Source organism: Theropithecus gelada, chromosome 11 (assembly GCF_003255815.1).
Source record: "Theropithecus gelada isolate Dixy chromosome 11, Tgel_1.0, whole genome shotgun sequence".
Taxonomy (NCBI): domain Eukaryota; kingdom Metazoa; phylum Chordata; class Mammalia; order Primates; family Cercopithecidae; genus Theropithecus; species Theropithecus gelada.
In genome coordinates, this window is record NC_037679.1 from 6,277,266 (window position 1) to 6,349,354 (window position 72,089).

Consider the following 72,089-nt stretch of genomic DNA (forward strand, 5'->3'; position numbering starts at 1 on the left):
CAGTAGAACATTCTAAGCTTCCATTCCTGGATTGGTTAAAAGTCTGGAAAATTATGTCAAAATTTGCCCATCAAGAGATGATACTGCATTGCAGAAACACATGAACTTCCAGGTGATGCCAGACTGGATGTTGCCTGGGAAACCATTACTGGTTTTTGCTACAGCTAGAAGAGAAAGTCTGTTCCTAAGGTGAAGATCGTTTCAGAACTTTCTGTCTCTAGTTCTTCCATAGCTTCTGCAGTCCTCACTGCTCACATGTCTTCTACACACAGCCCCAGGTTGATCTGATTCTGTGTGGTCCCTGATTCCCAGATATTTGCCTGAATTTGACTCCTTCAGGTCTAGACATAAGTTAAAAAAAAAAAGGAAAAAAGAAAAAAATCGCAAAGCTGCAAAACTGTTTGGTTTTACCTATGCAGTACCTTTTTATTTGAGGAAATGTTTAAAAATCGGGATACAGCTCACATATATATAAATGTATGTATGTATGTATATGTGCATATATATACTTTTTTTTTTTTTTTTTTGAGACTGAGTCTCGCTCTGTCACCCAGGCTGGAGTGCAGTGGTGCGATCTCAGCTCACTGCAACCTCCACCTCCCAAGTTCAAGCAATTCTCCTGCCTCAGCCTCCTGAGTAGCTGGGATTATAGGCACCTGCCATCATGCCTGACTTATTTTTTAGTAGAGACGGGGTTTCACCATGTTGGCCAGGCTGGTCTTGAACTCCTGACCTTGTGATCCGCCTGCCTTGGCCTCCCAAAGTGCTGAGATTACAGGTGTGAACCACCGCGCCTGACCAAAAATATATATTCACAGTTTTTTTATTCTTGAAAAATTGGAATTTTGGCAATTTAAAGCCATATTCCCTCATGAAGTAATCTGCTAGAGCAGAGTGGCCACGGTGCTCTTAAATTATACATGCGGTCTCCAGTTTGCCACAATCCTCACTAATCCCAATTGTTCCCAACACTGAGGCTATTAATTTTCGTTTACCACCATACTTTCATCTCTGTATATTCTTTGTGATAAAGAAGTACTTCTCTTTTCTTTCTTTCTTTTCTTTTCTTTTTTTTTTTTTTTTTTTTCTCTGAGGCAGAGTCCAGGTCTGTTGCCCAGGCTGGAGTGAAGTGGCATGATCTCGGCTCACTGCAACCTCTGTCTCTCGGATTCAAAAGATTCTCCTGCCTCAGCCCCCCGAGTAACTAGGACTACAGGCACCAGCCACCACGTCCTGCTAATTTTTGTATTTTTAGTAGAGATGGAGTTTCACCATGCTGGCCAGGCTGGTCTCAAACTCCTGACCTCAGATGATCCATCTGCCTCGGCCTCCCAAAGTGCTGGGATTACAGGCATGAGCCACTGTGCCCAGTCTTCTCTTTTCTTTTTTTAATTTTTAAAAATTTTTTATTTCCAACTTTTAAGTTCAGGGGTACATATGCAGGATGTGCAGTTTCGTTGCATAGGTAAACATGTGCCATTGTCATTTGCTGCACAGATCATCCCATCACCCAGGTATTAAGCCCAGAATCCACTAGCAATTCTTCCTAATACTCTCCATCCTCCCACCTTTCACCCTCCGACAGGCCCCAGTGTGTGTTGTTCCCTACCCTTGGTATCCATGGGTTCTTAACATTTAGCTCCCACTTATAAGTGAGAACATGCAATATTTGGTTTTCTGTTCCTGCATTAGTTTGCTAAGAATAATGGCCTCCAACTCCATCTCTGTCCTTGCAAAAGACATGATCTCATTCCTTTTTATGGCTGCATAGTATTCCACAGTGTATATGTACTATATTTTCTTTATCCAGTCTATTACTGATGGGCATTTAGGTGGATTTCATTTATTTGCTATTGTTAATAGTGCCGCAATGAACATACATATGCATGTGTCTTTATAATAGAATGATTTATATTCCTTTGAGTATATAGCCAGTAATGGGATTGCTGGGTCTAATGGTATTTCTGCCTCTAGGTCTTTGAGGAATGGCCACACTGTCTTCCACAATGGTTGAACTAATTTATACTCCCACCAACAGTGTAAAAGCATTTCTTTTTCCCCACAACCTCACCAGTATCTGTTGTTTTTTGACTTTTTTTTTTTTTTTTTTTTTTTTTGAGACGGAGTCTGGCTCTGTCGCCTGGGCTGGAGTGCAGTGGCCGGATCTCAGCTCACTGCAAGCTCCGCCTCCCGGGTTTACGCCATTCTCCTGCCTCAGCCTCCCGAGTAGCTGGGACTACAGGCGCCCGCCGCCTCGCCCGGCTAGTTTTTTGTATTTTTTAGTAGAGACGGGGTTTCACCGTGTTCGCCAGGATGGTCTCGATCTCCTGACCTCGTGATCCGCCCATCTCGGCCTCCCAAAGTGCTGGGATTACAGGCTTGAGCCACCGCGCCCGGCCTTGACTTTTTAAAAGTAGCCTCCGCCTCCCAGGCTCAAACGATCCTCCACCACAGCCTCCCAAGTAGCTGAGACTACAGGCATGTGCCACCATGCCTGGCTAATTTTTGTATTCTTAGTAGAGACAGGGTTTAGCCATGTTGGTCAAGCTGGTCTAGAACTCCTGACTTTTAAATGATCTGCCTGCTTCAGCCTCCCAAAGTGCTGGAATTACAAGTGTGAGCCACCATGCCCAACCCCCATATGAATTAAAAAATTTTTTTTTCTAATTCTATGAAGAATGTCAATGGTAGTTTAATGGGAATAGCATTGAATCTATAAATTGCTTTGGGCAGTATGGTCATTTTCATGATATTGATTCTTCCTATCCATGAGCATGGAATGCTTTTCCATTTGTTTGTGTCCTCTCTAATTTCTTTGAGCAGTGGTTTATAGTTCTCCTTGAAGAGGTCCTTCACTTCCTGATACTCTTCCATGTTTAATATACAAAGTGAATCTATGTACAAAGAACAAACACTGCTCATTTACTCATTTATATCTCATGTCTGGTCCCTACAGCCATTTAACTTTGCAACTCCTGGTCTCACTCACAGACCTCTGGGTGTTCTTGAAGTGTGTATTATGCTGTTAATTTACTCCCAGGGCTACCTTGTGCCTTGTTTCCTTAATCCTCCACTGCCTACAGACCAGGGGAGACAGGTCATGCATCTAAAAGTAAAGGTTCCGGGTGGCTCTTAATTGCTCCTCTGAATTTGCCTTATTGTCTACAGATGGGCCATAACATTTCTTTCTAATTTAGCAATAAATACTATATACTCAGTGACTCTTAGTATAAGAGAATCTGGATACTCTAGTTCAGTTGCCTCCATAATCATTTAATTTTCCTTGTAATTGAGGTTATATGTAAATACTGTAACCATAAACTAATTTAGCCACTAGTATAATCACCTAACAGGTTCTCCTTGCCCACTGCCTAGACAGAAGCAGTTTATTAAGACAGGGGAATTGCAACAGAGAAAGTGTAATTCATGCAGAGCCACAGTATGGGAGACTGAAGTTTTATTATTATTCAAATCAGCCTCTCCAGAGTTCAGGGATCAGAGATTTTAAGGATAATTTCATGGGTAGGGGGTTGGAAAGTGGGAAGCGCTGATGGATCAGTTCAGAGATGAAATCATGAAAAGTCTAAGCTGTCCTCTTGCACTGAATCAGTTCCTGGATGGAGGCCACAAGATCAGATGAGCCAGTTTATGGATCTGGGTGGTGCCAGCTGATCCATGGAGTACAGGGTCTACAAAATACTTCAAGCACTGATCTTAGGTTTTATTATAGTGACATTATCCCCAGGAGCAATTTGGAAAGGTTCAGAATCCTGCAGCCTCCAGCTGCATGACTCCTAAACCATAATTTATAATCTGGTAGCTAATGTGGTGGTCCTGCAAAGGCAGTCTAGTATTCAGGTAGGAAGGTGGTTTGTTTTGGCAAAGCGCTGTTATCGTCTTTGTTTCAAAGTTATACTGTAAACTAAGTTCCTCCCAAAGTTACTTTAGCCTATACCCAGGAATGGTGTAACAACTTGGAAATTAGAAGCAAGGGTCGAGTCAGTTAGGTCAGATTTCTTTCACTGACATAATTTTCTTAGTTGTAATTTTTGCAAAGGCAGTTTCAATAGTTTTTTATGAATAGGAGGAAAGAAATAAAGAGAGGGAAGGAGGGAGAAGAGGACAGAGGAAAAGAGGGAGAGAGAGAGGAAGGAAGGAAGGAAAAAGAAGGGTCAATAACCATGTGACCGCCTAAGGGGTTCACCTTGCCCACGGCCTAGACAGAGCCAATTCACCAAAGTAAGGGAATTGGAATAGAGAAAGAGTAATTCACGAAGAGCCAACTGTGTGGGAGACCAGAGTTTTATTATTACGAAAATCAGTCTCCCCCAGCATTTGGAGAGCAGAGTTTTTAAGGACAATTTGGTGGGTCGGAGGAAGCCAGTGAGCTAGGAGTGCTGATTGGTTAGGGATGAAATCAGAAGGAGTCAAAGCTATCTTCTTGTGCTGAGTCAGTTCCTGGGTGCAGGGCACAAGATCAGATGAACCAGTTTACCGAACTGGATGGCGTCAGCTGATCCATCACATGCAGGGTCTGCAAAATATCTCAAGCATTGATCGTAGGAGCAGTTTAGGGAGGGTCAGAATCTTGGAGCCTCCAGCTGCATGACTCCTATCCATAATTTCTAATCTGTGGTTCATGTTAATCCTACGAAGGCCATCTAGTACCCAGACAAGAAGGAGGTCTGCTTTGGGAAAGGGCTGTTATCATCTTTGTTTTAAACTATAAACTAAATTTCTCCCAAAGTTAGTTCAGCCTACACCCAGGAATGAACAAGGACAGCTTGGAGGTTAGAGGCAAGATAGCGTTGGTTAAGTTAGATCTCTCACTGTCTCAGTCATCATTTTGCAAGGGCAGTTTCAACCATAGTCAGCACTCAATAAGTACTAACCATAATATTGTCAATGATTGGTATCAGGCTTAGTGTGTTTTGCTCCACCTCATGCCTCCTTGGTAATTCCTCAGCCTGCTGGGGACAAGGCAAAAGTTCACTTCCATTTTTTTCAGTCTCTCTTTATATGAATTGATCATTTTTTAAATCCTAGATTTTCTTTGGGGGACTGAGGCAGGAGGATCACTTGAGACCAGCCTCGTCAATATAGCAAAACCCCATCTCTACATTCCCTTGCCCCTGGGAAAAAAAAAAAAAAAAATTCCAAGGTTTTTTTAAGGACCTTGTATGTTAAAAAGGAAAGTGAGGAAGTAGACCTGACAGTAGTTACAGACACTACCCTGTTTCTACCTTCCACTCTGTGCTCTCAAATCCCAACACCACCAACATAAATAAATGGTGATTAGATAGTTTAGCCAGCATTTGCTCTTGCCTTAGGTAAAGGCTATTCAAATGGCCAGGGACTTTGACATATGCATCCAACTGAAGCTGAATTCAACTTGGCTGGCTCTGCCCAGGTAGAAGGGGCTTTGAATGAGATTTTAGCAAACAATCAGATGTTACCAAAATCTTATTAGGAGAAGAGAATTATCCTGTGGTCTCTAGCTCAGGGCCTTGAGGGAATATCCTTTCAGGACCTAGATGGAGCCCCATGGTCAATGCACCAAGAAAATAAAGGGCTTTAGCCTGAAGGTGACAGATGGAGGACTAAATTACTTTAAATGTTTGTCCAAAATATGTAAAACAAATTGCTAGGATAATATCAGTGTTGGTTTGAATAGCCTGTTGGATTGGTTGAGATGAAGTGAGGAGCTGGCAGCTGAGCTCATCTGGTAGCACAGATAAGAACCTAATTAGCTCTATGAAAGAGAAAGCCCTGTGCCACCTCCCCTGAGCTGTCTGAGGCCCAGGGGCACACCTTCCAGCTACCTGAGGCTGCTGCCTCCTCCCAGTCCCACTGAGGAAAGGAAGTGCTGTTTCTCTCCTGATAGGACAAGGATGACCCAGCAGATGGGCGTGTGGGCAAGCAGAGCTCTCAACTACCTTTTCTCTTAGCATGGGTGACAGTGTGTATGCCCACTGACGTCCCTTCCTTCCTCTTTGTTTTTGTGGACCAAGCAGGAAGGGGCTTCGATGGGATTTTAGCAAACAATCAGATGTTACCAAAATCTTATTAGGAGAAGAGCATGGAGAGTTACCCTGTGGTCTCTAGCTCAGGGCCTTGAGGGAATATCCTTTCAGGACCTATTGTCACGGAAGGAAATGACAAGGAAATCTTCCTTACACAAATATGTAAGTATGCATTCCTCTTCGTCAGATGCAATCACAACTTAAAGAACTTGCACCAGCCTTGTGATCTGGGTCTTGGCCCCTAAGACCTGACTAGAATCAATTATTCTTTTTTTTTTTTATTTTTTTTTTTTTTTTTTGAGACGGAGTCTCGCTCTGTCGCCCAGGCTGGAGTGCAGTGGCAGGATCTCAGCTCACTGCAAGCTCCGCCTCCCGGGTTCACGCCATTCTCCGGCCTCAGCCTCCCGAGTAGCTGGGACTACAGGCGCCCGCCACCTCGCCCGGCTAGTTTTTTTTGTATTTCTTAATAGAGACGGGGTTTCACCCTGTTAGCCAGGATGGTCTCGATCTCCTGACCTCGTGATCCGCCCGTCTCGGCCTCCCAAAGTGCTGGGATTACAGGCTTGAGCCACCGCGCCCGGCCAAATCAATTATTCTTAAGACACCTGCTGAGAGAACTTATTCAGATAAAACATTTCAGGGCTTTTTTGATTTAAAGCTTTTCTATTTAAAGAATAACAAGCTCCTTCTCTAGTTTTCTTTAACAAACAAGGCATATGACAGGCAAAGGATACAGATTTTTCATAGCTTACTTCCTCCTGAAATTTAAATCTGGTTAATCAAGCTCTGTGAATGACAGTTTCTCCTTTGAACTTTGTGGGCTAACACAGCTCTCTGAACACCCACAGTTTGTTCGGTTTTTTTTTTTTCTCTCTCTCTCTTTTTTTCCTGAGCAGTGTAAACAATTGTAAAGCTTTAAATAAATGAGCTATAAGAAATTTTCCCAGGGTCTTCATTCTGTGATTCCACCAGGTGTCAAGGTCTCTGAACCAGCTGCCTTAGACACATGCCTGAACTCAAAGCAGCCATACTGTTAAGGGACAGACTTGGTGCTGGGGGATAAACTTAGTGATTTCGGTTTTTGTTTGTTCGTTTGTTTTGAGACAGGGTCTCCTCTCCCAGGCTGGAGTGCAGTGGCACAATCATAGCTCACTGCAGACTTGACTTCCTGGGCTCGGGTGATCCTCCCACCTCAGCCTCCTGAGTAGGTGAGTATAGCACACACCACCACCCTCGGCTACTTTTTTATTTTTATTTTATTTTTTTGAGACGGAGTCTCGCTCTGTCACCCGGGCTGGAGTGCAGTATCACGATCTCGGCTCACAGCAACCTCCACCTCCCAGGTTCAAGCGATTCTCCTGCCTCAGCCTCCCGAGTAACTGGGACTACAGGCATGCACCACTACACTTGGCTAATTTCTGTATTTTTAGTAGAGACAGGGTTTCTCCATATTAGCCAGGTTGGTCTGGAACTCCTGACCTCAGGTGATGCACCCCCCTCAGCCTCCCAAAGTACTGGGATTATAAGCATGAGTCACCCTGCCCAGCCTATTTTTATTTTTGTATAGACGGGGTCTCGCTATGTTGCCTAGACTGGTTTCAAACTCCTGGGCTCAAGCAATCCTTCCACCTTGGGCCCCTAAACTGCTGGGTTTACAGGCGTGAGCCACCCTGTGGAACCCAGATTGCTGACTGTTTTGATTTGACTTGTAGGGAACAAAGCCTGACACTGGCCGGGTGCAGTGGTTCATGGCTATAATCCCAACATTTTGAGAGGCTGAGGCAGGCAGATTGCTTAAGCCCAGGAGTTCGAGACCAGCCTAGCCTGGTCAACATAGTGAGACCCTGTCTCTACCAAAAATAACAACAACAACAACAAAAACAAATGCCCTCCTTGACTTTGTCACAGTGTTTTAATTTTCATTTACATCACCCTTCTCTATGTGACACTGTGGGTGTGGCATCTGTGCTGCTCAGGACACAGTGAGGTGTCTGGTGTCAGGGTGAGCAAAGACCAGGGCAGGCAGAGAGACCTCAGATTCTGGCTTCACTGCTTAGTGTCAGCTGATTGGCTTGAGGCAGAACCAGCCCTCCAGGAAGTCCTTTCCCTTTTCTGGTATTCCTCACAGAGACAGTAAGAGCTACCCTGCAGGGTGGTTTTAAAGGTAACAATAGGCTCACCTGTAATCCCAAAGGCGGAAGGAACACCTGAGGAACGCCTGAGACCAGCCTGGCCAACGTAGAAAAACCCCTCCTCCACTAAAAATATAAAAATTACTGGGGCGTGGTGGCACATCCCTGTAATCCCAGCTACTCGGGAGGCTGAGGCAGGAGAATCACTTGAACCCGGGAGGTGGAGGTTACAGTGAGCCAAGATCATGCCATCACACTCCAGCCTGCACAACAGAGAAAGATTTCATCTCAAAAAGAAAAGGTAACAATAATGAATAAATGAATATGTGACACCTGGTAAAGTAGGCTCTCAATAAATGGTAGCAATAATGATTATTGTTGATTTTGTAAAAAGAGTTAATACACTTTAAATGCTTGGAATAGTATACTCAGTAGGTGTTCATTGTTATTGAATACTGTTATCAAAGGGAATCCAGATGCCTTATCAATTTGGGATCTTCAGGCTTTTTCCCAATAATGCTATGGATTTTCTAACGTGTTTGATTAAGGCAGAAAGGCTGGTATCTTCAGAAGAATTTTGACATGATTTAGCAGGTTAAATTCAGCCTATGAAGGGAAGTAAAATTATAAGATCTGCGTCTCAGAAAGAGCAAGACTGTGGTTTAGAGAATGGATTGGAGGAAGAAAGGAACATTAGTGGGAAGATAAACTTGGAAGCCACAGCACCACCACAGCAGGATTCTAGATTTGAACTAAAGCAGAGGCTATAGTTAGAGGCTATAGGAAGAGGACTGATCAAAGATTGGCTTTGGAGATAGAAGCTACTCTACTTGTGGCAGATGAAGAGGAAGGAGTCACAGATGATCTTGAGATTTCTGTCTTGGGGCAACCGGGTAGATATTGATTTCATTTTCTGAGAGGAGGAGCAGTTTTGGAAAACAACATGATTCGTTTAGAATTTATTTTAAATTGGAACCTTGCGTAGTCATTTTATTCAACCAGAAACAAAGACATTTCTTTACTCTTAGCTATTTTTGTCCTGTATTTTTAAACTATCCCATAATTTAACCAGCATATATCACTAAGAATAAATGCATAGGTAGAAAATAACCACAATCAGTCTTTTGTCATGATACCAAAATATAAAGTGGCTGGGGCCACAGTTATGTAACACTTAGAAATCATGACTAACAAAACAGAATACTGACATATGATTCTAAGATTTACAATTATAGATTAATTAAACTGCACCAGATTCAGAAACTAATGTCTGATTCTCCATCTTCATTTATTTAAATGTATTTCAGGCCGGGCTTGGTGGCTCATGCCTGTAATCCCAGCACTCTGAGAGGCCGAGGCAGGCAGATCACCTGAGGTCAGGAGTTCAAGACCAGCCTAGCCAACATGGTGAAACCCTACCTCTACTGAAAATACAAAAATTGACTGGGCGTGGTGGTGCATACCTTTAATCCTAGCTACTTGGGAGACCGAGGCACAAGAATCGCTTGAACCCAGGAGGTGGAGGCTGCAGTGAGCCAAGATCACACCATTGCACTCCAGTCTTTCAACACTCCGTCTGAAAAAAGTAATAATAATAAAAAATAAATAAATAAATGTATTTCAGAGAAGCAACAACAAACTATGTTAAGGAAAAGAGCACCCTAAAAGAAAAAGGAAGAGCAAAAAAAGTAAGCTGTTAACAATATTTTTGTAAGTGATAATTGGGAAAAATACTTAAAAGCCTACTATTTTACCAATAAAATAGAATAGTGATATACGATTAATTTATAAAACAAAGGATGCAATGTGGGCCAATCGTATGTACACAGTAAATACTCATCAGAAAAGAATATGACTAGGAGCTACTTTTTATGGTGCTGTTTTCAGTCATTTTCACCTTTTCAGTAGAATTTTAAAAGTCCCTTTTCAGTAATAGGAGTGATACTCTAACATAAAGCCATAAATGCACTCCCAACATTGAATTCTAATTATCTGCTTCTGTGTTTTTGCCTCCCTGCACTGCGAGCTACAGGACATAGAGAAGACCATGTCCTACTCAACCTCATATCTCAGGTGCTAAGCACTGTGCCTGACCGAGGGAACACTTGATGAACGTTTATCTAATAAAGTAAGAAAGGAAGAATAACACACATCCAAAAATATTAAGTTATTTCCATCTTCCTTGACAAAACAACCTTATGGCCGGGCGCGGTGGCTCACGCCTGTAATCCCAGCAGTTTGGGAGGCTGAGGCGTGTGAATCACTTGAGACCAGGAGTTCAAGACCAGCCTGGCCAACATGGTGAACCCTCAACTCTACTTAAAAAAAAATAATAAGTAGCCAGGTGTAGTGGCACATGCCTATAATAACAGCTACTCAGGAGGCTGAGGCAGGAGAATTGCTTAAGCCTAGGAGGCAGAGGTTGCAATGAGCCAAGATCGCACCACTGCACTCTAGTGTGGGAGACAGAGTGAGACTCTGTCTCAAAAAAAAAAAAAAAAAAAAAAGAACTGAGCATAGTGGCTCAGGTCTGTAATCCCAGCACTTTGGGAGGCTGAAGCGGGCGGATCACTTGAGCCCAGGAGTTCGAAGCCAGCCCGGGCAACACGGCGAAACCCCATCTCTACCAAAAATACAAAAAACTAGCAGGGCGTGGTGGCTCACTCCTGTGGTCCCAGCTACTGGGGGTAGGTGGGGGACTGAGGTGTGAGGATCACTTGAGCCTGGAGGTGGAGGTTGCAGTGAGCTGAGATCACAGCAGTGCACTCCAGCATAGGTGACAGAGAAAGGCTCTGTCTCAAAAAAAACAAAAAGAAAAAAGGAGAGAGAACTGGAATTAGAAAACTAAACTGTGGTTTAAAGGTAAGGGACATTGCTAAATAATGTAAGACCCAATTCTTGTAGGGTATTAAATTATTCTCTGTGAAAGAGCTTACAGCCTTTTCTTTTACAGAGAAAAAAATTCATGAACTATGGCTCTGGAACTATGAGTCTGGTACCCAGGAAGCCTGGTCTTTAGTCCAAGCTCGGTAGTTAACCTGTGTGATTGAGGCAGCTGCTCAATCTCCCCGAGCTTCAACTTGACCTAACGATGATTTCTGTCATCTCCCTTCCACTTGCGCAGTCTCTTCCTGCAGTGATGGTGTCATACCAGCCCACGGAACAGTGCCCATCAAACAAGGTACTTGTCAGTATTTACATTTTTTTCTAGTGGTTAGTCATTTAAAGAACTATTTGGCATTACTAAAGCATGGATGCATGTATACCAATCCTTGGAATAAAATGAGCATTTACTAAGTGCCAAGCAGTCTGCTTAGCACTTTGCATGTTTAAACTTCACAAGTAGAAGTGGGCCAGAGGGGTTGAGTATCTTTCCCAAAGTCACACAGCTTGTGGGTTATTAATTTGGGACTCTGAACTCCAGCTTTTCTGCCTGCAAAGGCCATGTTCTGAACCACTAAGCTACATTGGAACAGAATACAGAACTTGCATAAAACATAAGAATTCTAAGAATTTTGTGGAAACGTTTAAGAAATCCTGACAGAATAGGATCTTTTATAAATTCACATTTCTCATTCCATCCATCCTGAATAGTGAAATCACTGATTTGGCTCTTCTCAATCTGTAACATCTCAAATCCCAACAACTATTGCCTTGTTCATCAGCACAAAGTTTGCACGTACTTAGTGCAAAATTTAGTTCTGTTACTAAATCGAACTCATGAGAAGTTTTAATCCAGAATCTCAAAGTTCCTAATATGCTATCAGAGAAGATTTTGTACCCTAATAGAAACAAATTATTCATTATTCATATGTGCTTGAAAATACTAAATGTGAGTGCTTGGAAGAGGACTTATCAAAAATATGTGGACTGTTTAAGTCAGACAAGCAACGCAAAAGCATAGTTTTGTTATTTGCCAAATTTGGCCCATTTGTTTAAGGCAGCCCAGGAATAGATTTAAGCACATACACACACCAGCCAACTGAAATTAATGTATATATGTATATATTTAATGGGCTGATTTATGGCCCACTTATAGGATTCCCAAGAAGATAAGAAAAATAATTGCATTCCTTAAGTTAGAAAATGTGGATAAAACGATAATGGCTTGCATAAAGAAAAGTTTAAATTTCTCTGTGGCTATAACTACTAACAAGCTGCTAATATTAAAGGATATCTGTGTGAAAGCACATTCACAGGGTAAAACATTATATGTGCATAAGTTGTCATTACTGTTTAAGAAAAAGCCGAGTTTGGTGGGTAAAAAAAAGAGATGGCTCACTGAGCTTTGAAACATGAAATAGGGCCAGAATAGCACTAGTAGCCAGATTAGCAATAGTAGCTGTCTACATAGAGCATAATAAGTTCTTGGAAGCCAGAAAATCAGTTGAAAATCTGTTGATCTCAAACAACTTTAAGTTTAAAGAGTATAAGTGGAATTATCATTTGCATTATTATAGCTCCTCTGTTCTCTGGTCTTGGGATGATTACAGAGATTGTTCTTCTATTCTCACAGTGCACAGACCAGCTGAAATCTACAGGACTAGAAAGATTTGCAATTCATTTATAGAATTGCTAGAACTAAATAATGGCAGATTTTCAAAGATATGTAATAGATTACTCTGAATTATAAAATATTAAGGCTATCATTTGGGTTCTGCCTTGATTGTATTAAATTTCATGGTAATGACTGTACTAAAATTCATGGGGAAATGCAAGATAACATTGTTGATGGCCGTAGACAAGAGGATGAAAACAATGCACAATGTATGGAATTAATTTTAAGCCACACACTGAGTAGACAGTGATGTAAAGTAAAATGATATTTTTCAAGGAAAGACAATTATGTCACATTATAATCCAGTTTACATAAATAGTATACCATTAAAAAAAAACTAAGTCTTCAGAGCATGTAATTCAGGACTGTTTTGAAATCTCTTACTCTTGTTGGTTAGTTATTTTGTACTGTAAGGGAGGGAAAATGGCTTCTTCCACACTTCTAGGTTCTTTGGCTGGGATACAAATTAAATTGACACAAAACAGATTAACAGAAGAAAAAACATTTTTGGCCAGGCTCAGTGGCTCATGCCTGTGATCCCAGCACTTTGGGAAGCTGAGGATCAAGGGAGGATCAAGGGAGGATCACTTGATCCCACGAGTTCAAGACCAGCCTGGGCGACATAATGAGACCAAATCTCAATTAAAAAAAAGAAAAGGAGAAAACATTTTTAATTATATGCACACACACTGGAATCCCACAAAACATGAGACTCAAAGAAAGGCCAGATGATGGAAGCTTATCCTGAGCTACAGGAAGGAATAGGGACTTGGGACTTGCAGAGAACTAGTGACAAGTTATAGGAGGGTGATGAGAAGAAATGGATGGTGAATAAAGGTTGTCTTGTTATATAAATGAAAAGTCTCCCAGGTAATAAAAGTTGTCTGAGAGCAGGACTCTTCCTGATACAGATACTTTGACTAATGTAGATTTCTTTTATAAATATAAATTTATTTTACAAAAGGACAGCTTTTCAGAGATACCCCTGTGTCTGCAGTTGCTCAGAATAATCAGCTCGAAATACGCCAAATAACTGTATTTTGGGGTGGCATATTTTTTATTTTTGAGATGGAGTCCTGCTGTCGCCTTGGCTGAGGTGCAATGGTGCAATCTCAGCTCACTGCAACCTGCGCCTCCTGGGTTGAAGCGATTCTCCTGCCTCAGCCTCCCAAGGAGCTGGGATTACGGGAACCTGGGGGTGGCATATTCTGATCTTCTGTAGTCATGCATTGGGATCTTCTGTAATCATGCATTTTCTCTCTCTTTCTCTCTCTTTTTTTTTTCTGATTCATTATTTCCTTTTCTTTTTCATCTTGGTATTTGTAGGGAAAGTGATATTCCCCTCCCCGAAATCATATTATTCCAGACAAAAGAAAACAAATGCCTACGCTTATCTAATCGATCAGAAGACCGCCTCCTCACCCCCTCTTTTTTTTTTTTAAAAGATGGAATCTTGCTCTTGTCGCCCTGACTGGAGTGCAGTGGGGTGATTTCGGCTCACTGTAACCTCCGCCTCCCGAGTAGCTGGGATTACAAGCACCCGCCACCACGCCCAGCTAATTTTTGTATTTTTAGTAGAGACAGGGTTTCACCATGTTGGCCAGCTGGTCTCGAACTCCTCACCTCAGGTGATCCACCTGCCTCGGCCTCCCAAAGTGCTGGGATTACAAGCGTGAGCCATGGCTCCAGGCGAACAGTCTCCCTTTTAAGCACACTGTCCCCTTGAGTTACCTGCTGGTTTCAAGTGGAACACTAGGGGAGGAAGCAGAAAGTTCTTGTCTTGCTCTGCCACATACTGGATCTAGCTGAGGCCAGGGCTCAGGCCTGTGGTTTCCTGTAGTGTGGACTGAGCTATTTTTCCATCAAGAGGGCAGTGGAGAGATGAAGTGAAAGGATTTAAAAGCGGTTTGTGGCCTGGCGCGGTGGCTTACCCCTATAATCCCAGCACTTTGGGAGGCTGAGGCGGGTGGATCATCTGAGGTCAGGAGTTCACGACAAGACTGGCCAACATGGCAAAACCCCGTCTCTACTAAAAATACAAAAATCAGCCCGGTGTGGTGATGGGTGCCTGTAGTCCCAGCTTCTTGGAGCCTGAAGCAGCATTGCTTGAACCTGGGAGGCAGAGGTTGCAATGAGCTGAGACCACACCACTGCACTGCAGCCTGGGCAACAAGACCGAAACTCCATCTCAAAAAAAATAAATAAATAAAAATAAAAGTGGTTTGTAAACTGTAACACATTGCACAGAAACACAAGATTACTACTACGAAATATTAGTTAGAAAAGTAGAGTTCTTCTTACCATTTCCGTGTTTCTTCTCACTTCCTCCTTTCCTCTTCTGACCACCTCCTCAGCCGTGAACGCACCACACCAGCAAGAACAATAAGAACCGAGGGTCTGAATTGTTTAATCAAAAGAAGAGTCAAAATAAGCTACACCCAGATTACTGAGAAAAGTGAAATGAAAACAAGCTCAAAACCAAATTCCAGGAAGATGCTGTCTTTGTATTGACTTACCATTTCATGTTTTCATACATGTCAAAGTCTTGAAGCTTCGGTCATTAGTCTTCTGCTTCCTAAAGCAAGAAAGTAAATGCTGACTCGTGTCATTTGCCCCAGATGCCACCGGAAATGTCATCTTCTCCCCAGACGCTGGCTTGCAAGCATAGCAGCACCCAAAGGCTAACCTATTTCCCCTATAGCCCAAGCTCAGAGATCTCCCGTCTGGCCACAATGATCTACAGGAGAGGAAGAAAGCTATCTAGGGACGAGATCTAGAATCAACTGAGAGAGATGCTTAAACATCACCAGTTACTTTAATGAGTAAGTACTTTTCAGTTTTTCCATTTTATTTGAAACATTAAGTTGGCATTTCTGACCAGCCTTTCTTGAGACTGTCATTTTTGGGGCACTTACTGTAGAGAGGAATCAGTACCCTAGCCTCCTCCAGCCCACCCCATGTAACGCTAAAGAGACAACTGGTGCTTGGCAATAACAAAAAATTAGTGATTGATAAACTAGTAAATTTATTAAAATGGACAGTGAAAGGAAACAACCAATTTAGTTGTGAACTGCAGAAGGGACGTGAGGCATTTGTTGTCTGCAATCTTGTATGTTGTGGTTGACCACAAAGGCTTGGCATCAGTTTTTACTTCCAGCACTGCTTCTTATGAAATGGATGACCTTGGGCAGATTACTCGATCTTTTAGCCTTAATTTTTAAATGTATAAAATGGAGAAAATTAAGAGTATGTAGTCCAGGTACAGTGGCCCACACCTGTCATCCAAGCACTTTGGAAGGCTGAGGCAGGTGGATTATTTGAGTCTAAGTTCAAGACCAGCCTGGACAATATGATGAAACCCTGTCTCTAAAAAAACCTATAAACATTAGCCGGGCATGGTGGCACAGGCCTGTAGTCCCAGCTACTAGGGAGGTTGAAGTGGGAGGATTGATTGAGCCTGCAGAGTTGCTGCAGTGAGCCATGATCTCACCACTGAATTCCAACTTGGGCAACAGAGCGAGATGAAAGAAAGAAAAAAAGAAAAGAAAAGAAAGAATTTCTTAGGGTTTGTGTGTGTGTGTGTGTGTGTGTGTGTGTGAGACGGAGTCTCACTCTGTTGCTCAGGCTAGAGTGCAGTGGCGCTATCTCAGCTCACTGCAACCTCTGCCTCCCAAGTTAAAGTGATTCTCGTGCCTCAGCCTCCCAAGTAGCTAGGATTACAGGCACACGACACCACGCCCAGCTAATTTTTATATTTTTAGTAGAGACAGGGTTTTACCATGTTGGCCAGGCTGGTCTTGAACTCCAGACCTCAAGTGATCTGACCTCCTTGGCCTCCCAAAGTGTTGGGATTACAGGCGTGAGCCACTGCGGCCTTCTTAGAGTTCTTAAGAAGAATAAAGAGATAAACTGGTAAAACATGTAAACACATTTTGGAGGGTATACTAAATAATGCCACTAAATAATTAATATTGCTAAATAATAAGTTAAATGCTTCATTTAACTAGAAATCTCCCTTAACCACTAAGCCCACTTTCCAGATATGTTAAGGTGGCTCCGAATAACAATAGCAGTGAACATTTGTAGAGTTTACACAGCATTTCATTTGATTTCCACAGTTAACTCTAAGGTAGGCAGTGCAGAGCTGTTGACTTATTTTTGGAGCTGGAGGAGAAGAGAGAAGCGGAAACTCGACTGGACACGGCAGCAGGGAGAAAAGCCCCTAGGTCCGTGTTGGCACTGAAGTGGGGAAAACCATGGCCTGGGGAAAGGCCTAATGTGAGAAGTTAATTGGTGTGCCTGGGAAATAGGACATTCATTTCACTAGCACAGATTCTTGGTCCTCAGCTTCCTTAGTCCCTGGACCTTGCTTGTCCTTTCTTCCACTCCAAGCCGTGGAGCTTGAAACTGGCAAGTCCTCAGTTGCACTGCCAACAGGCAAAGCAGTGGGAACTCAAGTTTCCAGAATCCTCTACAACACAGTGTGAGTAAAAGCCAAGGCAGAGACGGTGTCTTGCTCTGTCATCCAGGCTGGAGTGCAGTGGTGTCATCACAACTCACTGCAGCCGCAAACACCTGGGTTCAAGATATCCTTCCACCTCAGCCTCCTCCTGAGTAGCTGGGACTACAGGCGTGTGCCACCACATCCTGATAATTTTTAATTTTTAATTGTTTTTGTTTTCGTTTTTTTGTAGAGACACGGATGTAGCTTTGTTGTCCAGGCTTGGCCTGAATTCCTGGTCTCAAGCAATCCTTCCCCCGTGGCCTTCCCAAAGTGTTGGGATTTCAGGTGTGAGCCACTCTACCTGGCTGAGACTTGCTCTTATAATCTCATTTTTAAATTCAAAAAATGTTTTCCATAGGTGGGCTATCTATGGAAAAAGGTGGCTCAGGCCTGTAATCGCAGCACTTTGAGAGGCCTAGGTGGGTGGATCACCTGAGGTCAGGAGTTCGAGACCAGCCTGGCCAATACAGTGAAACTCCATCTCTACTAAAAATAGAACAATTATCTGGGCATGGTGGCAAATGCCTGTGACCCCAGCTATTCCGGAGATTGAGGTAGGAGAATCATTTTAGCCCGTGAGACAGGGGATGCAGTGAGCCAAGATCGCATCACTGCTCTCTAGCCTGGGCGACAGAGTGAGACTCTATCTGAAAAAACAAAAAGAAAAAAATTTCTTTTTCCACAGAAACACTATTAGACGTAGAATTTAAGTACTACAGGCCGGGCGCAGTGGCTCAAGCCTGTAATCCCAGCACTTTGGGAGGCCAAGACGGGCGGATCACGAGGTCAGGAGATCGAGACCATCCTGGCTAACACGGTGAAACCCCGTCTCTACTAAAAAATACAAAAAACTAGCCGGGCGAGGCGGCGGGCACCTGTAGTCCCAGCTACTCGGGAGGCTGAGGCAGGAGAATGGCATGAATCCGGGAGGCAGAGCTTGCAGTGAGCTGAGATCCGGCCACTGCACTCCAGCCTGGGTGACAGAGTGAGACTCCGTCTCAAAAAAAAAAAAAAAAAAAAAAAAAGAGTTTAAATACTACAGAAATGGTAACAAGAATGATAGCAACAATAATAAAACAATAGCCATTTCTAAAACTCTTTTGTGTAATCCCTTCAGAGGAGCATAGGTGCTATTTCCCCTATTTAATGAGTGAAAAACTAAGCAGCACAAAGATAAAGTAAGCATTAGAGGTGGAAGAAATCCAGGCCTGCTGACTCAACCCCGGGTTCTTGTTCCTGAGTAAATGGACTTTTGTAGCTAGTCCTGGAGCAGAATTGTCACAATCCAACCTGTTCATCAGTTGAAAGCACTCGTCATTATTAGCTCTCCCATCGCCCTTGTGTTTTATCCATGGGAACTTTTAATTCAGCCACTGGTTAGAATCTAGAGTAGTCAGCATAAGCCTAAACATTTGAAACACAAATATAGCTTTAGTGCAGCACTGGGTTTTCCATTGGCTTTTAAGAAGACTAGCTAACAGAGTGATGAAAATTGAACTAAGTTATTTCACACCTGCTTTGTTTTCTCACGGAAAATTTTAAAGCTGTGCACAAAATATTATTTTGTTTTTCAACAGAGAATAACAAGGAAAGCTACATGCAAATATTTCTATCTAGATAAGATTATTTTTTTTCTCTTAATTTAAACAAATATTTATAGCTGAGATTAAAAGCTCAGGCTTTGGAGCCATACTTACTCCTAAAGAAACAAAAGGAAACCTTAAGCTTATCTAATTATTCGGAAGATTCACTGTCATTAATGACTGTGGTGGCATGAGCCCACCTACCCAGGAGGCTGAGGTTGGAGGATTAATTGATTGAGCCTGGGACGTTGAAGCTGCAGTAGTGGTGATCATGCCACTGTACTCCCGGGTAACCAAGTGAGACCTTGCCTCAAAAAAAAAAAAATAAAAAAAAAAAAAAAAAGAACAAGGAGAAGAAGATACATTGTCAAAAGAATAGTTCTGCCATTTACTAGCTGGGCAACCTTGGGCAATTTATTTATTTATTTTTAATTTATTTTTTGAGACAGAGTCTCCCGTTGTCCAAGCTGGAGTGCAGTGGCACGATCTTGGCTCACTGCAACCTCTGCCTCCTGGGTTCAAGCAACTCTCTTGCCTCAGCCTCCTGAGTAGCTGGGATTACAGGTGTGTGCCACGACGCCGGGCTAATTTTTGTATTTTTAATAGAGACCGGGTTTCACCATGTTGGTCAGGCTGGTCTCAAACTCCTGACCTCAGGTGATCCACCCACCTCGGCCTCCCAAAGCACTGGGAATACAGGCGTGAGCCACTATGCCCAGCCAACCTTAGGCAATTTATGTTACCTCTCCATGCCTCAGTTTACTCATCTATAAAATGGAGATAATAATAGTTCCTCCCTCACCGGCTTGTGAGAATGGAGTAGGCCTGTCACAAAGTGAGTGCTCAGTGAGTGCAGATGATTATTAGGCACAGGCACTGGGCCCTGAGGGGTACAAAGATGGGTAAGACCCACTTCTGCCATCCAGAACTAGCATAGAGTGGGATAGAATGGCACATGGGCAGTTAATTATAGAACAAAACAGAACCAAAGGTTAAGTAGAGGCATCCCTCAGAGGAAGGAGAGAGTTTTCTACTTGGGAGAGTAGGGAAGGCTCTCTGACAAAATTGTCTTTTAACTTGAGTCTTACTGAAAGAACAGAATTTTAGTAAGAGGAAAGTGTTGGGGAACATTCAAAGGTGAGTCATAGAAACAAAGATAAAGACATGAGAAAAAGGCCTCTGGGCTTACACAAACCCTATCGTTCCCCGCAGTCTTTCAGAAGATCCCAAGAAGAAAGGATCATATCCCAAAATATAAAAAGTTTACAGAATGCAAAATGTTGGAATTATGCTAACATATTAAATGAATTTGAAATTTTAAAACTTAGACGATGAAATTTTATGTAAGAAAACATATAAAACTAAAACTATACCATTTAAAAAATAATGTTTTAATCAAAGACAAACTTTTTAAAGACTAAGAAAAATTGAGGGAATGTAAAATATTTAACCATAAAGCCAAAAACAAATGTGACATTGATCACTGTGCTCAGCTTCCCAAAATATATTGCAACATTCCCCTCCTCCCTAAACTATATCTTGAAAATATATATATTGTTTCCAATATTCGTTAGACATCAAAATTTTTTTTTTTTTTTTTGAGAAAGGGATATCACCATGTTGCCCAGGCTGGTCTCGAATTCCTGGGTCAAGTGATCCTCCCGCCTCAGCTTCCCAGAGTGCTGGAATTACAGGTGGTGAGCCATCACGCCCGGCCAACATCAAAAATTTTAAATGATTGCCTGGATACAGATCAGCTTAAGGATTTGTTCACAATTAAAACAAAACCAGTCATCAAAAATAAAAATGACTTTATCAACACATTTCAGAAGTAAAGTTTATTTCCACCCAATTATGTATTCCCAGCCAGTGCTTCAAGCAAAATTATACAGCAGCTCTCTGAAATTGCATGGTGAGAATGTGCTGCCATCATTCCCATTGTTGGTCAATGCAATATTTACCTTTAGGGAGACTGTTCAAAGGTCACGGACAATTATTTGAGGAATTCAGCCATAGTTTGATGGGAAGATAAATGAGTCTCTAGAGAATTGGGAGACTGGGCGAGACAATTATTTGAGGAATTCAGCCATAGTTTGATGGGAAGATAAATGAGTGTTTAGAGAATTAGGAGACTGGGCGCGGTGGCTTTTGCCTGTAATCCCAGCACTTTGGGAGGCCAAGGCAGGAGGATTACTTGAAACCAGGAGTTCAAGACCAGACTTGGCCACAAAGCAAGAGCCTGTCTCCACAAAAAAATAAAAAAATAAATTAGCCAGGCATGGGATGCACACTTGTGGTCTCAACTACTCAGCAGGCTGAGGCAGGAGGATCGCTTGAACCCGGGAGATAAAGGCTGCAGTGAGCCGTGATCGCACCATGGCACTCCAGCCTGGGTGACAGAGTGAGACTCTATCTCTTAAAAAAAAAAAAAAAAAGAAAAGAAAGAATTGGAAAGTGATAGGGGCCTGCATAGACTGCTTTTCCTACCTCCTACCCCTCAACCCCAGAGAACTTTTTATTCTCTCCACCTGAATATGTATGAAACTCAGGAGACAGGTCTGGGCTAGAGACAAAGATAATAGCTACATTCACTGAGTACTTAGAAATGTGGTGGTGTCATGCTAATAACTTTACATGTGTTCATTTAACCCCCACTTGTTAGGAAAACTGCAGTTATATTGTTCCCATTTTATTGACGAGGTTTCTTCAGGGCAGAGAGGTTGCTTAATAGGCTCAGGGACTCAAGGGCCAGTAAGCAGTGGAGCAGGATCTAAACCCAAGGGGCCAACCCCAGAGCCCCTCCCTCTCAGCCAATGTGCTTTATTGCCCCAATTCTTAGTCATCTGCATACAAATAGGAATTGATAAGGGGATGGTTCGTTGTTACCATCCAAACCAGGACTCTTAAGGGTTTGGGGTGCTACTAATCATTCTGGGAAAACAGGCGGAAACCAGAACTGTTTGGGGCAAATAGGCACACATGGTTACCTCATTTCCTGACACTCTGAAAATGGGTGGACACACGAGGATAAGAATGTTGAAGAAGAGAAGAAAGGACCCCTTCAGTGGGCCTTGAGAAAGACCGGAAAGGGAGGGAGAAATAAGAAAAAGAGAGAGAGAGAGAGAAAGACCAACATTTGGGGAACTGCAAGAGAAAGATAAACCCTCAAAAGATACTAGGGAAGGACAAGATGCAAGGGTGTCACTGATACGTGGACTCGAGGGCTGGGTTTCTCAGAGGGAGCAGTCAGTCATGCCCCCACCCCTCATACTGTAAGAACCAAAAAGTGACCACGGAAAGGAGCAACAAGGAAATCATCGGCGATTTACTAACAAACATTCCTTTGCTTTGATGCAGTCAGAGACAAATTGAGGTAAACGGAGGAGTGAGTGGGAGGTGGGGCCCAGACCTAGACCCAGTCAGTGCAAGCAAGTTTTGTTTTTAAATGTGGCCTTGGAGCGGAGGCAAAAGATAGGACTGTCCTGGAGGTGGAGTCAAAGATGTTTCCTTTGTTTTTCAAAGCAAGAAGCTAGAATGTGTTTAATGCTAAAAAGAAGGATCCAAGCCAAGTAGGGTAAAGAAAATGCAGAATGCAAATTATCCCCTCACTGGGGGATATCCGGGAGCAAAGTCCCTGAGCTGCTGAGGAAGCTTTACGCCTAAGAAGGTACCTCTCTGCCTTTGCAGGAGAGTGGGAAGCGGGGTGAGGATTTGAAGGTTTGAAGAGGGAGTCGAGGCAGGGTTCTGTCTGCAGGCCTGTGTTTTCTCTGGAATCATTGTGGGAGGGCTTACTGAGTCAAAGGATTAGAAGGGCCTACTGTCTGGCAGGCCTTGTATTAGGCTCTTGATGTATGAGATCTCTTTTCATCTTCACTATTATTCAGCGAGGTAGGTAATATTGTTCCCTTTTTACAGAAGAGGAAACTGGTTCAAAACTGTGGGCAACCGGCCCAAGAGCACGCAGCTGTCCAGGGACAGAGTCCCTGTCTGGCTTCTTTGCCTGGAGTTGAAAGCCAGATCACCACCTTCGGTATCTTTCATTTGTGTTAAAGGGGTAATAGGTAGGAAGTTAGCAAATATACTTTGAATAATGGACGCAAGACCATCATGTAGATGTTTACTATAGACTGTACTTGATTGAAATCGTACTTTTGTGTCTATGAAATGCTTTGATTATTTATTTTAGGGAATAGTTACAAAAGGCTATAAAACAAAAGCTTAAAAAAGTGAGGTCACTGGAATTAATGGTCCAGAGTTTTATCTTTTGTTTTTATAGAAGTTACCTGTATATCACTTATTAAGAATCTCCACTTCATTCATAAAAATGCCCTCTGCATTTCTTTCTGTAATTCATAGGAGTTGTTTATATTAGACTATTATTATGGGAAAATATGCTGCTTTAAGAATTTTTAAACTTGGTAATTTTCAGACTCAAAGTGTTTGGGATTCTTCTGTTGGTAATTTATTTTAAAAGAATTACAAATTTCAGATTGTGGCCTGGCAGGGATGATATAAATACAAACTGAATATACCCACAGTGATTCCTGCCTCCACAAAGTAAACCTGTGATTACATGGAGCCCAGTTTGAAGATCTTTATTCTAGTTTCCGTTTTTCACTTATCTTGCATGATTTTAGATGTGTTTAAGGACTACCTGGATAACGAACTTAGAAATACAGGCCTTATGGTGTGGTTTCATGATGCAGGGATTCATAGGGGAATCATGATCGATGTTGAGGGGTGTGAGCCAAATGTGCAGTAACAGCTGTCATAGCTGTAGATAGACACAGGTGCTCTCTACATTTTTACTCAATTAATTAATGGACTGCAGATCCGAGACCTACATAGCAAGTGAGGTCAATGTAGAAAGGGAATTCAAATCAGTTAACAATCTTTCCAGTGGTTATTTGGCAATTCTTTTTCTTTTTCTTTCTTTTTTTTTTTTTTTTTTCTCTTTTTCTGACACAGTCTCACACTGTCACCCAGGCTAGAGTGCAGTAGCACAATCTTGGCTCACTGCAACCTCCACCTCCCAGGTTCAAAGGATTCTGCTGCCTCAGCCTCCCAAGAAGCTGGGATTACAGGCGCGTGCCACCATGCCTAGCTAATTTTTGTATTTTTAGTAGAGACAGGGTTTTGCCATGTTGGCCACGCTGGTGTCGAACTCCTGATCTCAAGTGATCCACCCATCTTGGCCTCCCAAAGTGCTGGGATTACAGAATTGAACCACTGCACCTGACCTGGCAATCATTTTTCTATTGCATTACTTACCACAGCATAGCATCTCTCAGTACTTTTCTGTATGTTTCCTTTGCTCCTAAAGCCGCTTTTGAAAATAGGCCTGCATTACTTCTTCCACTTTGGTGTTGTGTGGGTCAATGGATGTTCACTGACTGGCCTCAAATCAAAATATGAGTCTCTAGAGAATCCCCAGTCCACATAAGTTTTCCTAAAGAAAAGTTCGAATCGTTTGCTTTTCTTTTTTCTCTCAGAACTGTATTGGCATGTAATTTAATTTTTGGCAAGTTTAAATTCACTTCGAAAACTAAGCAAATGCCAAGACATAGATAAATTATACAGGTGAGCGCATTAAAAATAATCCCTTACCTGTACCATCCAGTCCACTAAAATTTAACAGAATTTTGGAAAGTTCAAACTATTGGTTAGATCCCCCAATATTCCCAGTACGGTATTGTATTAAGATAGTCATATGCAAGAAACTTATAGTTACAAGTACTTCCCACAATGAATCAAAACATCTTGATTGTTAGTAACTGTCTCTGTGATTTAAAACTTCTCTGCAGGATCTCTAAAGCAACTGGCTTATTTCAATGTACCTCTTCTTGTAACTAAAGATCAATCAGAAAAGAAAAAAATCAACATAATTATTACAAAACTTCAATGAAAGATAAATGCTACGTGTTTGGTTTGTGATCATTGTAAAGCAATAGTCAATGAGTTGTAATTCATAGCTTATGAAGCTGTTAAAAAATTAATTATCCCCAAACAGGGAAATATAAAGAAGATGCCATAATTTATTGTGGTAGTAGACATTATTAATGCATATTTCTGTGACGGCGCTAGCCTCAGCCCAAAGTTTACTTTAAAAACAGAAAAAAACATGGAACTATTTATAACTATGATTTTTTTTTTTTTTTGGAGACAGAGTCTCGCTCTGTAGCCCGGGCTGGGGTGCAGTGGCGCGATCTCGGCTCACTACAAGCTCTGAATTCCGGGTTCACGCCATTCTCCTGCCTCAGCCTCCCGAGCAGCTGGGACTACAGGCGCCCACCACCACGCCCGGCTAATTTTTTTTGTATTTTTTTAGTAGAGACGGGGTTTCACCGTGTTAGCCAGGATGGTCTTGATCTCCTGACTTTGTGATCCGCCCGCCTGGGCCACCCAAAGTGCTAGGATTACAGGCGTGAGCCACCGTGCCCGGCCATAACTATGATTTTTAAAATTATCTCGAAACTTTAAAAAAAAATTGTGTTTTAATTCGAAGTTGGAATCAGGTTGCAATGATCATAAACCTCCCTCCTCTGGCTTAGACTCTTCCAACACTCTCAGGTACTTCATTTACATACATCAATTTTAGCAGCCAGCTCTTTAAGTGCCGATTTTCCCACCCCTCCTCTTGAGAGAAGAGATTGCCTCTCTTTTTTTTTTTTTTTTCTGAGAATAAATCTGTCCCGCAGGCTGTAGTGCAGTGACACGATCTCGGCTTACTACAAACTCCGCCTCCCGGGTTCACACCATTCTCCTGCCTCAGCCTCCCAAGTACAGTAGCTGGGACTACAGGCGCCCGCCACCACACCCGGCTAATTTTTAAAATATTTTTAGTAGAGACGGGGTTTCACCATGTTAGCGAGGATGGTCTCAATCTCCTGACTTCGTGATCCACCCACCTCGGCCTCCCAAAGTACTGGGATTACAGGCCTGTGCCACAGCACCCGGCCGAGATTGCCGCTGTTTTTGATACTTGTCTGGCTTTGTCCTCTAGCCTGGAGTGCGTTGGTGCGATCTCCACTCACTGCAACCTCCGCCTCCCCGATTCAAGCGATTCTCCTGCCTCAGCCTCTTGAGTAGCAGGGATTACAGGCGCGTCACCACACCCGGCTAATTTTTTATATTTTTGGTAGACACGGGGGTTTCAACATGTTGTCCAGGCTGGTCTTGAACTCCTGATCTCAAGTTATCCGCCCACCTTGGCCTCCTAAAGTGCTGAGATTACAGGTGGGAGCTACTACACCTGGCCGAAATTGCCTTTTCATACCTACTCCTTGCACCCAGTGCACTATTTGGCTCTCTGTGATCTTTATTAAGTGAATGAGTGAATCTATAAAATAGCTACCAAAATGAGTAAGTGTGCTTATCAAATCTGAAGCAAAGAAAGATGCCTAGGCTAGAAAGATCACTGATCTGGCCATTTCGAATCCTTTTTTTGTTTTAGTTTTTATAAATAAAAAGAGCTCTGAAAATGGATGCTATCGACCTTTTTTTAAAATCAGAAAAGGTTTATGTCTCCAAATTATTCTTTTCTACTCACTCCCCTAAAAGTGTCATTTTGGTTTTGTTAAGTTTTATTTTTAATGCTTGGTCTCTTAGCTTAAACGATTCTTTCCCAAAATGATAGTCTTGAGGGTATCAGATTTCATTAATCCTGTTACAGTTACAGTGCTCCTCTTTATCAAGAATTTCATTTCCATTTCAGGTTTGTTTGTTTGTTTTTGTGTTTTTGTTTTTGAGGCAGAGTCTCGCTATGTCACCCAGTCTGGAGTGCAGCAGCAAGACGGTAAGATCTCAGCTCACTGCAATCTCTGCCTCCGGGGTTCAAGCGATTCTCCCGCCTCAGCCTCACGAGTAGCTGGGATTACAGGCACCTGCCATGATGCCCACCTAATGTTTGTATTTTTGTAGAGAGGGGGCCTTTCAGCATGTTGGCCAGGTTGGTCTTGAACTTCTGACCCCAGGTGATCCACCCACCTTGGCCTCCCAAAGTGCTGGGCTTACAAGCAAGAGCCACCGTGCCTGGCCCCATTTTGCGTTCTAACTGGAATACTTCTTCCCAATCATTTTCCTCTTTCTTTCCTTCTCACCATCATAGCTGCATGTTCCATTAGAGAAGAATAATAAGGCCAGGCACGGTGGTTCACACCTGTAATCCCAGCACTTTGGGAGGGTGAAGTGAGTGAATCGCTTGAGACCGAGAGTTCAAGACCAGCCTGGCCAACACGGTGAAATCCCGTCTCTACTAAAAATACAAAAATTAGCTGGGCATGGTGGCAAGTGCCTGTAATTGCAAGTATCTGGAGGCCAAGGCACGAGAATTGCTTGAACCTCAGAGGCAAAAGTTTCAGTAAGTTGAGATCTCACCACTGCACTCCAGCCTGGGTGACAGAGCAAGACTCTGACTCAGAAAAGAAGACATTCTCAGGTAAATGTTTTTGTCAGATATTGGCCCTGAGCTCTTGTAGCAACATTTGGGTGGGTTAAGTTAACTGGTTAGGATATAGTACCTCCAGAAGTCCTCAGACACTATGAGGTTGTCAGTCTATAGAACTGTGTTTTGGTTCTTCTTCGTTTTTTCTTTCCCTTTTTTTTTTTTTTGACACAAAGTCACACTCCATTGCCCAGGCTGGAGTTCAGTAGTGCAATCTCAGCTTGCTGCAACCTCCACCTCCTGGACTCAGGCAATTCTCATGCCTCAGCCTCCTGAGTAGCTGGGATTACAGGCATGTGCCACTACACCCAGCTCATTTTTAGTATTTTTAGTAGAGATAGGGTTTCACCAAGTTGCCCAGGCTGGTCCTGACCTCAGGTGATCTGTCCTTCTTGGCCTCCCAAAGTGTTGGGATTACAGGCGTGAGCCACCGCACCCTGCCTGGGTTCTTCTGAATTCAAAGTCTTTATGTGCTTTATGTCTCCTGCTTGAGATGAGGATATGGGATTATACTCATTCGCCACCCATCCCCTCCCTTCGTGACCACCTCTCCTGGGCAAAGGAGAGGGTTGCCTGACTATGAATAAGAAAAAGATAGGAAAAGATCCTTCTTCTATTAGAGATAGACTTTGGACTAAATCTTAGCTCTATCACATGGATATCTTTCCCTGTAAAATGGGAATAAGAGTTATCTCATAAAGGGCTGGGTGTGGTGGCTCACGCTTGTAATCCCAGCACTCTGGGAGGCCAAGGTGGGCAGATCATCTGAGGTTAGGAGTTCGAGACCAGCCTGGCCAAAATGGTGAAACCCTGTCTCTACTAAAAAACTACAAAAATTAGCCGGGCATGGTGATGCGCACCTGTAATCCCAGCTACCCAGGAGGCTGAGGCAGGAGAATTGCTTGAACCTGGGAGGCGGAGGTTGCAGTGAGCCGAGGTTGTGCCACTGCACTCCAGCCTGGGCAACAAGAGTGAAACTCCGTCTCAAAAAAACAAAGGGAATGTTGGTAAAGCACCTGGGATCTAGTAGCTGTTCAATAAACATTAATTTTGTTTTAGCCAAAATATTTCACTTGCATCATCTAATTTGATCTTCATAGAACCCTGACAAACAAGCAGAACAAATATTGTAATCTCTCCTTTATTGATTATTAACCTGGTATTCTCAAACTTCCTAAGTACGGGTTGAACATCCTTTATCCAAAATGCTTGGAATAAAAAGTGGCTAACACCTGTCATCCCAGCACTGTGGGAGGCTGAGGATGGCGGATCACCTGAGGTCAGGAGTTCGAGACCAGCTGGCCAACATGGTGAAACCCCATCTCTACTAAAAATATAAAAAATTAGTTAGGCGTGGTGGGCCCATGCCTGTAGTCCCAGCTACTCAGGAGGCTAAGACAGGAGAATTGCTTGAACCCAAGAGGCAGAGGTTGCAGTGAGCTGAGATTGCACCACTGTACTCCAGCCTGGGCACCAAGAGTGAAACTCCTCAAAAAAAAAAAAAAAGGAAAAAAGAAAAAGAAGAGAAATCAAAACAAAAGTGTTTTGGATTTCAGATTTTTGGGTGATTTCAGAATATTTGCATGTGTGTGGGGATGCCCATACATAGGCTGGGATGGGACCCAAGTGGAAACACAAAATTCGTTTATGTTTCATATACAGCATATACACATAGCCTGAAGGTAATTTTATACAATACTTTAAATTTTGTGCAGGAAACAAAGTCTGTGTGCATTGAACCATCAGAAAGCAAAAGTGTCACAATCTTAACCACTCATGTGGACTGTGGTTGTTTGACGTCACCATCATTTCTGACTCAGTTTATATGTTTAGAGGCAACTGACAAGTAATAATTTTCTTCTCTCTTTTTTTTTTTTTTTGAGATGAAGTCTCTCTCTGTCACCCAGGCTGGAGTGCAGTGGCGCCATCGTGGCTCACTGCAAACTCCGCCTCCCAGGTTCACGCCATTCTCCTGCCTCAGCTGCCCAAGTAGCTGGGACTACAGGCACCCACCACCATACCCAGCTAATTTTTTTTTTTGTACTTTTAGTAGAGATGGGGTTTCACCATGTTAGCCAGGATGGTCTCGATCTCCTGACCTCATGATCTGCCCACCTCAGCCTCCCAAAGTGCTGGGATTATAGGCGTGAGCCACTGCGCCCAGCAAGTAATCATTTTCTTACACTTATTAACACGTAAGCACTTAATAGTAGAAACTATGACATACTTTTCTCTCTTTTTTTGAGACAGAGACTGACTCTGTCGCTCAGGCTGGAATGTAGTGGTACGATCTTAGCTCACTGCAACCTCCGCCTCCCAGGTTCAAGGGGTCTCCTGCCTCAGCCTCCGAGTAGCTGGGATTACAGGCATGTGCCACCATGCCTGGCTAATTTTTGTATTTTTTGTAGAGACAGGATTTCATCATGTTGGCCAGACTGGTCTTGAACTCTTGGTCTCAAGTGATCCACCTGCCTCGACCTCTCAAAATGCTGCGATTACAGGCGTAAGCCTCCTCACCTGGCTAACATACCATTAATATAGTGAAAAAGTAATGTGTTCAGTGTAACTTGGAGCATCATGTTGGCTCTCAAAAAGTTTTGGGTTTGGAAGAACTTTGGAAGTTTGAAATAGGGATGCTCAACTTTTAATAATAATAACTAACTCTTATCAGCACTTACTACTCGTTAGGCATTATTATTTTTTTTTTTAATTTTTATTTATTTATTGTTTTTTGAGACGGAGTCTCGCTCTGTCGCCCAGGCTGGAGTGCAGTGGACGGATCTCAGCTCACTGCAAGCTCCGCCTCCTGGGTTTATGCCATTCTCCTGCCTCAGCCTCCCGAGTAACTAGGACTACAGGCGCCTGCCACCTCACCCGGCTAGTTTTTTGTATTTTTTAGTAGAGATGGGGTTTCACGGGGTTAGCCAGGATGGTCTCGATCTTCTGACCTCGTGATCTGCCTGTCTCAGCCTCCCAAAGTGCTGGGATTACAGGCTTGAGCCACCGTGCCCGGCCTCGTTAGGTATTATTATAAACAGTTTACATTTAATCCTTACATCAGATGTATGAAGTCTACTAATAGGTCCATTTTACAGATCTGGAAAATTAGGGCAGAGAAAGGCTAAATAACTTTCCCAAGTTCAAAATGCTAGCAAATAGGAGAGTTAGGATTCAAACCCAGGTAGTATGATTCCAAACACAATGCTCTTTGCTAGTACTCTGTAGACAGGGCTACGGATAGCCTCTAGCTATCTTCTTAAGTGGATCTTCTTAAGTGGGGTCTTCGGGTGGGCTTGGAACCAAATTAATGCAAGACAGATTAACAGAAGAAAAGCATGTATGTTTTATTAATTTTTTACATGAACATGGGGACCCTCATAAGAGAGTGAAGACCCCAAGAAATGGCCAAAGCAGAAAGCTTTTATACCTTTTAGACAAAGAACTACACAATTTGTGAAGAAATGACAGGACAAAGGGGTATAAGCTAGGGGTAGTAAATTCCAGGAGAGTCGCTAGGAGATAAATGGAAAGAGGGTATAAAGCTAGTGGAGGATAAGGGTTTTTTTTGGTCAGTTTATTTATACAGCTCCATTGCAGCGGTCACTTCTTAAATCACTGGAAACAAGGGTTATCTTCTCGCGCTGGTGCAGAGAAGGCTGCCTTTTCACAGGAATTTTTATGGCTTGATAAGAAAGGGCAGATCTGGAGGCCCTTTCTGCCACCGCTGATTCTCAAGCATCTTCGCTCAAAAATATTTATATCAGAGAGGCATCTTTTGGGATGACATACGCTAGTTTCCTTCAACTCTTAAGTGCCTCCGACAGTCTTTAAGTAGTGGACTTGAACTTAATATCTTTCCAAGTCTAGGGCACTTGGCTGGCAGAGAAGGAGCGCATTAGGGAATTCCATAAGCAACACTGTGGCAGAGACAGCACTGAATAATTATCAGATCTGCCAGCTTCCGGACAGAACTGTGTTAACGGGGAGGTGCATTAGGGCACAGATTATGGCCAGAGTGCTGGCCCAGAGAAGGCACAGAGAGCTGGGCTGGTACAGGAGCCCTGAAAACAAAAGGAAAGGGTTTCCGTCTTCACATTTTGCACTTTGGAGACTTGAGTCTAGAGTGGGAAGGAATACATTTCCCAAAGACCCCTAGACTTTCACAGTTCTTGGCCCTTACCATTTTCTACATGATAATGCAGCTATCAACCAGTATTTCTGGTCTGCTTTTTGAGGGCAAGATCATATTTTACTTATTTTTATGCTCCCTATGTGGAGCATATGGTAGGCACTTATTAAGTGTGAGTTGGAGGAATACATGAATCTAAACAAATGAACATGCTTGAGTCCCAAAGGGATTTGGAGTTTGTTTCAGTTTTGTTTCGTTTTTCTTTGTTTGCTTTTTTTTTTGGAGATGAAGGTCTTGCTGTGTTGCCCAGGCTGGTTTCAAACTCCTGGTCTCAAGCAATCCTCCTGCCTCAGTCTCCCAAAGTGCTGGGATTACAAACATAAGCCACCGCACCCAGCCAAAACTTTTATTCTGATAGCAAAAAATTTTAATGAAGATTCTTTGTGGGGAAGATGTCAATATTTTCAACTATTCTCTTATGAAACAATATTCTACCTATTTTAATATTTTCATTTTTGTATTTATATCCATTTGAAACTAAAATAGGATATATAGCTTTTAAAACTTGAATGTGTAGTTTAATAATAGCTATCCACCCACACCTATTAAAATGTTTACTAATGCATAAAATCTTACAAGTTTCAAGCTGCACCGGATTTTCATGGCTTTGTGTAAGTAGATGAAATGGATGCCATGTTCCTCCCATTTGCAATCTCTAGCAGTATTTCAGTGTTTCTACTATTTAGTCATCTGTGGATATGAGTTGTAAATGGCAGCTTGAAATAATCTGAAGTTTTGAGGATGAGTTTCACAGCTTTTAACATTGCATCCAATGTGCTGGAGAGAAAAAACTTTTTCTCTACTCTTTTAGCTTCAGTACCTGGGGGCATACAGATTAAACTAACAAAAGACAGATTAACGGGAGAAAAGGCATACAATTTTATTTATTTTGTGTGTGTTGCCAAGATACAGATCTAGACATTTTATTTGTTTATGTATTTATTATTTAGAGATAGGGTCTCACTTTGTGGCCCAGGCGGGAGTGAAGTGGCTGGAACACTGCTTACTGCAGCCTCAACCTCCTGAGCCCAAGCCATCCTCCCGCCTCAGCTGTGCGCCACCATGACTGGTTAATTTTTGTATAGAGATGGCGTTTCGTCATGTTGCCCAGGCTGGTCTCGAACTCCTGAGCTCAAGTGATCCCGCCCACCTTGGCCTTCCAAAGTGCTGGGTTTGCAGGCGTGAGCCACCGCGCCAGCCACTGTTTTTAAATTAATATTGGCAGGCAGGGAGTGCACCGGAAAACAGTGAAACTTAGGGCTTTGGGCTTTAAGGGATGATGAATTGTGGGGAAGTGACTGGGAAATAAATGGGGGGAGCTCATGGAAGATAAGGGCTGTTATAGTAAGGTCTATTATGAAAAATCATCTTGGTGTCTATTCCCTGTCTTCGGTGAAAAGGATGATAACCTGTCTGATTGATAAGAGTTGCTCTTGTTTCCCTGGTTGGGGAAAGGGTGTTTACCTTCCTCAAAGGGAAATATATGCCCTGATTCTAGGGCAGATAAAAGGAGGGCAGATGACTTCCTGCATCTGTCAATTTTCAGTTGCTTTCTGCTCAAAATAATCCTCATGCTAAAGTGCACATTTTGGAGTGGCATATTCCGATTCTCTTCAAATGTAAAGCAAATAATATTACAGCTGAAACGTATTCAAATTATTTCCAGTTTTATCCTGATTTTTTTCAGTCCTATTGATGAGAAACAGCTACTTCCTTATAAAATAAGTCTGTTTTTACGGGTTTTTTGTTTTGTTTTTTGTTTTTGTTTGTTTTCTGAGACGGAGTTTTGCTCTTGCCCAGGCTAAAGTGCAATGGCACCATCTCGGCTCACTGGCAACTTTTGCCTCCCGGGTTCAAGCAACTCTCCTGCCTCAGCCTCCCAAGTAGCTGGGATTACAGGCATGTGACACCACGCCCGGCTAATTTTGTATTTTTAGAAGAGATGGGGTTTCTCCGTGTTGGTCAGGCTGGTCTCGAATTCCCGACCTCAGGTGATCCGCCCGCCTTGGCCTCCCAAAGTGCTGGGATTACAGGCATAGTCCCACTGTGCCGGCCTGTTTTTATGTTCTTGACCTAGCACAGGTACTCTTTCCTTGTGTTACCTGTTGCATTTCCTTTAATTCTTTTAAAGCTCTAGCAAGCAATTTAAGACTATAAAGGATATTTACAAAAATAAAAGGGAAGGGAAGTCAACCAGAATCCTATTCTATGAAGATACATTTTTACATATTTCCTTTCAATGTTATCTATGCATATCTCTTTTATATAGTTTAAGTGATGGAGCATTCAGTATGGGATGTAACTTCTTCCACTTAACATTACATCACAAACATTCTCCATGTTCTTGCATACTTGGGGTCCTCATTATCTAACAGTGGCATAGAGCTAACCATCTCCACTTAGGCTTCTGGGCTGCTTCCAGGCTCTTGGCTAGGCATCCTGCTAGCACTCTCAGCCCTAGGAAGGGTGGATCCGTACTTGGCTCCTCCCCACCAGGTGGAACCTGAGCTTCCAACAGCAGCCTCAGGCCATTCAGAGGTCAAGCCCCAGGCCGAAACTGCGACTAGACAAAGAAGGCTTTTGGCTCTCTCGCCCATCTCCCAGGTCCAGGCTTGGTGGAGCCTGCTATGCGGGCATTCCAGGTCCACTCCCTCGGGGCAGAGGCCACTGCGCCATCCCCTTCCCCATGGTCTCCCTACCCCCGACCTGCACTGGGCGCTCCGCCCAGAGGTGAGTCCCTCCCAGCCGTTCTCTCCTTCTGTCCTAGCCATCCGCAGACCCACCCTGTGCAAGGGAAGGAGCTAGGCCGTGCGCCCTGGGCGTCATGATCCTCCTGCGGGCCTCCGAAGTGCGGCAGCTGCTCCACAATAAGTTCGTGGTCATCCTGGGGGACTCTGTGCATAGGGCGGTATACAAGGACCTGGTACTTCTGCTGCAGAAGGACTGCCTGCTCACTCCCCGGCAGCTCAAAGCAAAGGGGGAGCTGAACTTCGAACAAGATGAGCTGGTGGACGGAGGCCAGCGGGGCCACATGCACAACGGCTGTAACTACCGTGAGGTCCGCGAGTTCCGCTCCGACCACCATCTGGTGCGTTTTTACTTCCTCACCCGCGTGTACTCCGACTACCTCCAGACCATCTTGAGAGAGCTGCAGTCGGGCGAGCATGCCCCCGACCTGGTCATCATGAATTCCTGCCTCTGGGACATCTCCAGGTATGGTCCGAACTCCTGGTGGAGCTACCTGAAGAACCTGGAGAACCTGTTCCGGTGCCTGGGCCAGGTGCTGCCCGAGTCTTGCCTCCTGGTGTGGAACACGGCCATGCCTGTGGGCGAGGAAGTCAACGCGAGTTTTCTTCCGCCCAAGCTTCGGCAGCAGAAGGCCACCTTCCTGAAAAACAGAGTGGTCGAAGCCAACTTCTATAGCGCCACCGAGGCACGTAAACATAACTTCGATGTACTGGACTTGCATTTTTACTTCCGCCACGCGTGGGAGAACCTGCACTTCGACGGGGTGCACTGGAATGGACGCGTGCACCGCTGCCTCTCCCAGCTGCTGCTGGCCCATGTGGCTGACGCCTGGGGTGTGGAGTTGCCCCAGCGCCATCCTGTGGGCAAGTGGATCAAGAAGAAAAAACCTGGCCCGAGAGTTGAAGGGACGCCCCAGGCCAACAGAAATCACCCGGCCTTACCTCTGTCCCCACCCTTACCTTCCCCCACATACTGCCCCCTGCTTGGGTTCCCACCCCAGCGATTGCCGCTGCTTCCACTCCTGCCCCCACAGCCTCCTCCTCCCATTCCCCTTCACCAGGGAATGCCCCGGTTCCCACAGGGTCCCCCAGATGCCTGTTTTTCATCAGACCATACTTTCCAGTCAGATCAATTCTATTGCCATTCAGATGTCCCCTCATCAGCCCATACAGGTTTCTTCTTCCAAGACAACTTTGCGATTGGTCCCCAGCTGCCTATGCCCTTCTTCCCCACACCCCGTTATCAGCGGCCTGCCCCTGTGGTCCATAGGGGTTTTGGCAGGTATCGTCCCCGTGGCCCCTATGTGCCCTGGGGACAGCGGCCTCAACCTTCAAAGAGAAGGGCCCTAGCCAACCCAGAGCCAAGGCCTCAATAGATGGACCTAGGCCTTATTTCCTCTTTATGAACATGGATTGGACAGATCTGACACTTCCTTTCCATTGCTTGGCCTGAACAGACTGACCTTGTTAACTTAAGCCTGGAGTCCATGCCTGGTCTTCTTATTGTTCATTGCTGTTACCAAGAAAGCCAAGGAGGAGCAGTCTGACTCATTCTTCTTGGCTGCAGCCTCTTCCCCACTTCCTGGGGGTGACCCAGCATTATTCCTGCCTCCCCACTCCCTATTCTCTTTGCCTTTGTGTAGAACTAAAATTGAAATAAAGAAGTTGCACAAAAGTAGTTGTGGGTTTTGCATGTCTATATTTAATGGATGCCTCTCCATTAAACAATTAGTTCTTAGTATGTTTTGGCTCTGTGTCCCCACCCAAATCTCATTTTGAATTGTAATAATCCCCATGTGTCAAGGGCGGAACCATGTGCAGGTAATTGAATCGTGGGGGTGGTTTCCCCTATGCTGTTCTCATTATAATGAGTGAGTCTCACCAGATCTGATGGGTTGTTGTTGTTGTTGTTTAGACAGAATTTTGTTCTTGTTGCTCTGGCTGGAGTGCAATGGCGCGATCTCAGCTCACCGCAACCTCCTCCTCCCAGGTTCAAGCAACTCCCTTGCCTCACCCTCCCAAGTAGCTGTGATTACAGGCATGCAGCACCACTCCTGGCTAATTTTGTATTTTTAGTACAGACGAGGTTTCTCTGTTGGTCAGGCTGGTCTCAAACTCCCAACCTCAGGTGATCCGCCCACCTTGGCCTCCCAAAGTGCTGGGACTGAGCCACCCGGCCCAGCCACCACTTCTCTGTTTTTAAGAATGTTAACATAACTAAGACTGTTTAAATGCTAGGCTCACTGTATCACTCAACTAGTGAAATGTTAATACTTAGATAAAATAGTCAAAATCAGATGTGATTAAAATTGTTCAAATAATAGGATTTTTCATTGCATTGATTTGACTGGTTTGTAGCTCCCCAATATCACCATCCCTAAATTTGACAAGAATTAGGACATGCTGTCTTGCAAAAATTAGGTTCATGAAGTCACAAGAAATTGGTGAAATTATATATATCTACAGAAGGAATACATTAGCAGCTTTTAATCCATTAAAAAAACAAGATTCTTGGAGAATGGGACCTTTATCTTATCTCTGTGTCTCAAATCTTAGCACAACGCCTGGCACTTAATAAATACTGAATAGCATTTCTGGATGAATCAATGAGTGAATAAAGAGATGGCTTATAAATAAATGTTTCTGATGAGACTACAGTCCAAATCTCTAGAGTTACCATAAATCAACATTTAATCTTTGTAACACATCTGAAGGAATATTATTGAAATAGCATGATGATGGTCTTTAAGGATTCTAGAAAGGGAGTGATGAGTCAGAATTTGCCAGAATGTCCCAGCATCGTCAGGTGAAAGAGAACCTGTCTGGTCAATGTAAATGTTCTAATCTCATGGAGATTAGGGCAGCAGACTGTGAGATTTGGTAACATTTGCCATCAAGACGAGCTAGCTGCCTTCATTCTGCCTTTATGTTTCCCAGTCAACACCAAACAGTGTTTAGCTGCTGATCTGAGTAAGCTGACACATTTAGTGTTTCTATTCCCATGAACAAGGTAATACATTGGTGTTCTGGTTTATAACTCTCTTGTGAGTTAGGTCAGTACGTCTGAATCCTTAATCTGATGATGCCTGATTAACCAAGGAGAATGACTTATTAGATATACAGTGCTGAGGATCAGACGCTGAATCAATGGTGAATCCACAATATTATGGATGAAATTGCATCAACTACTCAACAGAGAAAGTTCTGTTTCTCTCCGATGGGTAGGAGTGCAGGGAGACTCAAACAGGGGAAATCTTTTCCTTCAAAGGTGTATTAATTTCCTGCGGCTGCTGTAATAAAAAAGCACCACAGACTTGGTGACTTAAAATAACACATTTATTTCCTAATTCTGGAAGTCAGAAGCCTGAAATCCATCACTCCAAAATAAAACTCTTACTATGTCCTCACCTGTATAACATGATCAGGCTTCTACCTGCCCTGGCAATGTCATCTTCTGGAGCTCTCTTTATTGCTCTTTATTCTTTGAACCACACAGGACTTCTTTCCATTCATACAGCACAACAAGCTCTTTTATAACTTGGGTCTTTGCACTTGCTGTTTCCTTTACCGCATTGTTCTATATCCCGTACTTCCTAAGTCTTTTAATGCCTAACTCATCCTTCCATTCTCACTTTGCAAGTTCCCTCCTAAAAGGCCTTTCAGGACCATTTCATCTGAAAGTACCATGATGTTCTGTCATAGCACTCTTTACTTTCTTTGTATGGCTTACCTCACTCTGCAATGGCTTCAGTAGTTACTTGTTAGCCTCCCTACTAGAATGAAAGTTCCATGAGTCTTGTTTACTCTGGACTTCCCAAGGCCTACTAGCACAGTGCCTGATAAAGAGGTTTTCTTTTTTTTTTTTTTTTTTTTGAGACGGAGTCTTGCTCTGTAGCCCGGGCTGGAGTGCAGTGGCCGGATCTCAGCTCACTGCAAGCTCCGCCTCCCGGGTTTGCGCCATTCTCCTGCCTCAGCCTCCGGAGTAGCTGGGACTACAGGCGCCCGCCACCTCGCCCGGCTAGTTTTTTGTATTTTTAGTAGAGACGGGGTTTCACCGTGTTAGCCAGGATGGTCTCGATCTCCTGACCTGGTGATCCGCCCGTCTCGGCCTCCCAAAGTGCTGGGATTACAGAGCCACCGCGGCCGGCCAAGAGGTTTTCAAGTATTTATGCTTTAGTTAAATATTCAAGCACATAATTCACTCACATTCAGTAATCAACTAAGAATGCAGTTTGTATTAAGATTGAGCAACATCAGCCCAAACAGCTATTGTGAAAAAATAATAATTGAGCAGCATTTGATTACTTAGAAAATGTCTACAGAACATTCCCACAACTTTACCTAAATTATGCTGGCTAGCTAGCCCTCTTCCTCTCACCCCACCCCTCCACCCACTGGGAATAAGACTCAGACAGCACATTCAGTGAATGCTTGCCTTTAATTTCATACATATCCTGGCTTTTATCTTCCAGCCTAGGGCTTTCTTCTTTGCCCATATTTGCTATTTTCACCTTGCTCCTTAAATGAGGAAACCTAGCAAAGCAATCAAGCTCTTGTCTGGTAAAAAGAACCAAAACTATTTAGCATCCGTGAGAGAAATTATTGCTCCACTGTTGAGGTTTAGAATGCAGGGTTCATTTGGCCTATTTTACATCTTCAAGAAACAACAGCACTCACAGATTTACATACTTGAGTCTCGTCTTAAATTTCCTGGAAAAGTAAAATTAATGATTACATTGACATCATCGAAGCAGCATGTTTCTCACAGGATTCTATACTAATATATTATACCAAAGGCCAGATTTTAAAGCTGTAACAATATTTTTCCATATGTACAAAGAAAGCAAGGTCCAGCATTTGAAAACAAAACAAACCTTCCCCCCTCCCAGAGTAGGATTAACAACAGCCCTTCACGGTCAGCCACAGAGCTCTTGCTCTCGCTGCCAGGAGGCAACATTCACGACTAAATCTGGAGTTGTACAAAGCGGCAGCCCCTCTCTTCGACAATTTTATGTTCACACTTCTGCAAAGGTAAGTTGTTTCAAAAACTTAGATCATTAAGATGCATGTGAGGCCGGGCGCGGTGTCTCACGCCTGTAATCCCAGCACTTTGGGAGGCCGAGGCGGGCAGATCACGAGGTCAGGAGATGAGACCATCCTAGCTAACACGGTGAAACCCCATCTCTACTAAAAATACAAAAACTTAGCTGGGCGTGGTGGCGGGCTGTTGTAGTCCCAGCTACTCGGGAGGCTGCGGCAGGAAAATGGCATGAACGTGGGAGGCGGAGCTTGCAGTGAGCTGAGATCGCCCCACTGCACTGCAGCCTGGGCGACAGAGCAAGACTCCGTCTCAAAAAATAAAAAAAAGTGAATGTGAGAGAAAGAAATTACCGTTGTTTTAAACTATTGTATGTTTGTTTCCATAAACTCCAGGAATAATATTCTCATTCTCATAACTCAAGAAAGAGCTCTACCATGGCATGCTTAATTTTATAGATAAACAGTGGCATGCTTAATTTTATAGATATACAGTCTCTGACTTACGAACTTTCAATGTACGATTCTTCAAATTTACGATGGCGGGAAAGCAATATGCATTCATTAAAGAGTGGTCTAAAGGCCAAGTGTGGTGGCTCACGTCCGTAATCCCAGCACTTTGGCAGGCTTGATCCCAGGTTTGAGACCAGCTTGATCAACATAGTGAGACCCCCATCTCTATACAAAAAATTTTAAACAATTAGCCAGGCATGGTGTCAAGTATCTGTAGTACCAGCTACTCAGGAGGCTGAGTTAGGAGCTGAGGCTTGAGCCCAGGAGTTGGAGACTGCAGTGAGCTATGATCATACCACTGTACTCCAGACTGGGCAACAGAGTGAGACCCTCTCTGAAAAAAACAAAACAAAAAGCCCAATGATCTCTCTCAATGCTGAGCAGCATAGCCACAGCAGCTCCCAGTCAGCCATGCCATCACTAAGGTAACAACTGATAGATACTCTACAGTGTCCTGTGTTGCCAGATGATTTTGCCCAGTTGTAGGCTAATACAATTGTTCTGAACACATTTAAGGTAGGGTTGACTAAGCTATGATGCTCAGAAGTTTAGGGCAACTAAGTGCATTTTTGATTTACAATATTTTCAGCTTATGATGGATCATAAACTCTTTGTAAGTTGAGGAGCATCTGTAGTTTTTATTGGAAGATTTAACCCCTTTGTAAGTTGAGGAACATCTGTAGTTTTTGTCACAAGACTTTACCCATTTAACTTTAAAGAAACATTTCCTAAAACATGTGACTTTGCCCCTTGGTTTTACTCCATATGCATTCTATAGGCGAGGATGTTTGTAAAAGGATTCTTTCTATAACTGCTTTACATGGAAATTCACAATGACCTTTAATAGATTAGAGGCTCTGAGAAATTCTGCATGAAATAAACTTGACTAAGTGTGTTTAACTTAGTATTCCCAAGATGTATTTAACCCAGAACCATTTTCATACATTGTGTCTTTTATTTATTTATTTATTATTTTTAGAGATAGGATCTCACTTGTCGCCAGGCTGGAGTGCAGTGGCATGATCATGGCTAACTGCAGCCATGAATTCCTAGCTCAAGTGATCCTCCTGCCTTAGCCTCCCAAGTAACTGAGACTACAGGCGCCACTCCCAACTGTTTTTTTGTTTATTTTAACTTTTCTTTTCTTTTCTTTTTTTTTTTTTTGAGACTGAGTCTTGCTCTGTCGCCCAGGCTAGAGTGCAGTGGTGCTATCTCGACTCTCTGCAATCTTTACCTCCCGGGTTCAAGTGATTATCCTTCCTCAGCCTCCGGAGTAGCTGGGATTACAGGCGCCTGCCACCTGGCCTGGCTAATTTTTGTATTTTTAGTTGAGACAGGGTTTCACCATGTTGGTCAGGCTGGTCTCAATCTACTGACCTTGTGATCCACCCGCCTTGGCCTCCCAAAGTGCTGGGATTACAGGCGTGAGCAACTGTGCCCGGCTTGTTTTAATTTTTCTAGAAATGGGGTCTCATTGTGTTACCCAAGCTGGTCTCGAACTCCTGGCCTGAAGTGATCTTCCCTTTTTGGCTTCCCAAAGTGCTAGGATTATGGGTATGAGCCACCGTGCCCAGCCTTAGCATCTTGTTAAAAATGTATTTTGGGAAATAGTAGTCTAGAGAATGCCAAATAAAATGGTTAGGGTAAGTGAAGAGTAAAGAAGGTTTGTGAGTGATATTTTATATATGAAGCCCTTTTCTGATGTAGCAGTGCCCAAACAGGAGCTAATATTTGTTAGGTAAGCCTGGGACAAGTGTGGAAATGGCTGATTAGCTGAAGTAAGATAAACTGGACCAAAAATGATTGCCCTCATCTTCCTCTAAAATGGGAGACTGAGACAGCCAATCTTAATAATAAGTTCTGGGCCAATTCCAGTCCAGCCTGTGGAGTGTGGTGTGCAGCAGAAGTGTTCCAGCCTAGGTATTCAGTGCTTGGCACAGGGTCACAGAATATCCCAAGACATATCCCAGTGGAACATGGTAATTGGGAAGTAGAGAATAAACAGTGTTCCGAGGCTGAGCAGAGAGTCATTCAACAGCAGCACACTCTATCAACACTTAACAACGTTGTTAGGAGCAGACTCCAGTCCCTAGGAAAGGGCCTATCTTAGAAAAAGGAGAGCACCAGCAGGAGCTCCTGTAGATAAGCTAGACATCCTTGGAAGAAATGACATAACCAGCCCATGTGACCTGACAAGTCTCATCTAGGCTCTGGGCAAAGTACCCTCTTGTGCCCTGTAATCATGATACCTCTTTGACTTGACCATTTGCTGGCTTCTTGAGCTGGACTTGTCTTTACTTCTTACTCCCATGTCTACGTAGCATGGGCTAATTTTTGGCAAGTAGTCTTTGATTTTGTATTTCCTCTGGATAATGATGCCTCACCACCAGATTGATTCCTTCCCTACCATCCACTCTTCCCTACCTGCACCAGCCCTAAGGCGGTGGCTCTCAAACTCTATTTATTGTGCATCAGAATCTCCGGGTGGACTTGTTAGGACACTGCTGCTGTCCCCCAACCACCCCACTTCCCAAGTTTCTGACTCAGTCTAGAGTAGAGCGCTAGAAGTTGCATTTCCAGTAAGTTCTCAGATGAGGAGGACCACACTTTGAAAACCACCACTTTTTTTTATTCTTCCAAAGAAACAAAACATAGAATCGTGTAGCCATAACCCAGATTTAACCATTGTTAACATTTTGCCAGTTCATCTTTTTTCTGAAGTATTTTAAAGTAAATTAGTTCATAATATTTCATCTATAAATATTTCATATGTTGGAAATAAGGACATTTTCCCACATAACTGCAGGATTAGTATCATATCTAACAAAATTGACATAAGTTGCTGACATTATCTGATACTCAGTCCCAGAAATGTTTCCTGCATCTATTCAAACTGGGATCCACTAAAGAATCACTCATTGCATTGGCTTTTATGTCTCTCAAATCTCTTTTAAGCTAGAATGGAATCCAACACCACTGTGTCTTTTTTTTCTTTTTTCCAAGACATTAACTTGTTGAAAAGACTTATCCTGTAGAATATTCCATTTTCTGGGTTTGTCTAATGATTTCTTCATGGTGTTATCTAAATTTTATTGTATCCCCTGTATTTCTTCTTCTTCTTCTTTTTTTTTTTTTTTTTTTTTTTGAGATGCAGTCTTACTCTGTTGCCCAGGCTGGGATGCAGTGGTGCGATCTTGGCTCCCTGCAACCTCCGCCTCCTGGGTTCAAGCAATTCTCTGCCTCAGCCTCCCAAGTAGCTGATATTACAGGCTCCTGCCACCATACCCGGCTAATTTTTGTATTTTTAGTAGAGACAGGGTTTCACCATCTTGGCCAGGCTGGTCTTGAACTCCCAACCTCGTGATCCACCCGCCTCAGCCTCCCAAAGTGTTGGGATTACAAGTGTGAGCCACCACACGTGGCCTATCCCCTGTATTTCTTATAAAGTGAATGTTAGATCTTAAGTTTTGATTAGATTCAAGTGAAACATTTTTGCTAGGATATTTCATAGGAAAGACAGTGTACTTCGCATTGCACCACAACCAGAGGCACATGAATGGTTTTCCCAGAATTAGATGCTAAGATTGATCACCAAGTAAAAAGGAAAACAGCCAGAAGCCTCTACTTAAAAGTTTTGTTTAGGGGAGGGCGTGGTGGCTCACGCCTGTAATCCCAGCACTTTGGGAGGCCGAGGCAGGCAGATCACAAGATCAGGAGATCGAGACCATCCTGGCCAACATGGTGAAATCCCGCCTCTACTAAAAATACAAAAAATTTGTCGGGGGTGGTGGCATACACCTGTAGTCCCAGCTACTCAGGAGACTGAGGCAAGAGAATGGTGTGAACCTGGGAGGCGGAGCTTGCAGTGAGCCGAGATCCCGCCACTGCACTCTAGCCTGGGCAACAAAGCGAGACTCTGTCTCAAAAAAAAAAAAAAAAAGTTTCGTTTGTCCAGTTGCAACCACCAAGCATCTTGTGGGGTGATACATTGGTACCATATACATATTTCAATTCTTCGTCAATCTTTAAAAAAAAAATTAACGTAGAGATGAGGTCTTGCCATGTTGCCCAGGCTAGTCTTAAATACCTGGGCTCAAGTGATCCTCCCATCTCAGCCTCCTGAGGAGCTGGAATTGTAGGTACGAGCTAACACGCCTGGCTTCCTATTCTTTCACGTAACTGTTTTAGCACCGATTGATCATTCTTGTTTGAAACAATGACTTCATTAGGGGTGGGAAAATGTTCATTTTTCTCATTTTACCATTCCTTATACATTTCTTAGCTGCCATTCTCTTGTAAAGAGATTTTTTGCCAGGCGCAGTGGCTCACGCCTGTAATCCCAGCATTTTGGGAGGCCGAGGCAGTCAGATAACCTGAGGCCAGGAGTTCAAGTCCAGCCTGACTGACATGGCAAAACCCTATCCCTACTAAACATACAAAAATTAGCCGGGCATGGTAATGGGCGCCTGTAATCCCAGCTACTCAAGAGGCTGAGGCACAGGAATCCCTTGAACCCAGGAGGCGGAGTTTGCAGTGATTGGAGATCACGCCATTGCGCTGCAACCTGGGCGGCAAAGTGAGACTCTATCTTGGAAAAAAAAAAAAAGAGAGAGAGAGATTCTTTTTGTCATCAACTGGGGCTATTTGTTTACCCCAAGATACACTTCTTACAGAAAGCCTGGCTACCATGAAGTATGACAGTGGGTGTAACAGGACTGTACCCTCAGACTGCCCCTCCCAGTTAGTTGGGGCTCTATTGACTATGACCCAGGCAGGGGAAAAAGACATGACACTCATCTGAAATGAGGTTTTATTTAAAAGTTGGTCTTTGAAACAACCCAAAAGCCCACTATCAGCTTGGGAAAATAAGCTCACAACTGGACAGACAGCAGAGATGTACATCAATGGTGGAGATGAATCTGCACATAGAGGATAACTGGTCTTGGTTTCAAGGATGGAAAGAAGCCAAAGATTGGGAATTAGGTATGGCATTTGAAGGAGTTAAGGATGATCCACTCCCAACATATGCCAATTTGATACATTGATTATTTCAAGCTACAAGCACTTGAGAAACTGTAATTGCAGAAAGAATTATTTGATCTGTCTTTTCCTTCATGTAGCAAGCCATAAAAATTCCTTTGAGGAGGTTGCCTTCCTCACACTGTGGCAAGAAAATAACCCTTGCCTCCAAAGACTAGGAATTGCTGCTGCAATGGATCTGTACAAATTAACTTATTGAAGAAACCCTTGTCTTCCACTAGCTTTACACACTCCCGTAGGTCTCCTAATGACTCCCCTTGAATTTACTGCTCCTGGCCCATCTCTTCACAAATTTATGATTCTTTTTCTAAAACATATAAAAGCTCTCTGCTTTGGCCATTTCTTCAGATCTTCACTCTCGTGAGGGTCCCCAAGTACACATGTAAAAATAATAAAACTGGGCCAGGCGCAGTGGCTCATGCCTGTAATCCCAGAACTTTGGGAGGCCGAGATGAGTGAATCACCTGAGGTAAGGAGTTTGAGACCAGCCTGGCCAACATGGTGAAACCCCATCTCTACTAAAAAAAATACAAAGAATTAGCTGGGCTGGTGGCACATACCTGTACTCCCAGCTACTCGGGAGGCTGAGACAAGAAAGAATGGCTTGAACCCAGGAGGCAGAGGTTGCGGTGAACCGAGATCGCGCCATTGCCCTCCAGCCTGGGTGACACATCGAGACTCTGTCTCAAAATAATGATAATAAGAAGAATAAAACTTGTATGTCTTTGTTCTGTTAATCTGCCTTGTGTCAATTTGATTCCTAGATGCAGCTGAAGATCCTTCTTAAGAACTAAGACAGGTAGAGGTGATCTTTAGCCTCCCTATACTTTATAAACCTAGCCCGTTGGGCCAGTTAGTAAAGGCAAAAGGTAAAAATACTCTTTTGCATGCTGAGTCATCTTCACTTTGGGATTGTGTCTTTTATAATCAACCAATAAATAAATGTTTACACATCAAGGTGAAGCTATTTGTGTATCTTTGAGTTGACAAATGATATACTGGTCTCTTATTTGTTTATTGGCAAGTACATATTTGTTAACTCAACAAAAAATGTTGATTTTGTATGGGGAACTTCATAAAATGTTCATGGCTAGATAAAAAGATTTAATAAGAAAACCATTATTATGAGAGTATTCAAGAAAATTGCTGTCAGAGTGTATTTTTCTTTTTTTTTCTTTTTGAGATGGGAGTCTTGCTCTGTCACCCAGGCTGGAGGGCAATGGCACGATCTCGGCTCACTGCAACCTCCGCCTCCCAGGTTCATGCATTCCCCTGCCTCAGCCTTCCAAGTAGCTGGGACTACAGGATCCTGCTACCACAGCTGGCTAATTTTTGTATTTGTAGTAGAGACAGGATTTTGCCATGTTTCCCAGGCTGGTTTCGAACTCCTGACCTCAGGTGATCTGCCCGCCTCGGCTTCCCAAAGTGCTGTGATTACAGGCGTGAGCCACCACACCGGGCCTTATTGGAAGGTATCAAATTAAAAGTGCTTTATTGAGTAATTCCTTAATACCAGGTTCTCAAACAATTCCACTGAAATACCTGTAATGGTGGAAATGAAACCCATATATATAGGAGGTCTGCCTGCTGCAGCCACTCCAAGGATTACATTAATTTCAAGCTTCACATAAAATATTAACTGAAATTCTCTGTTTACTTCATGCAGCATCCTTTGTTTTATAAATAATAATAATCATAATGCCCTTCAAAACATTGAGTAAAATCAGTGCAAAACATTGAGCAAAACTGCAGTGGGATTTAGAGTCCTAATCCGTAAAATAGAGGGATGATAGCATCTCTTATAGGATTATTATGGACAACTAAATTAATATTTATAAAGCCCTTAGAATTGTGACTGGCACATAGTTACTACTATAAAAACATTTGTCCATCAGGTGCAATGGCTCACACTGTTAATCCGAGCACTTTGGGAGGCCCAGGTGAGAGGATTGCTTGAGGCCAGGAGTACGAGACCAATCTGGGCAACACAGGGAGATCTCATCTCTACAAAAGATTATTTTTTAATTAGGATCCCTTGAGCCCAAGAGATAGAGGCCACAGTGAACTGTGATTACATCACTGCATTCCAAAGTGGACAAAAGAGACTCTCTCAAAAAATAGGGCTGGGCACGGTGGCTCACACCTGCAATCCCAGCACTTTGGGAGGCTGAGGTGGGCGAATCACCTGAGGTCAGGAGCTCGAGACCAGCCTGACCAACATGGAGAAACCCCATCTCTACTAAAAATACAAAATTAGCCGGGCGTGGTGGCGCATGCCTGTAATCCCAGCTACTCAGGAGCCTGAGGCGGGAGAATCACTTGAACCCAGGAGGCAGAGGTTGCGATGAGCTGAGATCACACCATTGCTCTCCAGCATGGGCAACAACAGCAAAACTCCATCTCAAAAACTAAAGTAAAAAAAAATTTGTCAAATAAGATTAAAGATTGTTCCAAGTTCATGCTATTGTTTTAGCTACTACCATGTAATTGCCTCTCAGAGTATTAGCAATCCCGTTTGAATGTGATTTTAATATTTAAGGACATAATTATGGATTGAGCAGGAGAGAGGGGAGATTGTGATTCTTTATTTGAGCTAAGGTAGAAAAGGGATCAAAGAATGGATGGAAATGGCACGAAGCCCAGGGTGTTGGCAGAGGGCTGCCAGAGTGACCAGGCTGGTTGGTGCAGTCACTTAACACACATTTCAGAGCACTGACCACAGGCCTAGGGCCAGGCATTACAGACTGTGGAAACTATAAGCAGTTGCTGAGATGATGTGATGCAGTATTTCTTAGACCACTTCCATCAGAATCACTAAGATGTTTGTTAAAAAAAAACAGTACCAGTGCACAGGCCCCACCCTAAAAACATTAAATCAGAATCAGAATCAGAAATTCTGAGGGCAAAAACCTGGAGACAAGTGTATCTAAAAGTTCTCCAGGTATTTCTAATGTGCAACCAGGATTAAGAATCACTAATGCCAGGCGCGATGACTCATGCCTGTAATCCCAGAACTTTGGGAGGCCAAGGCAGGTGGATCACGAGGTCAGGAGTGCGAGACCAGCCTGGCCAATATTGTGAAACCCCGTCTCTACTAAAAGTACAAAAACTAGCCAGGCGTGGTGGCACGTGCCTGCAGTCCCAGCTACTCGGGAGGCTGAGGCAGGAGAATCACTTGAACCCAGGAGGCGGAGGTTGCAGTGAGCCAAGATTTCACCACTGCACTCCAGCCCGGGCATAGAGGGAGACTTCGTCTCAAAAAAAAAAAAAAAAAATCACTTATCTGGTTTGGCCTTTTCATTTGGGAGATGAGAAAACTGAGGACTCAGAAATTAAATAACTTGCCTACGATGGTAGAGCTCTCTTCAAACAGGTAACTATAAGATAGACTGGCTATGCACTAGTACAGTAGTTTTCAAAATTAAAGTAATGCTTCATTAGTAAATTGTAAAAATAAATTTAGTGCATCCTGACCAGAATTTCTTTGGAACAGAATAAAAATATCAGAGTACAAATCAAGTAATGATACTATTCCATGGCATGTGTGTGTGTTTGTGTGTGTGTGTGTGTGTGTTTATGTGTGTATTCTGTGACTAGAAATAAAATGTCATTATTATTATGAGTTGTTGTTGAAAAAAATTGAAAAGTCCTGCTCTGGAGTTTTCTTAAAATTTGAATATCTAAGGTTAGAAGGTGATGTCTGCATATAGGAGTGATGTAACTGCCTCTGCTATCTGGTATGTAGCCCACAGAGAGGGTATGGATGGTATCGAGGTTAACATGGGCTTGGGGATGCACACATCTTGGAGAAAATCGAGTCTATGCCCTTTATTGGCAATGGGAGCTTTGCAAGAACCTCAAACTCTTTATGGCTCAGATACCTAAACTTTAAAATGAAAATAAAAACACACACCTCACAGGATTGTTAGTTTAAAATGCCATAATATCTGTAAGGCACTTGGCATAATCTTTGGCACATAGTAAATAGTCAATAAATACAAACAGTTAAAAATGCATCCATGATCTATCATTTCCTGACTCAGAGAGGAAAGGAACTAAAAATGTACTAGGATCAAAATGGTTTCTGGAAGGATGTATATTCTTGGGACTAATGTTTATTTTAGAAAGACAAAAGTGAAAAAATAGCTGAATAATTGCTTTAATGGGCAACATATTTACAAAACCTTTTTTTTTTTTTAATTTTCACAGAACCAGAAATTATGGTGCTACAAAAATACCTGCTTATCTTAGAGCCAAAACATTTCAATTTTTAAAAAATGGCCTTGTATTGCAGATATATAAGTCAGGTGTGCCACCCCTGGGATCATATCAGATGGGAGGCAGGACTAGATTACAGCTCCAGACAGGGCAGCATGCAGAGGCTTGCATTGTGAATTTTAGCTCCAGATAGACTACAAGAACAAACTAGCAATCCTGAGAGGATCCACAGACTCTCTGAAGGAAGCAGCCTGCTTCTGCAGGACCCAGGAGACCCCCAAATCCTGTGAGCCCCAACTGCAGAAGTGGGAAAGGGAGAGCCTCCTCTCCCGAACACACACCCACTGGAGAAGCTGAAGGTCGGTTTGCGGGAGAAGTTCCCGACTTTGCCTGAAGCTGAATCAAGTTAGAGAGCTAAGCGAAAAACAGGGGTAGAGGAAGCAGCAGAAAGGCCCTGGGAGCTCGCTGGGTGCCCATGTAGCCCATTCCTGCCTGGCACCACAGGGATCCATTGGGAGGGTGGCCAGAGATGCAGGGGGTAAAACTCCACAGGGAGAAGGAATGCTCTGGCCAAAATTTCTACCAATTTAAACAGGGTGAGAAGCCTCCTGGCCAGAACTCAGGGGAGGGCATGAATCCAGTGTGCAGACTTCACACACAGGGGAAGAACTAAAGCCCTTTTCTTTCACAGCTGAGGCAGATATCCTTGGGCAAGTTTTAAAGCCCATCTCGCCCACTGCCTGGAAACAGACTCAGGGCTGTTGGTGGGGACATGGTGGGAGTGAGACCAGCCCTTCGGTTTGCATGAGAGCTGGGTGAGGGCTGTGACTACCAGCTTCCCCCACTTCCCTGATAACCTGCATGACTCAACAGAGGCAGCCCTAATCCTCCTAGGTACACAACTCCAGTGACCTGGGAATCTCATTCCCATCCCCCACAGCAGCCACAGCAAGACCTGCCCAAGGAGAATCTGAGCCTCATGAACAGAGTCTGAGCATGTGCCTAGCCCTGCCCCCACCTGATGGTTCTTCCCTATCCACGCTGGTAGTGGAAGATAAAGGGCATATAATCTTGGGAGTTCTAGGGTCCCACCCACTACTGGTCCCTCTCCACACTACTACAGCTGATGTTTTCTAGAAAGTGCCACCTCCTGGCAGGAGGCCAACCAGCACAAAAATAGATCATTAAACCACCAAAGCTAAAGACCCTCAGAAAGTCTATTGCACCCTTTGCCACCTCCACCAGAACAAGTGCTGGTATCCATGGCTGAGAGACCCATAGACAGTTCACATCACAGGACTCTGTGCGGACAACCTCCAGTACCAGGCCAGAGCTGGGTAGACTTTCTGGGTGGCTAGACACAGAAGACAGACAACAATCACTGCAGTTCAGCTCATAGGAAGCCACATCCGTAGCAAAAGGGGGAGAGTACTGCATCAAGGAAACACCCTGTGGGACAAAAGCATCAACAACAGCCTTCAGCCCTAGACCTTCCCTCTGACAGAGCCTACCCAAATGAGAAAGAGCCAGAAAACCAATCCTTGTAATATGACAAAACAAGGCCCTTCAACACCCCCCAAAAATCACACTAGTTAACCAACAATGGGTCCAAACCAAGAGGAAATCCCTAATTTACCTGAAAAAGAATTCAGGAGGTTAGTTATTAAGCTAATCTGGGAGAGACCAGAGAAAGTTGAAGCCCAATGCAGGGAAATCCAAAAAATGATACAAGAAGTGAAGGGAGAAATATTCAAGGAAATAGACAGCTTAGAGAAAAAACAATACAAAATTCAAGAAACTTTGGACACACTTTTAGAAATGTGAAATGCTCTGGAAAGTCTCCGCAATAGAATTGAACAAGTAGAAGAAAGAAATTCAGAGTTCAAAGACAAGGTCTTTTTTTTTTTTTTTTTTTTTTTTGAGACGGAGTTTCGCTCTTTCCCTCTTGCTGCCCAGGCTAGAGTGCAACGGTGCTATCTCCGCTCACCACAGCCTCCACCTCCCGGGTTCAAGCGATTCACCTGCCTCAGCCTCCCAAGTAGCTGGGATTACACCATGCCCGGCTAATTTTATATTTTTAGTAGAGATGGGGTTTCTCCATGTTGGACATGCTGGTTTCAAACTCCTGACCTCGGGTGATCCTCCTGCCTCAGCCTCCCAAAGTGTTGGGCCATGCCCGACGACAAGGTCTTCAAATTAAACCAATCCAAAAAAGGCAAAGAAAAAAGAATAAGAAAATATGAACAAAGCCTCCAAGAAGTCTGGGATTATGTTAAACGACCAAACCTAAGAATAATCAGTGTTCCTGAGGAAGAAGAGAATTCTAAAAGCTTGGAAAATATATTTGGGGGAATAATTGAGGAAAACTTCCCCAGCCTTGCTAGGGACCTAGACATCCAAATACAAGAAGCACAAAGAACACATCGGAAATTCATCACAAAAAGATCTTCGCCTAGGCACCTTGTCATCAGGTTATCCAAAGTTAAGATGAAGGAAAGAATTTTAAGACCTGTAAGACAGAAGCACTAGATAACCTAGAAAGGAAAACCTATCAGATTAACAGCTGATTTCTCAGCAGAAACCCTGAGATATATAGATATAGATATAGATATAGATATAGATATAGATATAGATATAGATATATACAGATTCCAAGGAATGGAATCTGGGGTCATGCAGTGAGTGTTATAGCTCTATTAGAAGCTGTGGGTCATGGAAGAGAACCGTGGAACCCAGTGACTAGCGTTCAGCTCGATTAGGACGAACCCCGGCACTTAGCCCTGCAGGAACAATGGCAAGCCTTTAGCCCGATCAGGAGTGGCAGTGGGTGTCTTGCTGGATCAGGAGCACAGTGGACACCCTGCTGGATCCGGAGGGATGGAAGTCAGCGGCAGGTCTGCGACGGCTGCAAACAGCAGTGGTGGATGGTGAGAGAAAGCTCAGCTCCAGCCGTAACAACACAGACCAGAAGAGAGTGCAGTTGCAAGATTTAATAGAGTGAAAACAGAGCTCCCATACAAAGGGAGGGGACCTAAAGAGGGTAGCTGTTGCTGGCTCAAATGCCTGGGTTTATATCCCCATCATTGTCCCTCCTGCTGTGCTCTCAGGCAGTAGATGATTGGCTATTTCTTTACCTCCTGTTTTTGCCTAATTAGCATTTTAGTGAGCTCTCTCTATTATCTGATTGGTTGGGTGTGAGCTAAGTTGCAAGCCCTGTGTTTAAAGGTGGCGGTGGTCACCTTCCCAGCTAGGCTTAGGGATTCTTAGTCGGCCTAGGAAATCCAGCTAGTCCTGTCTCTCAAAACGAGCCTCAATAAATTTAAGAAAATTGAAACTATATCAAGCATTCTCTCAGACCACAGTGGAAAAAAACTGGAAATCAACTCCAAAGGGAACCTTCAAAACCATGCAAATACATGGAAATTAAATAACCTGCTCCTGAATGAGCATTGTGTCAAAAACAAAATCAAGGTGGAAATTTAAAAAGTCTTGAACTGAATGACAATAATGGCACAACCTATCAAAACCTCTGGGATACAGCAAAGGTGGTGCTAAGAGGAAAGTTCATAGCCCTAAACGCCTACGTCAAAAAGTATGAAAGAGCATGAACAGACAATCTAAGGTCGCACCTCAAGGAACTAGAGAAACAAGAACAAACCAAACCCAAACCCAGCAGAAGAAAGGAAATAACCAAGTTCAAAGCAAAACTAAATGAAATTGAAACAAAACGAAACAATACAAAAGATAAATGAAACAGAAAGCTGATTCTTTGAAAAGATAAATAAAATCAATAGACCATTAGCAAGATTAACCAAGAAAAGAAGAGAGAAAATCCAAATAACCTCACTAAGAAATGATACAGGAGATTTCACAACTGACCCCACTGAAATGCAAAAGATCATTCGAGGCTACTATGAACACCTTTACGCACATAAACTAGTAAATCTAGAAGAGATTGATAAATTCCTGGAAAAATACAACTCTCCTGGCTTAAATCAGAAAGAATTAGATACCCTGAACAGACCTCTAACAAGCAGTGAGATTGAAATGGTGATTTTAAAATTACCAACAAAAAATGTCCAGGACTAGATGGATTCACAGCAGAATTCTACCAGACACTCAAAGAAGAATTGGTATCAATCCTTTTGACACTATTCTACAAGATAGGAAACAAGGAACCTTCCCTAATTCATTTTATGAAGCCAGCATCACCCTAATACCAAAACCAGAAAAGGATATAATCAAAAAAGAAAACTACGGACCAATATTCTTGATGAACATAGTGCTAAACTCCTGAACAAAATACTAGCTAATCAAATCCAACAACATATCAAAAAGATAATCCACCATGATCAAGTGGGTTTCATACCAGGGATGCAGGGATGGTTTAACATATGCAAGTCAATAAATGTGATACACCACATAAACAGAATTAAAAACAAAAACCCATAATCATTTTAATAGATGCAGAAAAAGCATTTGACAAAATCCATCATCCTTTTTTTTCCTTTGAGACAGAGTCTCGCTCTGTCACCCAGGCTGGAGTGCAGTGGCACAATCTCAGCTCACTGAAATCTCTGCCTCCTGGGTTCAAGCGATTCTTGTGCCTAAGCCTCTCGAGTAACTGGGATTACAGATGTGTGCCACCATGCCTAGCTAATTTTTGAATTTTAATACAGATGGGGTTTCACCATGTTGGCCAGGCTGGTCTCGAACTTCCGACCTCAGGTGACCTGCCCGCCTCAGTGCTGGGATTACACGCATGGGCCACTGCGCCCGGCCCTATCATCCCTTTATGATTAAAACTCTCAGCAAAATCGGCATACAAGGGACATACCTTAATGTAATAAAAGCCGTCTGTGACAAACCCACAGCCAACATAATACTGAATGGGGAAAAGTTGAAAGCATTTCCTCTGAAATTGGGACCAAGATAAGGATGCCCACTCTCACCACTCTTCTTCAACACAGTCCTGGAAGTCCTAGCCAGAGCAATCAGATGAGAGAAAGAAATAAAGGGCATCCAGATAGGTAAAGAGGAAGTCAGAATGTCACTGTTTGCTGATGATATGATCATTTACCTTGAAAACCCTAAGTACTCCTCCAGAAAGCTCCTAGAACTGATAAAAGAATTCAGCAAAGTTTCTGGATACAAGATTAATGTACACAAATCAGTAGCTCTTGTATACACCAAGAGAAACCAAATGGAGAATCAAATCAAGAACTCAACCCCTTTTGCAATAGCTGCACTAAATAAATAAATAAATAAATAAATTCTTAGGAATATACCTAACAAAGGAGTCAAAAGACTTCTACAAGCAAAACTATAAAACACTGCTCAAAGAAATTATAGATGGCACCAACAAATTGAAACACATCCCATTCTCATGGTTGGGTAGAATCAACATTGTGAAAATGGCCATACTGCCAAAAGCAATCTACAAATTCAACACAGTCCCCATCAAAATACCACCATCATTTTTCACAGAATTAGAAAAAACAATTCTAAAATTCACATGGAACCAAAAGTCTTGCATAGCCAAAGCAAGACTAAGCAAAAGGAACAAATCTGGGGGCATCACACCACCTGATTTCAAACCATACTCTAATGCTTTAGTCACTAAAACAGTGCAGTACTAGTATAAAAATAGGCATATAAACCAATGAAACAGAATAGAGAACACAGAAATAAACCCAAATACTTACAGCCAACTGATCATTGACAAAGCAAACAAAAACATAAAGTGGGGAAAGGACCCCCTATTCAACAAGTGGTGCTGGGATAATTAGCTAGCCACCTGTAGGAGAATGAAACTGGACCCTCATCTCTCATCTTATATAAAAATCAACTCAAGATGGATTAAGGACTTAAACCTAAGACCTGAAATTATAAAAATTCTAGAAGATAACATTGGAAAAACCCTCTAGACATTGGCTTAGGCAAGGATTTCATGACCAAGAACCCAAAAGCAAATGCAACAAAAACAAAGATAAATAGCTGGGAACTAATTAAATTAAAGAGTTTTGCATGGCAAAAGGAACAGTCAGCAGAGTAAACAGACAACCCACAGACTGGAAGAAAATCTTCACAATCTATACATCTGGCAAAGGACTAATTTCCAGAATCTACAATGAACTCGAACAAATCAGTAAGAAAAAAACAAACAATCCCATCAAAAAGTGGGTTAAGGACATGAATGGACAATTATTAAAAGAAGATATACAAATGGACAACAAACATGAAAAAATGCTCAACATCGCTAATGATCAGGGAAATGCAAATCAAAACCACAATGCAATGCCACCTTACTCCTGCAAGAATGGACATAATCTAAAAAGAGTAGATGTTCGCATGGATGCAGTGAACAGGGAACACTTCTACACTGCTGGTGGGAATGTAAACTAGTACAGCTGCTATGGAAAACTGTAAAAATTTCTTAAAGAACCAAAAGTAGAACTACCATTTGATCCAGCTATACACTGCTAGGTATCTACCCAGAGGAAAAAAAGTCATTATTCGAAAAAGATGCTTGCATACACATGTTTATAGCAGCACAATTCACAATTGCAAAATCACAGAACCAACCCAAATGCCCATCAGTCAATGAGTGGATAAAGAAACGGTGGTGTGTATATATATATATATATGATGGAATACTACGCAGCTCTAAAAAGGCATGAATTACAGCATTTGCAGTGACTTGGATGAAATTGGAGAATATTATTCTAAGTGAAGTAACTCAGGAACGGAAAACCAAACATCATATGCTCTCACTGACATGTGGGAGCTAAGCTATGGGGACACAAAGGCATAAGAATGATACAATAGACTTTGGGGATTTGTGGAGAAGAGTGGGAGGGGGCGAGGGATAGAAGACTACAAATATGGTGCAGTGTATACTGCTAGGGTGTTGGGTGCACCAAAATCTCACAGATCACCACTAAAGAACTTACTCATGTAACCAAATACCACCTGTACCCCAATAACTTATGAAAAAAAAATTTAAAAATCTTAACAGAAAAGGAAAGAGTAAAATAAAATAATTTAAAAAAAAAGAAACGTGAAAAAAAAAGTCTGGTATGCCGTCAGTCATTTGGATGTTGTCGCTTGTTTAGTTTCTTTCGAAAAAGAAAGATTTTAAACACCCACATTAAAAAAATGTTTCACATTCATTTTTGGTGGCTGGATCTCAAACAAAATGAAAACTTAGGCCCAAGAACCCCTTCCTGTTTCTCATATACTTCAATTTCTCTCTTTGCTCAGATCCTGTGCATGTCCACAGAGCGTTTCTGATCCAGCTCCCCATTTTTAATATGGAACTCTTCAACAAGGAATAAACTCCCTCTACTTATTCATTGTTCCACCTCAGTTTTATGAACAGACAACTGCACAAGCTGGTCTGAAATAATGATGCTCCTATGCTTAACATTTGTGTGGCAACTGGTGGAAAACCTTAGGGTTTTTTTTCCTTCTATTCCTTCCTGCAAAGGCATATGCTTGTTCTAGAACGTCATTTGCATATAGGCATATACTTATATACATACACACATATATGTACATATGAACACTTATAAAGGACTCAGATTATATGCTAAGTTCATAGGACATAATGTATTAAGCTTAGCTTTATAGAAGATTTAGAGATGAATCAAACACTAGGTTTATAATCAAGGAGCTTAAATCTGATAGAGAAGATAGAGCATGTTCACAAATAACTCTAATCCAGGAGAAAATGTATTAAGTGCCAGGACAAAGAGACAGCTACAGCACTACAGGAGTTTCAAAGGAGGGAGAGATTGCATGCATGCCTCCGATAGATGCAGGAACAGTAGAGACAGTGGCAGAGGAGGCATCTGAGCTGCATCGTGAAAGATGGACCAAATTCGCCTCTGCCGACATGAGGAGGCGGGATAGCCAAATGAAGGAGGGCATACACAAGGATCTAGAACTAGGTAGAAAGGCATGTCTAGGGACCACTGAAGACGTTAGTTGGGCCAGAGCAAAGGGCCCGTGGAGGGGAGTAAAGGTCAACTCATTTGGGGAAAGAGGGTATGTATTCGTTTTCTTGGTTGCTGTGACAAATTGCTGGCTGGGTGTGGTGGCTCATGTCTGTAATCCTAGCACTTTGGGAGGCCGAGGCGTGCAGATTGCTTGAGCCCAGGAGTTCAAGATCAGCCTGGGCAACATAGGGAAACCCCATTTCTACAAAATTTTTAAAAAGTAGCCAAGCATTGTGGCGCATACCTGTGGTCCCAGCTACTTGAGAGGCTGAGACCAGAAGATCACTTGGGCCTGAGAGGTTGAGGCTGCAGTGAGCTATGATGCACCACTGCACTCCAGCCTGGATGACACAGCAAGACCATCTCAAAAAAAAAAAAAAAAAGGCTGGGGGCAGTGGCTCACGCCTGTAATCCCAGCACTTTGGGAGGCCAAGCTGGGTGGATCACTTGAGGTTAGGAGTCTGAGACCAGCCTGGCCAACATGGGGAAACCCCATCTCTACAAAAAATATAAAAAATTAGCTGGGCATGATGGTGGCCACCTGTAATCCCAGCTACTTGGGAGGCTGAGGTAGGAGAATCGCTTGAACCTGGAAGGCAGAGGTTGCAGTGAGCCAAGATTGCACCAATACACTCCAGCCTGGGCAACAAGAATGAACTCCGTCTAAATAAATAAATAAATAAATAAAACAACCAAATTGCCACAAGCTGAGTGACTTAAGACAACACACATTTATTATTTTACAGTTCTGGAGGTCAGAACTCTAATGGCCTCCCTGAGCTAAATTCAAGGCATCAGCAGAGCTGGGTTCCTTCCCGCAGGCCCTACAGGAGAATTCATTGTTCTGCCTTTTGCAGGCAGAAGCTGCTCACATTCCTTGGCTTGTAACTCCCTTTCATTTTCAAAGCCAGCAATAGCTGGTGGAGTCTTTCTCACATCACATCCCATCACATCTTCTGCCTCCTGCTTCCACGTTTAAGGACACTTGTAATTACATTGGGTCCACCAATGATCCAGGGTAATCTCACTTTACATTAGCAATCCTAATTCCACCTGCAACCTTTATTCCCTTTTGCCAGGAAACAACATATTCATAGGCTCCTGAGATTACGACATGGACCATCTTTGGGGAGCCATTATTCTGCTACCAAAATTTTTGTCCCAATTTTAGATTGGAACCAAAAAATGGAAAGGCCCTGAATGTCAGGATTGTCATCCACATTCTTAACGCCAGGAGAGAAAATACAATGTCCATTTTCAGATTAAAGATGGTTTGAGTTCAAATATTTTCTTGCTTTTAGCTAGAATTACAGCGATTCAATCTAGTAGCCCAGATTGTCTCATACTGATTGGGTGTTCTGCTTGACAGTTCCAGATGCCTTTGATTAATAAAACATGGGGAAAGAAATTAAATATTGATAAATGTAGTCCGGTGCATTCAGCTTTTCAAAATACAGAGCCCTTTAGGGGGGGAAACCGTAAAAGGGGATCTCAGTGCTGGAAAGATTGGGAACCACTGCCTTAAAAAAAATATGGCCTCTGATTATTCCAGTTGGTCCTACTTGTACATATGGTATTTTTCTCTATTACTGTTAGATCTCCAGGGTTGGAGTGTGAAAGCTTCGGAAAAAGATTTTTTAAAATTGCTTTGTCTAATGTGTTTTATCTTTCAGCTTGTTTATGGTGTGATCAATAATTCATTCCTTAGCATCTATGTCTTAAAGACTATCTTGTCTGTTGTCTTTATGAATGATGAATCAGGATATTGGGAAAACAAAATACCTTCTTTTTAAAGCACAGCATCTCGAATGAAATGCCCGGAATTTATAGTGTGTAGAGAACAACAAAAGAAATGACTTAAAGCTGTGAAACAGGAAGAGGGATGAAACATTTGATAAAGCAGGAAATACAAATAAGATGACCGAAAATCCATCTGGACTTAGTCACTGAGCTGTTCAGGTGGTCTTTATTTATTTGCTTAGCCAATTTGAAGATTCTCCCTTTAAAATACCATTTAAATTAAAATGTTCTACCATGAACTACTGTTAACACCCAGCTGTTAATCACAGCCAGCACAGATACCTTTCCATTTTATGTGTTTGTATGGAATATATTTTTCTCATATTCCTAGTGCTTACCTTTCTGTTTTAAATAAAGAAAGGGTGAAAAGGCAGAACACACTAGTTATATGGAGAGAAAAACTTAGGCACAGAGAGAACTGTCGTTTGGACACAGACTCTGGCCTGTGCTGCAGTTTTTCAACACATTGCAGCTAACACTTACTGAGCACTGACTCTGTGGCAGGCATTGTGCAGAACTGATAATCCTCGCAGCCGCTCTATGAGTTGTGTACTATTAGACTTATTTCTGATGGAGAAACTGAGGCTTAGAGAGGTTAATTCACTTGCAGAAGCTCACACTATTAGTGAGTGAAAGAGCAGAGGGTCAATCTCCATGCTGGCTTTAAAAAAACACAACTAGAGTCATCTCATTCTCCTGCTTTGTAAATATTATTTTTTTAAACCTCACAATATTGTGATTCTCCACCCTGGCTTCATGGTAGAATCACCTGGGGTCTTTTCACAAAATACCATTGCCTAGAATCCACCCAAGACTACTTAAAAAGAACAATAATAACAACGCTAATGACAGCCAATATTACATTGGGCTTACTATGTGCTCAATATAAGTGTTACTATGTGCCAAGGCTTTCTTTAACATATATAGACATACACATGCACACATATATTCTCTCTAATATATATAACACTAACATACACTTATATTCAAATGAGGCTCTCTCTCTGTATATTCTCATTTAATCCTCAAAATAAACCTTGGATGAAGATACCATTGAGTTCACCAATTTACAAATGGGGAAGGTGACACTCAGAAGATTTAAAAGCCTAGCTCACATGATTCAAGAGACATGGAAAAAAAAAAAAAAAAAAGCCTATCTCTCAATTATCCGGCTAGCAACTGGCCAAATTGGGATTCTGATCCCAGGAAGTTTGGCTGTGTACAGAATCTGTACTTGTTGCTGGTAACCTCTGGCAGATGCTAGAGAACCAACCTACTCAAAAAAAAAAAGTTAAAAAGAAAGAGTAAAACATTTGTCCTGTGTTTACATATATAAACTATACCTCAGGGTAACTAGTAGATGAGAAGAATCTCTCTCTTAAAGAGAATTTTAGCTAATAAATGAATGAGTGATAGAGTATTATCATTTTGCAGCCTCTGATGAAATAATAAACCTAGACCGTGACCATCAGTGGATGCCAATTTCTCAAAAAAGAGATGTCCAGGCTTTATGTTCTTCCTGATAGAAGCATACATTACCTCTTATGAAGGATTTTTCTTTCTTTTTTTTTTTTTTTTGTGAGATGGAGATTTGCTCTGTCACCCAGGCTGGAGTGCAGTGGCGCGATCTTGGTTCACTGCAACCTCCACCTCCCAGGTGCAAGTGATTCTCCTACCTCAGCCTCACAAGTAGCTGGGATTGCTGGCACCTGCCACTATGCCCAGCTAATTTTTGTATCTTTAGTAGAGACAGGGTTTCACCATGTTGATCAGGCTGATCTCGAACTCCTAACCTCAAGTAATCCGCCTACCTCCGCCTCCCAAAGTGCCGTAACTACAGGCGTGAGCCACTGCACCTGGAGCTTATGAAGGTTTCTTGCTAGAAAAGTCAAATCTCTTCAAGTTTCTAGAATCAAATTCTGTTTTCAGATAACACAAGAGACCAGAGGAACATGTTACATGACACCTGGGGATGCAATCAGCAAACTCCAGACTGGGGAACTCAACAGATGGAAGACTTCACTTCTATCACACATAAATAGAGACAATGAGAGAGGGGACTTATAGATAAAAAGATTCATATAAACTAATTACATTGTATGTGTACATCATACTTGGATTCTGATTTGATAGAATATCTGTTAAAAAATAAACATTGGGAAAATTTGAGCATTGACTGGATGTTCGATGTCATTAAAGTCATTTTAATTTGTTGTTTCTTTGGGTTTTTTGTTTGTTTGTTCATTTGCTTTTAGAGACAGGGTCTCATTCCATTGTCCAGGCTGGAGTGCAGAGACACGATCATAGCTCACTGCAGCCCCAAATTCCTGGGTTCAAGCAATCCTCCCATCTCAGTCTCCTGAGTAGCTGGGACCACAAGAACACACCACCATACCTGGCTAATTTTTAAAAACTTTTTGTCAAGACACAGTCTCACCATCTTGCCCAGGCTGATCTTGAACTCCTGGGCTCACGTGATCCTCCCACCTCAGCCTCCCAAGTCATTGAGATTACAGGTGTGAGCCACCGTGCCCGGCCTTAATTTCTTTTTGGTGTGAAAATTATACAGTGGTTATGTTTTTAAAAAGACTCTGTACCATTTATAGACATATACTGAAATATTTATGAGTGAAATTGAAACTATATATAGCAATAATTATTATTTAAATAGACATTTAAAGATGTGCATTTAAAGCACACCTGATTTGACTCCTATTACTCTGGGGCACTACTTGTGAGTTTCTTCAACCACTTAACTGAGACTGTAATCTCAAATCCTCATTTTATAAAATATGTTGCATTATGTTGCATGTGACAGGTTTGTTGTTGTTGTTGTTGTTTTGAGATAGGGTCTTGCTGTGTTACCCAAGCTGATTGCAATGGCATGATCTCGGCTCAGTGCAATCTCTGCTTCCCGGGTTCAAGCAATTATCCTACCTCAGCCTCCCAAGTAGCTGGGATTACAGGTGCGCGTACCACCACACCTGGCTAATTTTTGTATTTTTAGTAGAGACGGGGTTTGGCCAGGCTGGTCTTGAACCCCTGACCTCAGGTGATCCGCCCACCTCAGCCTCCCAAAGGGCTAGGATTACAGGCCTGAGCCACTGTGCCCAGCCATGACAGATTTTTAATTAGTGGGTTTTTAAAAAAATTAGTGGTAGTTCGGGCCTGGCGCAGTAGCTCACGCCTATAATCCCAGCACTTTGGGAGGCCAGGGCAGGCGAATCACCTGAGGTCAGAGGTTTGAGACCTGCCTGGCCAACATGGCACAACCCCATCTCTACTAAAAATACAAAAATTAGCCGGGCGTGGTGGCGGGAGCCTGTAATCTCAGCTACTCAGGAGGCTGAGGCAGGAGGCTGCAGTGAGCCACTATTGTGTCACTGCACTCCAGCATGGGCAATAGAGTGAGACTCCATCTCAAAAAAACAAAAGAAAGAAAGAAAGAAAGAAAGAAATAATGGTAGAAGGAGGGTGAGGCAGGAGAATCACTTGAGCCTGGGAGGTGCAGGTTGAGGTGAGCCGACACCACGTCACTGCACTCCAGTCTGGGCAACAGAGTGAGAGACCTGGTCTCAAAAAAAAAATAATAATAATTAATGGTAGTGATAACAGATTATTACATGAAATAGAAAGAAACTCTAAATCCCTTTCTATAGCCCCCTGACCAAGAGACAAATAATTGACAAATTCATGCAAACTTCCAGAGGGTTATTGTCACTGATCAGCTCTTCCTGCTTTCATCTTTAGTTGACTTCTCCATTGCATTCCCCAAATGGCTTTTCAGAATCTTACCTACTTTTTCTCACCCCTTCATATCTCTGCTAAAGACATGCAACATACAAAATCAACCCAAACTTTCTCATTTTCTCTTCTCTACCCTTCAAAAAGTCTCTGTGATAATGTATTTATTTTTTCCTTCACTTATTAACTCACTCAACGAATGTTTATTGAACACTTAACTTTTGTCAGGACTGGACTGGGTGCTGAGGATATGACAGTGAAAATACAGACTCAGCTCCTTCCCTCTGGAGGCCTGGAGGCCATTAGAACATGTCTTGGAGTCCTCGTCATCTTGTCATTCTTTTCTCCTCTTTCTTCTTTTCAAAGATTGGTGGCTCCCACCTTCCCTTGGAACTTAGAAACATCAGTCTAGCTAAGCAAAAAACAAAAACAGTTAAATTTGTCTGGGCTCATCATGGTTCTGCCATTTAGTAGTTTTATGACTTTGGGCAAGTTAACAACCCTGTCTCAACCTATGCCCTGATCTGCAAAGAATCATAACACCTAACGCATAGTACAGTGGGAAGATGAGAGATGAATGTAGTACAAAGCTGAGTAAAGTGCCTGGCATTTGGTAGCCATTAGATAAATAGTAGCTGTCATTATCATTATCACACCATCAATATCCCCACTCTCACACATATCTTTAATGTTTCTTTCCCAGTCTTTCTTAAACTCCTTACTATAAGGACGAGGCCACATCACACAAACCTGCCCAAAAGATCTTGGAGTCACACAGGAACCTCTCTCCTCGGCTCCCAGGTAACCTCAATTTACATCCAAAGAAAGGTGTTTCCTTCCTGAACCATTATCAGAATCACACATTTTTCATCTCTATTTCTCTCTTGAATATGTTTTTCTGTGTCTCTCATTCAAAGGAGAAGATTCTGATGAGCAAGATATACACACAGGAACTGTGGGGGCCTATGGACCTCAAAGAAGAAAACCATACTATATCTGGCTCTCACTGTACTGGTGATCACACTTGGCCCTTTGTGGTTACACTGGTGATAATGATCTATGTATAAAATACAGGACTTTTAACTTTCTTTTTCCTTTCTTTTTGTTTTGTTTTAGAGACAGGGTCTCCCTCTGTTGCCCAAGCTGAAGTGCAGTGTTGCAATCCTAGCTCACTGCAGCCTCAAACTCCTGAGCTCAAACGACCCTCCTGCCTCAGCCTCCGGAGTAGCTAGGACTACACAGACACACCACCACACTCTGCTGACTTTATTTTGTAGAGATGGAGCCACTTGCTATGTTTTCCAGGCTGGTCTGGGACTTCTGGCCTCAAGCCATCTCCCCGCCTCCACTTCCCAAAGTTCTGGGATCACAAGTGTGAGCCTCTGCACCTGGCTTAACTTTCAAGAAAGTGTTTTCCTTCCTTCCTTCCTTCCTTCCTTCCTTCCTTCCTTCCTTCCTTCCTTTCTCCCTTCCTTCCTTCCTTCCTCCCTTCCTTCTTTCTGATCTCACTCTGTTGCCCAGGCTAGAGTGCAGTGGCACTACTACAGCTCACTGAAGCCTCAGCTTCCCAGGCTCAAGCAATCCTTCCACCTCAGCCTCCGGAGTAAGTAGCTGAGACTGCAGGTGTGCATCACCACAACCAGATAATAAGAAAGTTTCCAACTGTTTTTTTTTTAATCTTCCACTCATGCCTTGCAGGAGATCCATAGAATTCCTCTTACTAATGTCACTTAAGAGTGAGAAATATAAGTCCTGGAGAGGTTAAACAACTTGCTTAAGAACAGGGAGGTTGGTAGTAGCAGGAGGAGTTGCTCCATTCTTTTTGGAATCCATTAATCAAAAGAAAATCCATCTTCTTTAATCATGTCACATAACAAGGAGTTTGTTGTCCATAGATAAGAGGGAGAAAGGTGGTAAACATAAAAGGACAAAGATTTAAAAGGGTAGAAGAAAAATTAGGGTTTTAGAAATAAGAAGAAAAGGGCTAAATCGGCATTTTAAAAATAAGTGGACTTAAACTGCTGCACCAAATGTGGTTGTCTTCTTTATGAGAGCAATGTGATCTGCTTGGAAATTCCCTAAAACTTCATTGATTCCTTCGTCACTGGTTACTCCCATATTGGATGCCACGCACTGGTGCTCCACAAGGATAAAATAAAGAAGGAAGAAAGAGTCCACCACATGCTCAGTGGTTCCCTATCACTGAAATTTCATTAGAAATGCAAGTGGCTCTAAGTCAACCTGCAGTGTTTCTGTGTAGAATTGTTATAAATGACCTCAATTCCATTGACATCCTCCGCAGCAGGGTCCTAATCTGTTTCTCAGTTTGGCTACTTCTTGTCCCAGAATCCTGACCCCATCATGGTATTCAAATACAGCTGAAGAAATATGCTCTTCTTTTTTTTTGAGACAGTATCCCTCTTGTTGCCCAGGCTGGAGTGCAGTGGCGCGATCTAGGCTCACCGCAACCTCCGCCTCCTGGGTTCAAGCAATTCTCCTGCTTCAGCCTCCCAAGTAGGTGGGATTACATGCATGCACAACCACGCCTGGCAAATTTTGTATTTTTTAGTAGAGAGGGGGTTTCTCCATATTTGTCAGACTGGTCTTGAACTCCTCACCTCAGGTGATCTTGGCCTCCCAAAGTGCTGGGATTACAGGCGTGAGCCACCACACCCAGTCAGAAATGTGCTCTTTTGTAAGGCATTCTTGTCTAACTATTGCAATAACTCACGTTTTCTCCACTACATTTATGGGAATTAGTCAAAGAGAATAGAAAATGGAGGAAATAGTGTCTAGAAGGCAGGATTCTTTACCTTGGGCTCAACCTTTAAAATATATGTTGACCGCTGGGCACAATGGCTCACGCCTATAATCCCAGCACTTTGGGAGGCTGAGGCAGGCAGATCACCTGAGGTCAGGGGTTCGACATCAGCCTGGCTAATATGGTGAAACCCCGTTTCTACTAAAAATACAAAAAAATTAGCTGGGCGTGGTGGCACATGCCTGTAATCCCAGCCACTTGGCAGGCTGATGTGGGAGAATCACTTGAACCTGGGAGGTGGAGGTTGCAGTGAGCTGAGATTGTGCCAATTGCACTCCAGCTTGGGCAACAAGAACAAAACTCCATCTCAAAAAAAAAAAACGTATATATATATATATGTGTGTGTGTGTGTGTGTGTATATATAGGCACAAGGTCATAGCTGAGACATAGATGCTTCTGGAGAGTGCAGTGTAGGGATAACCCTCCCCTGGTATATACGTTGAACCCCTGAGTTATATAGAATCTGAGGAGCCTCCTAGGGAGAAAAAAATCTCAGCCACATACATCTGAGGGGACTAGACATATATACATGTGTTCAAATCATGCCAGGTGGTTCCAGACCAGACAGATTACAGAAAGAATGATGGGGATGACCATGGAAGAATTCTGCATGAGGGAGGAAGGTCTTGCCTTGGGAGCTAGGTATGACAGTGTTTCCAGAAATCATAAGAAAATACACTGGAAATCAACCTTACTGACACTGAAGTACAGTAGGCCTTTACTTCCAACAGCAACATCATAAGGTAGGGTTCCAACTGCATGAGCAGACGTTAATTTTGGTCAAAGCATCTGGCCATTGAGAATAATATTCTAGCTCAATGGCACCAATGTAGTCCTGTTGGGTGAGAGCGTGCAGTTGGGAAGTAAGCAATAAGCAGGGCTGATCCTCAGACACATGTGGTTTCAACTGGTGAGTCCCAGAAATTGCTAAAGAGGGAAGCATTGTCTCATCAGCTCAGTCCAGCCCCCCTTACCTTTAGGCCTTCTCTGTTACTGTAGCATATTTAAAAAATCAGAAATCCAGTTCCAAAAGAATTGATGAATAATGTTAAAGTCTCTGAAGGAGGGAGCTGCAATAAATGGCACTCTTTTTGCTCACTTGCATCCTGAACAAGTTGAAGAAATAAAGGTAGAGCAAATGGGGATCACCTTTGTTACCAGCAGAGGCCAGGCTGGAAGACTAGGTTTTAGGTCTGGTGGTCAAGTGGGCTAAAATTAGACAGACTTGCCCATAGTCAGGCATTTGCTAGGCTAGAGCAGGCCTGCCCAGGCAAGATTTGCAATACAGAGAGACACTGTGCATTCTTGGAATGCCCACTCTCAGTAGGAAGCAGCAAAGTTGATCCCACATGCTCAACGATTCTTCCAAAATTACCATCCAATTGCTCACTCCAGAGCCCAAGGGGTGGGATGAATAAAAGGGCTAAGGGAAATAAAACATGTGCATGGAGAATTCCCTCGTTATAGAAACCAGGAGAGGAAAAAAAGTACCTCTCCTCTGTATTGATCAGGGTCCCATCAGGTTATTAAATAGAAGGCATTAAATATGGAGAATGAATTACAAAGGTGTTAGAGGAGCTAAACTAGTCACTAGGGTAGATGAGGCATCCCAAAGCTTAGCAAGTGGGAAGCCACCACCCACCCTTAAGACTGAAGAGACAAAGGATCTGGGGGTCCCTTGATAGACACTAGCATTATAACAGAAATATTCAGGCAAGAGCCGGAGCCACAGAGGAGGGCAGCTGCTGCCAGATATGCTCCCATGGCAGAAAAAGAGGACAGGAAATACCTTGGCTTCCCCTTTCCTCCCAACCTCCAATCTCCAACAGTACCTCTTGCTGGTTAAGCGAGGCTAAAAAAGGTGGTCAAGAGAGCCTGGGTATCATAGCTTGCAACAGTCATATATCCAGAGCAGACACAAAGGATGGATCTGGAGGCAAACAGTCAAATAACCAGCACAACATTTAATCAGGCAGAGTTTCGTTGTAATTTTGTTTGTAGACTAAAGAGAAATTTACATATCATACACCCTTTCTAAATGTCTCATCACCACTTTTTGAAATTTCACTCCTGCAGCAGCTGCTATGTTGTTTTTTCTGTTTGTTTGTTTGTTTTATTATTATTATTATTTTTTTTTTTGCGAAGGAGTTTCACTCTTATCGCCCAGGCTGGAATGCAATGGTGCAATCTTGGCTCACTGCAACCTCCACCTCCTGGGTTCAAGCAATTCTCCTGCCTCAGTCTCCCAAGTAACTGGGTTTACAGGCACTTGCTGCCACGCCCAGCTAATTTTTTTGAATTTTTAGTAGATACGGGGTTTCACCATGTTGGCAAGGCTTGTCTCGAACTCCTGATCTCAGGTGATCCGCCTGCCTTGGCCTCCCAAAGTGCTGGGATTACAGGCACGAGCCACAGCGCCTGGACAGCAACTGCTATGTCTTGCTCCATCTTTTCTTCCCACCTCAGCTCTGTCTCTATTCTACTGGCTCTCTTGTGCTCCTCACCATTCTCTGAATCGCCTCAACAAAAGCCGTGTCCAAAAGCCTGGGGAACTACAGTTTATGCCCTCCTCACCCTCTCTATCAGCAATGACTCTCCTAGGGACTCCCTCGGTGACCACTCAGAGATTTGAGATGAGGTAAACAGTGTTAATCTGACCAACTTGGAACTTGCAGCTTAGTCAAGCCTGAGACAGTCAGGTTACCCAGATAAGGATAGAGCATGCACCTACTTAAAATAACAGCATCAACAGGAGCTCTTCTGCTTCCCTTCCTCTTTCAAATTATAGCAATTGATCACTTACTTACATCGGTTAATGCCCAAGACAAAAATGCAGCCCCTCTCTTCCCCACCTGGCCTGCATATGCGTTCATTTTGCATTTAGCAGAACTGAAAGGACTTTCTGTTTTATTTTCTTGTAACCACAGAATGTAAATATCTACTGTTTTGTTTGTGGGCTGACAAAGAGGGTGAAAATCATTGCTATTTTATTTCAAACAAAATAAAAGATTATAGTCTTCCAATTAGAATAGGGCTTAAAACATAGTAGGAATTTAAAAGCCATGTGCCGATTCATGGGAAAACATTAGGACATAGATAGGTTACACAATTTACTCAAGGTCATATCACTAGTGCAATGACTTTATTATCAGAACTACAAAGAACAACACAAATATTTACATGATTAATATTTTGTTGATAGTAGTGGGGCCAGAATTAGAATAAGGATTTTCTGCTGCCCCAATCCCTGTCTGCTAACTCTGTTAGATTGTGTTTCCTACACACTGGAATTACAGGACAGTTGCTAGATGTTCAGGCTGTGTGGTCGTGTAGGCAGGGTACAAATCCCAGCTCTGCCACCTGTTAGCTACGTGATCTTAGACCAGCTCCTTAACATTTCTTAGTTTCGTTTTTGGATCTAGAAAATAGGGTATGTACCTTAGTCACTAAGAGGGATAAGGGTTCAGTGAGATGATGTACGTTGTTGGGGAGGAAACATTTTTCCTCTACTCTCTTAAATTCTTTTCCTGGGAGCATGCAAATTAAACTAACAAAAGACAGAGAGCAGACACACAACTTTTATTAATATTTACATGCTCAGGAGTTCACAAAAAAGGGAGTGAAACTCGAAGAAGTGGTTAGACTGTGGCGATGGGTTGTTCTTCCCTTACTGGCACAGAGGAAACACCATCACGAAGGCAAATTTGTGCCCTGCTTTTAGTCAGATAAGGGGAGAGGAAATAACTCTTTCTGCATCTGTTGATTCTCAGTTGCTCTCATCTGAAAATAATCCTCACACTAAAGTGGCATATTTTGGGGTGGCATATTCTGATCCCCTTCAATGCAAAGTGCCTCAGCACCAGGCCTGATTAAAGTAAGTGCTAAATAGCCAGCTATCATTAGAAGAGTCTATGTCCCCACCTTGTAGTATTAAAGCTCAGACACAAAAGAATGTCATAGGAAGGGAATGAGTCATGTTTTCTTTCCTCCAGTTTTTCTGCCTGGGCTTTCCTACAAGTAAGATTATCTACATTTAAAACATTGGATCAGCCAGGCGCGGTGGCTCACGCCTGTAATCCCAGCACTTTGAGAGGCCGAGGTGGGCGAATGACGAGGTCAGGAGATCGAGACCATCCTGGCTAATACGGTGAAACCCCATCTCTACTAAAAATACAAAAACAAAATTAGCTGGGCGTGCTGGTGGGCGCCTGTAGTCCCAGCTACTCCGGAGGTTGAAGTGGGAGAATGGCGTGAACCTGGGAGGAGGAGCTTGCAGTGAACCGAGATAGCGCACTGCGCCCCGGGGCGACAGAGTGAGACACTGTCTCAAGCAAACAAACAAAACAAAACGTATTTGATCCACCTTAAATGGCCACTCAAATCTGTCCTTGATCCTGGTCTAGGTTTATCTGGCATAGAGTGCCCTCTGTCCAGCTCCTGTCTACCCTCCTGGATCACAAACCAGAGAAAATGCAAAATCTTTCTTGGGCTGCCTACTGCCTTCAGTATAAAGCTCAGTGCAAAGCCCAGCACCATCTATTCTGTACCTAACATTTTAGTCTGAATCTCTTCACCTCCTTTCCCCAACCCCGAACTAATGACTACCACTGACTCAAGGGAGCCTTCTCCTGCCTTCATGCCTTTGAATGGGGGGTGTCGCTGCATGAAGCTCCTCTCTCCCCTTTACCCACTCAAGAGTCACTTGCTCTTGGTAATATTTCCAGTTGCCCTGCTTCACCCCTGTTCTCTCATTCTGGCCAAGTTAGATGCCCCTCTGAGTCCCCTCTTCTCTACAGAATTTTAATTGTGCATTTTCTTCTTTGTCTCTGCCTTTAAGTCATGAACTGTTTGAAGAAAGGACCATATTTAGCTCATCTCAAAATCCCAGTGCCCAGCACAGACCTGGCATAGGGTAGGCACTCCTTAAATACTTACTGAATGAATTATGCCATTTAGTCTGTCTGTGGTGGCACTGGAAACCCACAAGAATTTAACAGCCTCATCTCTGCCTGAAGTTCAGGGCTTCTGTAAAGAATATGTGATGGAAGGAGGAGATGATTGATAGTGATTCTGCAAAAATACATAGGTAAAAGGAATGGCTGTAAATTAATGATGAAATAACTTTCCTGAGTTTCCTTGTGGAAGATATATGTTAATTCCCCAAATGTATGAGCATCTGTGTATTTTTGTGGGGAATATGCAGTGTCTTTTCTAACACTGAGATGCTTGAAATGGGGTTATTTCCCTTCCAAATGAAAACCAATTAAATAAATTATATTTTTTCTGTGGTGCTTACAAAGTGTGGGAGTTGTCACCAAACATTACTAAATGTTCTAATTTAGTCATAAATGGGCTGAAAGATGTAGCATAATTATAAGTCCAAAGTAAGTTGCTCTAAATATTTTATCATGTTCAGCATATGCTGTTAAAAAAAACCTCAGACTATAATTGTCAACATTCAATTCACAAAAAGTAAACAACAGCTGAGTATAATGGGATGATAAAGAATCTCTCCATAATTCCCGACATATGGCAAAGAGTATGTCCATTTTGAAGTGGAAGATGGTCATGTTTATCAACTGAGCCATTTTCTTTGTTTGAATCCTTCTAATCAGAAAAGTTCCCTAGAATCACTAGGAACATTTTCCTGAAGCAGATGAGGGAAATGAAAAAAAGCTGTACAGCACAGTTAGGTCTCAGGCAGGCGGAATTTAGAACTCACAATGGCAATCGAAAGAGGCCAGGTAAAGAAGGCCATACATTTCTGTAAAAGCAGTCATTTCAGGGTTAGTATACATGAAAAAAACAAGTGTATGCTTAGTGGGAAATGTATGGACAAATTTCCATGTATCAGTCTGTTTCTGTGAACAAGCTCTGATTGACCCAGCCAGTGTCACATCCTACCATCATGTATATTCATTTTAAATGCACGGACACTTAACTGTTTCTAGGGAAAGCCAGTGGGAAGCTCCTTGAAATTTCTTTTTCTTTATAAGATGCTTTGCACATGGGGGTTTTCAGCTCAAAGGAGATACTTATAAACCATTTATCTTCAGAGGGAAGCAGTACAAGGGGGAGAGGCGTCCAGGCACTGTTCTAACCAGATACTTCAAAGCCGCCCAGAAGAGAAAGGCAAAGGCAATTGGCAATGAATTGGCTCTGCTCTTTGGCTGGGAGAGATAAGGAGCAGATACCCAGCACTGAGACAGAGGATTCTGTGAAGAAAATGCTGAGTAACAAGATTGTCCTTTTGTTTTCCTTCATGAAAAATAACATTCCACCCTAAATCCTTTTGGGAATGAACAGGGGGCTTTAGGAGCTGGTATTGAATGAATAAATTAGCAAATCATTGAACTAATTAATTAATTCATAACCACACCTAGGCAGAGAGAAATAAACAAGAGCGCTCACTGAGAACTCTTTGAGGAGGAAAGGACCTCTCTATGGTCGAACGTAGTGAAAAATCTAGCAATTTGGAGATAGGACTGCTTTCTGAGCTTCAGTTTCCTGGGAGTGTTGTGAATATGTTTTGCAACTCTAAAATGCCATCAAACTTACATCATTCTGCTTGTCGTCTTGATGAGCTGTTTTTAAATATAATAGCATTAGAATTAATCAGATTAATCTCACTGAACAAAAATAAAGGCTGCTTTTCACAGAGCTCTTTGTCGTGCCAGCCAGTGTATCTTTCTGTGCACAGTGATTCTTTCTATATAGAGACTCTCTGTTAAGCTCG

At 42.8% G+C, this 72,089-nt stretch overlaps 1 protein-coding gene across 3 annotated transcripts; it reads left to right on the forward strand.

The window, feature by feature from the left end:
- Positions 1-14,796: 14,796 nt before the first annotated feature.
- PCED1B (PC-esterase domain containing 1B) lies at positions 14,797-35,857 on the forward strand. Of its 3 annotated transcripts, none has more exons than XM_025402444.1 (3): positions 15,444-15,535; positions 22,323-22,467; positions 34,200-35,857. In XM_025402444.1, exon 3 carries the CDS (start codon positions 34,257-34,259, stop codon positions 35,553-35,555), a length of 1,299 nt encoding a protein of 432 aa, XP_025258229.1. In that variant the 5' UTR covers positions 15,444-15,535; positions 22,323-22,467; positions 34,200-34,256; the 3' UTR covers positions 35,556-35,857. The 3 variants fall into 3 exon arrangements, with proteins under 3 accessions (XP_025258227.1, XP_025258229.1, XP_025258228.1); XM_025402443.1 differs by lacking the exon at positions 15,444-15,535 and adding an exon at positions 22,716-22,830 and having other exon boundaries at positions 22,340-22,467; XM_025402442.1 differs by lacking the exon at positions 22,323-22,467 and having other exon boundaries at positions 14,797-15,535.
- Positions 35,858-72,089: the final 36,232 nt, after the last annotated feature.

Excerpts from the sequence above, each read along its gene's own strand:
- PCED1B (XM_025402442.1), top strand. The coding sequence starts at position 34,257 with ATGATCCTCCTGCGGGCCTCCGAAGTGCGGCAGCTGCTCCACAATAAG.